Source organism: Hyalella azteca, unplaced genomic scaffold (assembly GCF_000764305.2).
Source record: "Hyalella azteca isolate HAZT.00-mixed unplaced genomic scaffold, Hazt_2.0.2 contig3849, whole genome shotgun sequence".
In the NCBI taxonomy this organism is placed as follows: Eukaryota; Metazoa; Arthropoda; class Malacostraca; order Amphipoda; family Hyalellidae; genus Hyalella; species Hyalella azteca.
This window is the reverse complement of record NW_025934083.1, coordinates 1-71415: the sequence shown is the minus strand read 5'-3', so window position 1 is coordinate 71415 and position 71415 is coordinate 1. Positions and strand designations below refer to the sequence as shown.

At 40.3% G+C, this 71415-nt stretch overlaps 5 protein-coding genes across 7 annotated transcripts; 3 read left to right on the top strand and 2 right to left on the bottom strand.

The window, feature by feature from the left end:
- Nucleotides 1–6013: 6013 nt before the first annotated feature.
- LOC108681270 lies at nt 6014–11570 on the top strand. Of its 2 annotated transcripts, XM_018170289.2 has the most exons (11): nt 6014–6204; nt 6714–7479; nt 7663–7799; nt 8035–8136; nt 8365–9075; nt 9257–9473; nt 9738–9846; nt 10077–10168; nt 10547–10803; nt 11096–11200; nt 11400–11570. In XM_018170289.2, the coding sequence occupies exons 1-11, from the start codon at nt 6094–6096 to the stop codon at nt 11559–11561; spliced, it is 2769 nt and encodes a 922-aa protein (XP_018025778.1). In that variant the 5' UTR covers nt 6014–6093; the 3' UTR covers nt 11562–11570. The 2 variants fall into 2 exon arrangements, with proteins under 2 accessions (XP_018025778.1, XP_018025779.1); XM_018170290.2 differs by lacking the exons at nt 11096–11200; nt 11400–11570 and having other exon boundaries at nt 10072–10168; nt 10547–10613.
- Nucleotides 11571–17161: 5591 nt separating this feature from the next.
- On the top strand, nt 17162–20649 carry LOC108681267 (protein lin-37 homolog). The gene is made up of 7 exons (XM_018170284.2): nt 17162–17691; nt 17919–18060; nt 18620–18701; nt 18949–19097; nt 19628–19802; nt 20010–20152; nt 20426–20649. Exons 1-7 carry the CDS (start codon nt 17634–17636, stop codon nt 20466–20468), a joined length of 792 nt encoding a protein of 263 aa, XP_018025773.1. The 5' UTR covers nt 17162–17633; the 3' UTR covers nt 20469–20649.
- A 515-nt stretch (nt 20650–21164) lies between these two features.
- Nucleotides 21165–23313, bottom strand: LOC108681269 (protein SGT1 homolog). Its single transcript, XM_018170287.2, has 5 exons — nt 23110–23313; nt 22787–22888; nt 22401–22479; nt 22068–22201; nt 21165–21761 (listed from the first exon to the last, which is right to left on the bottom strand). The coding sequence occupies exons 1-5, from the start codon at nt 23311–23313 to the stop codon at nt 21654–21656; spliced, it is 627 nt and encodes a 208-aa protein (XP_018025776.2). The 3' UTR covers nt 21165–21653.
- Nucleotides 23314–36820: 13507 nt separating this feature from the next.
- LOC108681268 (chromatin modification-related protein eaf-1-like) lies at nt 36821–39647 on the top strand. Of its 2 annotated transcripts, XM_018170286.1 has the most exons (2): nt 36821–37244; nt 37392–39647. In XM_018170286.1, exons 1-2 carry the CDS (start codon nt 36946–36948, stop codon nt 38590–38592), a joined length of 1500 nt encoding a protein of 499 aa, XP_018025775.1. In that variant the 5' UTR covers nt 36821–36945; the 3' UTR covers nt 38593–39647. The 2 variants fall into 2 exon arrangements, with proteins under 2 accessions (XP_018025775.1, XP_018025774.1); XM_018170285.1 differs by having other exon boundaries at nt 36821–39647.
- Nucleotides 39648–40919: 1272 nt separating this feature from the next.
- LOC108681264 (cytoplasmic dynein 2 heavy chain 1) lies at nt 40920–71213 on the bottom strand (the record flags this gene model as incomplete). Its single annotated transcript, XM_018170282.2, has 49 exons — nt 40920–41270; nt 41609–41810; nt 41971–42170; nt 42598–42708; nt 43021–43119; nt 43438–43535; nt 43974–44097; nt 44560–44762; nt 45898–46135; nt 46472–46547; nt 46810–46970; nt 47501–47661; nt 48233–48335; nt 48608–48709; nt 49128–49247; nt 49582–49818; nt 50407–50646; nt 50929–51087; nt 51321–51484; nt 52687–52772; nt 53132–53271; nt 54408–54428; nt 54983–55076; nt 55508–55665; nt 55795–56008; nt 56271–56480; nt 56670–56801; nt 57057–57158; nt 57506–57627; nt 57903–57995; nt 58231–58443; nt 58841–58983; nt 59816–59924; nt 60292–60405; nt 60881–61072; nt 61332–61475; nt 62392–62559; nt 63246–63377; nt 65368–65506; nt 65829–65980; nt 66355–66495; nt 66644–66749; nt 67012–68139; nt 68520–68627; nt 69290–69381; nt 69553–69777; nt 70041–70186; nt 70549–70705; nt 71075–71213. Coding segments are annotated over 49 exons (8074 nt in total), but the record flags the coding sequence as incomplete, so codon positions are not given.
- Nucleotides 71214–71415: the final 202 nt, after the last annotated feature.

The window sequence follows — 71415 nt, the reverse complement described above, 5'->3', positions numbered from 1 at the left end:
TGCTGGAGTCTGGACACTACTTCTGGCAGATCATTTATAAAAGCAACAAACAAAATAGGCCCAGGACGCTTCCTTGTGGCACGCCACTGCGCACTGATGCCCAGTCTGACACGGTTCCGTTAATACTGACACGTTGTCGTCTACCTACTACCTACTAGAAAATCTCTGATCCATTGGAGTATGTTTCCCTTAATCCCCAAGGACTTCACTTTACACAACAGCCGCTCATGCGGAACACTGTCAAATGCTTTGGCAAAATTGAGGTACAATGCATCCACTGGTTCCCTTTCGTCCAGCAGGCGAGTCCTATCGTTCAANGTAATACAAATAATGTCTATACACTCGTTTGCGATCACAGCTAACAGTTCACTTTTCTTGTTCAAAACGGAATCCGAGTTCGTGTAAAAACATTTTAAAACTTTTTGACCACTTTCACTTTGATGTATGCGGTTACTTCCTACATTATTTACAGGCCTTGATCTACGGACATCATTCCTACTAATTACTTGTCCTCCATCTCCTCCGACTGTCCGTGAGCAGCAGGTGTTGTTTTGGCAGCTTGGAAGTGATATACCTGATTTTCCGTGCCTTTCCGCCTGATTCTCTCCTGCCACTTCTTGCGAAAAACCTCCTTTTCCAAGGGGGTGGAATCTTTCTTTACAAAAACTGACTTTTAATGAGCAGATTCTCCAAGCTTTCTCACTGTTTTCAGCATGCTCCAGACCTGAGCAGAATCCTTTACAGTCACCAGCAGAGGTCTGAATCCAAACTGAAACAAAGTTGAACCCAACACACACGGTTCTTGGTGCAGAGCTCTTTGCAATACTGAAGGCTCTGCAGATTTGTTGTCTGGACCCAAGACTAAGAACGCAGGACATCCTACTGTTGACTGACTCCCAGTCGGCCCTGCAAGCCACCAGAAACACCGTCAACCCCACATACAAGGAGTACGTCTACAAAATCCAAGATGCTGTACTAGAAAGGCAAGCCCTAACTGTACTGCAATGGCCAGGAATGGGTGAGAGGCCACTCAGGGGTTGAAGGCAATGAGATTGCAGACCGGGCAGCTAACATGGGCCACCAAAATGCATTTTCTGCTATGAGCACCCTAAGCATAGAGGAGACACTTACTGTCCTGAGGGAGAAACTACACAAGTGCTGGACCAGGAACTGGAAAACGACTGTTGCTCAGACTCAGAAAGGAGCTTTTTTGAGTAACAATATGGTGGAACCACGATTTTGCCCTTGGCTTTGCCTGACGTCCCGCAAGCTAGAATGTGCCTCTGCAAGAATTAGAATTGGGCATGCAGGTGTCAGGAGCTATCTGCACAGGTTTAAAATGAGTGATTCTGATCAGTGCGCCACCTGCAACACAACAGACACAATTGTTCACTTTCTTCTGGACTGTCAGCGTCATGTGCTACCAAGACAGGAGCTACTAAGTAACTGGAGAAGCATCAATGTAGAACTTAACCTTTGTAATCTCCTGGGGGGGAGGTAACTTTAGGGATAAGGTGTCACAGAAAATCTCTCAATTTTTCAATGTATTTATTTTAAAGTCAGGTAGGCTAAGTGATCTTTAGATGAGCGCCTTGCAATGCTGTATATATGGAAGCATTATAGAATTGTTAAAGCATGGCAACTGCTGATATATGTTTTGATTTAGCAAGTAGATCATCTAGTTTTTTTTCAATATTATTATAATTATGTACATATTTCTATTATTATTGTTATTATTATTGTTTTTGTTTAATGAAGGTTGTTAAATTAGCAGCCCTTACTTACCTAAATTACATTAGCAGTAACTATTTCATTTACTAATATATGTTCCCTGTAAACTTCTACCCAATCCTGTACTGAGCTTACATCAGCCAACCTCACAAGACGGCAGCAATTAATTTCATATACAAAGAAGCTGAAAACCACAAGCTATAAGCTCTCAGGCCCAACGGTCATCCATCTGGCAGACCTGCGGCTTTAAGTCCACTCCAAGTGGACACCCTGCAAAGAAGAAGAAGCTGGGCCATACGACGCCAGGCATATTTTCCTGTGGGCTGATTGATCTAATTCAATGGATGTGATCTGTCTGGTGGCGTGCGGCTGATAACGTTACAGTCAAGATGTGTTGTAGGCTATGTTCTTCAGGGAAGGGATCATGATAGTCCATTCGAAGCACGGCAGTGGTGGTCTCCGACAGGCGTCCCAAATTTAGTCATACACAGTGTCGGAAATTCGGAATATACGGATTTGGTAGGTTTGCATTCTAAAGACTTTTTAATAAATATGGCAACAGTTTGTGACATTTCATTGTTGCTGGCGCATAGTGCTGTGTTTTGAGAGTGACGTAAAGCAAACAGAACTCGAGTTGCGCATAGTGATTTTTTTATAGCCATTCATTTTTTGCTACGTCCTTAATGTGTGGGAATATACTGCATTTACCCTATCCATTTATTTCAACATAAGAATATATTAGTACCTGTATAGAATTCCACACTGAGTGACTGAGTCTGTCACTGGACTTCCTTTTTAGGTTATGTGTTACTACAGGATTAGAAATTAGGAATTTTGTTTTTTGTTACTGAAATATAGCAGCTCCAAAATGAGAAATTTGAAAGACATTCAGAATCTTGTGACCTTGTTGTGCACTTCTGTTTTGATAGTAGGTAGGGTAAATGCAGTATATACAGTATTTTCTGACACATTAAGGACGTAGCAAGAAATGAATGGTTATAAATAGATCGCCCTATGCACAACTCGAGTTCTGATTGGTTTACGTCACTCTCAAAACACAACACTACGCGCCAGCAAGGATGAAATGTCACAAACTGTTGCCATATTTATTTAAAAGCCTTTAGAATTCAACTCTACAAAATCCCTGAATTCCGACACTGTGTGTGATTAATTTGTAATTCCGGCGCCCTGTGTTGGAATTCTGATGCCTGTGTGAGCTGTATTGGAATACGACACAGCTCGGAAGAATTAATTTTTTAATTAATTAAAAAATTAGCTTAATTAAAGCTTATTTAAGAGCTTAATTAAAAAATTATAATTTTGCATTCTAATTCTTCTTAGTTAAGAAAATTTTAATTTTTGGACACAGCTCAGAACAAGCTGTGTGTGTCTAATTCCAAGCTGTGTCGGAATAAATTTTTATGTGTCTAAAACCGTCGCTCAACTTAATCATCTAATAATTTATTTACCACTTGAAATCAGCAAATACAAGTATACTTGAAGGATTTCTAATATATTCACTGACTTATTTAAAAGTCTCAAACCATAATATTCTTTCTACACAAACAGTTTATCACTATTTGGTGGAGCAAGGTCAACTATCAACTTTGACACGTTTTTTGATGTTCTCACTGGGTGACGTGCACTGTCTCTCTTTGGATCTTAACATTTTCCTGCCAGGCTGCCAGACGGCCCAGACCTAGTGTTTTGGCAATAGTATGGCGCGCAATAGTATGATGTCACTATTTTAACCATCAACAAATGTGAGGAACTAAGACAAAGCTTAATATAAAGGATAAAAGTTGAGAAGTGTTGGAATTACCCACAATGTTGGAATATACCGCATTTACCCTACCTATTTAATCTATTTTAGCAAATTGAATGAAAAAATTATGGTTCACATCAGAACTTCAAAAGCAACAAGCCAGGTCTCATTGTGGGACACCCCTGGGGCTATTTGGGACACCCCCAAAAATGCATTTACAGTAGAACCTCAGTTAGCAAAGGCTCCAGTTAAGAAAAAAATTGATTAAAAACAAAGAATTTTGATTACATTTACCTTGCTCAGCAAAAAAAATTTCACTTATCAAAAAATTAGTGCATTATCGGTCATCACAAAATTGTGCATAGAATGTCATATATAGAATTGTGCACCAGGCATCATAGAATGAAAAGTAATTTACCTAAACTATGATTTATTTCTCTAAAACATATGATGGTTGTCACTAAAACATTCCTTTCTGTTTCAGGTATGTTTTTCACAATCTTTTTTTATAGTAAATTCACTTAACCCAATTAAAATGGTGTGAAATTACAAGCCGTCCTGTAAGCTTACAGATACAGAAAAAATGCTATAATGCTGCTGATATGAAGCTTGCAGTGGACAAGGCAGTTGAAATGCTCAATTGCCTGTTCATGGATACGGTAATATCGCATCAATAACAATAATACAGTTATTAATGTGTATAGTGATATCATATCAATAAAGGAAAAACAAGTAAAAATCACAGAAAATGTCATTTATTCTACCTCTACATCATCTACAATGAAAGAGGAGGACTTCAGAGTACTCTTAGTAATGGATGAGTACACTGCATGCTTCAAATGTTTTAAAATTAAGTTTTATTCCAAGTGTCCCGAGTAGCCCTGTCGAACGAGGCTACTCGGGACACTCTTTTTTTTTGCTTCTGGCACCTTACAAATGGCATATAGAATTTTTTTGGAGAAGCCATGTGATAGGTTTTGCAAAGAGCTTTAACAATTTGACTGCGACGTGCACCATATATGGTACACGCATGCATGTCACAAACTGCGCTGTGTGCCATATATGGCGCATGCTTGAAAAATTTAATTAAAAAAACTCTTTAAAATATCAGCCAGATCATAAACTTCTGAAAAATATGATGGATAATTGACAATAATGTTTTCAAAAACCTATATGAACGTTGTGCAATCGAATCATAAGAATCTTGGTAGTTGGAATGTAGCCTGAAATAATGAGTGGGTACGAAAAAGAAAAAGTAATAAATTAAAGGGGTTATCCTGTTCCAATATGTTGAAAATAATTTTTTCGGTATTGGTATGGATTATAGCAGTAGAAAAATAAGTATTAGTCATTCAAAAGTTGCCTAAGCTCACACAGAAACAGAATAACACTGTAAAAAGCAAGATAAACAGTGATACAGATTCTGAGTACTGGGCTAGTAATTGATAGTTACTTTTTTAGCTTTTTGTCTCACTTTAGCACCAACTAACTTCCTTTTTTTGCAATTATGTTAAAGCAAGACTAGGATCAGTAGCTCGTCATGGCTTGAAGCTTCAAATACTTTAGAGCTGGAAATTGCCAACCTCTAAAATCATTGTGATTTGGTTATAGAAACATTTCTTCACGTGTCTGACCTATTACTAGTGAAAATACAGTCATTAATCTTCAATGACTTCAGCAATTCACATCGATTTTTACTGACTATAGAACTGATCACCAAGCACCCAGGCATTTGCTACAGTTTTTGCCAATAACTTGAACAGTTGTTGGTACCACTTCATGCTTTGCTTAGAGCAGTTTTGTAAGAAATCATCTAAATTAATTATAAACTTCCCATTTAGCAGCATTTTACCCCAGAATGATTTGTAGTTTGCTTATTGCAGTCACAATCCAATTTCATTCGCACAGAAAATGTTTTTTTCAAGCATTAGTACCCGTGTGATGCAAATTTTTTATTGTAGTTAAATAATAAATGCCATGTACCTCATATGGCGCACGTTGCCTAGAAAGATGAAAGTTTCCATCCCAGGCAACATGCGCCAATAGAGGCTCACAGTTTTTATGTCAGAAGCTTGTAGAACTCGCTCAGACAAGAGCAGCGCACTAGCCCTGATCTCGCTGCCTTGTCTGTAACTTAAGTTATTCAAGTTTGAATGAGTCATTTGACTCATTGACTCATTGAGTTGAATGACTCATTCAAGTTGAATGAGTCGTATATCATTTTTGGGACTGCAATATTTGTGTTAAATGAATTATCTTTGATCTAAATATTAATAAAACTGCACAATTGGGCTGCAATATTCCAAATATATAAAAAAATTGTCACTTTTGAGTTGCAGTATTTCATTCATAATTAGAACAATTCTAAAAAAAGAGATAAACATTTCTACAAAAGAAATCACTCAAGAGCCAAACTCTGTAAATATAGTATCTCCTAGAAACCCACCATGCCCAAAAACCAACACTCTAATAAACAATATATATGTATTTCTGAAAAATTCTCTTTTTTGCTTTTCAGAGTGCTGAACATTCCAAAAACTTGGAAAATATTGAAAATACATTTTTCTAGTTACTATTGTTGATGCAAAGATTATGTCATGTCACTATCACAGTCTTGTTTGTTGCTGGCAGTGAGTGGAGATGATGCAGGTAGTGCTGAACTCCAACAGATCCTGCATGTCCCATCTCAGGCTTTCAAATCATTCAATGTGAGTTGTATGAATTTTTTGATATCATTCGTGCAATCATTATAATTGGATTCCTATTCTTGACTTGATTTTTGTAAATTGCTTGCTCTGCCTTTTTTATTTTTACAATATTGTAAAACGTTTGCTTTCTTCAACTCTAATTTATTTATGTAGCTTTATGCTGTAATGAAAGGTTGATTATTTATCAATATCTTAATAAAAGTTTATCTAAGTTTAATTATCAATATCTTGATTATTTTGTAAAACATTAGGGATTCTCTTTTTGGAATAATTGTCAAATTGCAATGAATTTTTGTATCCTTAACTAACTACAATTTTCCAGTTGAAGTTATTGAACTGTCTTCTGATTAGTATTACCTATATAAGATGGAACAGAATCTAAAACTCTCTTCTCTCTGACTCGAGTTCATATGCATATTTCTGAAAAATTCCAGTATTTTTTTTTATTTTGGTGCAAATTCTGGGATTAAATCTTTTTCACAAATGTTGATTTTATTCAATTTTTGCAGGTGCTAACACATGTGCACTATGTCCGAGTGCCACTGTCTCAGAAGACCTTTTGTATTGCAAAACTGGCCAGTGCAGTTGGTGTGTCCGAGATAAGAAGCAAATCAATACCTGGAAACTTTAAAGTCTTCCCTGCCAGATGTTGCTTTTCTGTTACTGGTGGCTCTGAGTGGGATGGGAAAACCACTCTGGTTGCAGCAACTGACATCAAAATATTGAAGAAAACTTCAATCAAGTCTGTCTGTGTAAAAGTCTTGCTGAAATCTAAAAATGATGTTATCAACATGGAAAAAAATACAAATCTCTATCTAAAAGTTATAGAGAATATAATTTCCTCTTATGGAATTGTCAGTCATTGTGTGATTAGATGTCATTATAACACTCTAGCACAAGTCTTTGGTATAAGAAAAATCTTCATTTGCTCAATGAAAAGTTGTAACAATCAAAGTTCATCATGTAGTAACTTCAATGATTCATTTGACTGTGTAGGTGTTAAGTTCAATGATTCTTCCAATACTAGACAAATCGAGTTGGAGCTCAAACAAGGTACTTCCCCATGTGGATGTAGCGAAAGTTGTTTTAGAGCAAACCCTGAACGCTTGCAGAGAAGCAATGGCAGGGTGACTGTTTGTAGCGTTGCTCAGGAAGACCAGCTATCAAACTCACAAACAAATTATTCCATCAATCTGCATGAGGCTATTATGCAGCAAGGGTTGACTGTCCAAGACAAATCCCTTGAAAAGCTCTTTATTGCACAGAAAACTGAAGGTAATATTATTTAACTAGATAGTGATATACTATCCATGTTTTCAATACCAATTTATTAACATTTTTCATGTTGCAACTTCTTGTCACTAGTTGGTCTGGTCTATCTGCGCTATTAGAACAGTTACTGATAAGTAAACAAAATGAACGTGTTTTTTTCACAAATTTTCTTATTGATGTTTACAGGTTTGTTGTTGCTGGTGATAGGGTTGTCAGGTTGGGGCAAGACGTCACTGCTGCACAGGGTAGCCATGACGGCAAGAACCCCTGTGGTTAGTATTGACTGCCGTACGATGAAGCCCAACATAGACGCTATCTTCCAGGTAAATGCCCAATAATCAACTTGCTTAATGTTTTTAAGCATCAGTTTCTGCTATGTTACTTCCAACAAATTTCATCAAGTACGGTATTGAATCAGGATGAATAATTCAACATTTTATGTAATAATTACTAGTACAAATCTAGCATATTTCATTGATGAATATTTGGCTTTACCTGGATCATAGCGTCAGTAATTTCCTTATGCATGTACAATTGTTGTATTCTCTCTTGGTTTAGATGAAGACACAGCTACCGACAGAACGCCCTGGATTGTTGCTACTGCGCAGGCTTGACACCTTGTTTGCTGCCTCTAAAAAGCCTGATCATATCATTAATGAAGTAAGCATCTGTAGTTGGTTTTAGACGCCGCCATGAACATTTATTATCAGATCGGTTAATTTGCTCCTAGAACATTGTGAATACTTTAAAACGGACCAAGTATATATATTATTGGAATTTCCGACACGGCTAGACATGAATGTTGAAATTCTGCCTCTTTAAATGGACTTATCACTTCATACAGATCAACTGATGTCAATTCTAAACTACATTGCATAACTTTGGCAGATCGTCGGCGCAATTCTCTGCTACCTGCAACAGAAGGGAGTGTGTGTGGTAGTCACCGCTCCTGATATCGGTTCATTACCTCCTGACCTGGTGGCCCTGCCCTACATCGAACTCAACGTTGGCTCTTCAACTGTTCCTTACCGACGAGCTATACTACGCCATTTTCTTGCTGACTATAACTTGGCTGATTATAAAGCAGGTGCTCACGAGATGCCAGCAGACTATGCACCTAAACGATCATTAGTTGATTCATATCCTTCTCAAGAACATAAGCTGCCTGGTTCTTGCTCACTTTCTACGAGAAGAAATTCAATTGAGCCTGAACTATCATACAATATGATTGGGGATGACCCTAGCGGCTCCCAACAATTTGAAGTTGACGTCGATTCAATATATTCTGTGACGACCAGAGATGCTTCACCAAAATATGATATCAAATCAGGCAGTCCTGTTGACGTCATTACGGACTCGGTCAGGAATTTGAATCTCAATGATAAAGATTCTGAGCAAATGTCTTCCTCCAAATCAATGTGTTCAGAAGTTGTTGCTTTGAATCCTGCTTCATCAAAGGAGAGATTGACCCATCAAATACAATTAGCTGAGGGCTCTATAGCTGACCAACTGGCGCGCATCACTCCAGGATATGTGGCCAGCGACATCCAAGACTTATTGTCTCTTGGTCAAGAGAAGTTGCTTATAACAGGAGAAGAGGTAAAAATTACATTAGAATCTGCATTCGAACTGTAAATTTTTATTTTCGCAAATCAATTTTACTTCTCAATTGTGCTACGCAAATTTAATTCCTAATTAGTGAAATGAAAGCAAGTTAGTGAATTCAATCATTTATTTGTGTTTATTTCACTATTCTTATATCACGTTGTAATTTTATTAGGCGATCAGCCCCGCAGACATGATGTCGGCAGCAGTGGAGGAGCTCAGGACTTTTCGCCCGCGCGTGCTGCGTAGCAGTGAGCTGCTGGGAGACCGCCCCGTGGCCCACACTCTCGGTGGCCTCGAATATTTGCAGGAACTTTTATCTGACATACTCAAGATTACCGTCTCCGGTGCTGATGAAGACCTCTCACTCTTGGGGGTGAAACCCACCAGAGGTGCGGCCTTACCACGGCTAACACTGCCCTCACTTTGTATCGAAACTGACTGTTCAATTTTGCAATGTTTATGCTTTATTTCTTTCCTAACCTGCGCTCGTACGTTTTTATATGATATTAGACGCTGTGAGAATTTAAACTTTTTGTGAATATGACTGCTTGATATCGATTTGGCTGTCGAGTCGTATTCTTTCTCGCCAAGCGTACCTATATTTTGATCGCCGTATTTGCGTGGCATGCTGAATCAAGTTCTGTTGCGGTCAGGGGTGCTCTTGTACGGGCCGCCGGGGTGCGGCAAAACGCAGCTTATCTGCCGCCTGGCGTCCAGTAAAGGCTGCGCATTCTTCGCCATTCAGCCCAAGCATATCCTGAGGTTAGACAATGATTCTCTGTTTATAGCTCATATACGTATTACCAATGTATATTAAAATCACTTAACATAATAACATAACATAATGATGTCGGCGCTGAAATGTAGGCCCGATGTGGCCTGATGATGTTAAGAGCCACTGACAATATTAGTCATTTTATATGTATGATTGTATAATATATTATGAAAATGTATTTTTTTCTACTGGCTTTGTATGTTATTTTCAAGCATAGCCCTTATGTGGGAGAGTCCGAGCAAAAATTGTCGCACGTCTTCCAGACAGCCAGGCAGGCGCGTCCTGCCATCCTGTTCTTTGATGAAATAGGTGAGTCTATTTACGGGTAGATCAGGATTATTATCCAATTAGAGTCGTAGTTTCTAATCCTATTACTAATCCTGTATGCATTTCCATTCATTCGTCGTAATTTATATCTCAAATGTTCTGATTATTAAATTTAATCTATTTTTTTTTCAGAGATATTTTTCTTTATCATTTAAAAGAATTTGTGTATAGATGATTCTGATGAATCAGAAGTCCCGACACTCTTAAGTATGAATGAAATGTAGTCACCAACTAACCGAAAGTTTACAGTTAATTTTATCCCATCTACTAACGCTGACCTTTATATCTTGTTGCTGATATCATACAAGCTGTCGCTGACCTTTATTTCTTATTGCTGCTAACATATATGCTGTCATTTAGATGGCATCTTCGGAGATCGAGGAAGTGGTGACGGTGAGGCAGGAGGTGTGCGTAACCGCCTCATAACAGAGCTGCTACAGACCATGGACGGCGCCCTGGCTTACTCTGACGGCTCAAACCTCATGACGGGGCTGCTGGTGTGCGGCGCTACCAACAACCCTGACAGACTGGACCACGCCCTCCTCAGACCAGGCCGCTTTGACAGGGTTGTGTATGTCCCACCACCAGACCCTGAGCAGAGGCTTCACATACTCATGGTATGTTGATATTTCCTCGGTCATTTTATCCTGATCACATGTAATAGCAAGATTTTAATTTCTTGTTGAGAAAACTTTTTGTTGTTCGATTGCATATTGACATATAATACCTGCTGGAAATTCTGGACAGCTGTGGAGCTGTGTTTAATTTTCAAGGTTTGCTGTATATTTTCAGAGTTGTATTTCCTTGGCATACAATTATGTTTGGATTTAAGAAAATGATCAATACGCTAGCAAAATAAATGAATGTAAATAAGACGTAAATCATGTGGCGCATGCGGTGTATTTCAAGGCCAAGTGCCAGAGACTGGAGCTGAACGAGCCTGAGGTGCTGGAAGAGCTCGCAGCCGAGACGGACCTCTTTACTGGATCTGATCTGGAAGGCGTAGTGCAAGAGGTGGGCTGTAGGTTCTGCTAATTCCTCTATTTCAACCAAGCTCAAGATGAACTTAAGTGTCAATATATATCTCAAATTTTTCCATTTTAGAATTTCTTTCTGGTCTGAGGTTATTGATTACCCACGATTTCTTTCTGTAAATACACGCAACGCTTTCCCGCTGGAGATTATGGTTTAATAGCATAATTCATTTGTTCAGGCCACGACCATTGCCCTGTTGCAGTCCTCGCTTACATCTGACGGCAACGTTCTAATCACCGCTTCATCCTTACGTGAAATATGCCGGAAGACGAAGCCAAAACTCACGCCGGAAATTATTTCTAGGTATGAAGCATTCCAGTCCAGATCGACTAATACATAAATGATGAGTCGGAAAATCTGGTTGTTTCATTTCTATTGATAGAGTCTAGTCGTATCGGCGTTGCAGATTAGGCAACGACAATGACGATTAGGGCTTGTGCCGATTATAGACATCAGAGTTTTTTCAGTTTTCTGCGGCTTGAGCAGGTAACTTTCGTTCCTTTACACTCGTATACCTCGTTAATGTTGACTATTATTACTCACAGCTATCTTAATCCTTTACCGCCGTATGTCACTCTCCGGGAACATAACTTTCAACTTGATATTCTCCGGGAACATAACTTTCAACTTGAATTATACGTAAACTATTGAATGTAGTAACTTGAGGACGTTTGTACGCAACAGAGAACATTTTAAAGTTATCGTACGTGGCGGCAACCATCTGTGCAAGTCATTTTGTGCTCACTAGAACGTATCCTTTTTAGGGAGTAGGCTTGTGACTATATTGCCCCGGTTACTCGTGTCAGGCGGTAGAGGGTTAAGCTCCTAACTCGTATTCTCACACTCTCGGTGCTATTAACCTCTAGGCCACCGACTTTTACAAAACCGAAGTTGATCCTTTCGTGACTGACGACTTCTCGGACCCAAACCGCTAGCTACGAATAACATTGACCACGGGAAATGTATCCGAGACAAAAGGGTAAACAAATTTAAAATGTGCTTCGAGTTTTCGGTGTTTTGGATTACATTCTATTGGTGCTTGCAGACGGTGTACCTGTGAAGCTCGCAGGGAAAAGTTTTCTGAGGGATGTTTTTTTTTGTTTTATCTCGTGTAAGTACTATTATACGTTTATTTATGGTACCGAGTCAAAGTCATACAGCTGAGTGAGCTCCGCGTTCGCCGCTCGATTGGCCTTATATTTGCTCTGGACAAAATAATATGCAGTGGTGTCAGCTTTAATTGGGCAATGTTAGGCTTTCATCGATTTCAATCACCTTGCCAATTTCTACTATAATTTTCAGAAATGGATTAATTTTTAAGCTGCAGCTCCCTGCCTCAATCTTGGTAATTTCGACCGTTTGGTCACTCGAAGCTGACTGAGCTTTTAATAATATAATTATTCTATTGAGCATTTGTCATGGCTTCTGGTCTAAACATACTTCGAGGGTACGTTGCACGTAAGTTCAATGGCAAGAAAAAAAATACACAAGAAAGGATGAGAACGGATAAAAATAACAGCACTAGATTCATAGGCTCTACGAAATAGTTTCGTCTTTAGGCGTCGACGAAACACCTGTAACGAAGGAGCCGATGTTATGGAAGCCGGCAGACTGTTCCAGATTCTGGCGGCGGCGACCGGGAACCCATCCTCACCGACGGTCGATAGACGTGTAGATAGAACGAGGAAGTCCACTGTTGACGAACGCAATCGTCTTCTAGAAGGCAGATCCGATACGCGCTGCAGACATTCCGTGAGATAGGGAGACGCCACACCGTGAGGGCATCAGTACGTCCGAACAGCGACCTTGAACTGCGTGCGCAGCCAGTGGATATCGCGCTATATCGTCGTCACGTGATCGTATTTTTGCTATTGAACAGAAATCGCGCAGTAGCGTTCATTGCGGATTGCAGTTTATCCACTGCCGGGTCGGAAGTTCATAGAGTGTGGCATTTCCTAGATGCAAAATCGATGAAGCAGTTGTTTGTTGCTGTCGTGCACCCGAACCTAGAATTTGGAAACGTCGTGTGGTCACCGAAACTTGAAAAGGACAAAAATTTAATAGAGAGTGTTCAAAGACGTGCAACAAGGATAATTCCGGGCCTGAAAGACAAGTCCTATGAGGAAAGATTAAAGATTGTGAAGCTTCCAAGCCTCGGTTATCGACGTCTGCGTGGGGAACTCTGAAGCATACAAGTATACTCATGGCTTATACAAGGTCCCAGAAAGATTACTAGAATTTGAAACAAGAACCAACGTCAGGGGCCACTGCTATAAACTAAAAAAAAAACTGCGTTGTAACACATCCATGCGACAACATTTCTTCTCGCTTCGAGTCACCGACATGTGGAACAGCCTCCCTGATTGCATCGTTGACGCTCCGAGTATGAACGCCTTCAAGAACAGACAAGACGAAGCTATGCAGGAGCATATGTTCAGTCTTAAAATGCCTAGCAATAAGAAGTTTGTTGGATGTGTTAGCTTGCGTTTCAACATGCTTAGAAAATTTCAGCTCCTTGTCGACATAAACTCCGAGATCTTTTTCCACACTAGACTTTTCAATCATTACTCTCTCGTTGCAACCTGCAGCGATGACATCGTCAGCTGTGGCGCAAGTGAATTCTTGAAGCACGCAGTCGAACGGGCACAGTGCAAATGTTGACGGCGGAGCATCGACTGACGACGCTCGCACAGCAGATATTTTTGTTTTCAAAATCCGCATGGCATTCCTCCACGCTTACGTCATCCGAAACATTTTTATGAACTCTTCCCATGAGTTTATCCAGTAGATACCACTGCGCTCGAGGATCGCTGCGTAGCGAGTCAAACTAATGGCGCCAAAGCTACTTTTTTTTTAGATCGAAGAAGGTCGACATAATTGCGCCGCGCATCATTCTAGGTAGAGGCCACAGCAGTAGGATTGCCGCGTCTGTTTGCCCGGTAGGCAACCCGCTGGAACAGTCGAGACCTGCAGACATTAATTGTCGAACAATGGGTCGGAGATCCTTTGGGGTACCCGAACTATAGGTGCAGGTCTGAGGTCATCGATTGCACCGGTCAGCTCGGTATTGTAGAGTTGCACTAGGTTGTTGAGTGATAATGCCAACCATGAGTCGGGCCGGCATAGTCGGAACGACTGCAGATTTTCGCGCAAGACATCGCCGTCGAGACCGCGCCACGGACGACATATAGCAGTTTTGTACGTCGGCACCGGGCGTACACATGGCCCCGTCGACTGAGGTAGTCGATAGTCGGATATTACGATCCAGATGATGTCGACTGGCATATTTTGAAGACCAGCACGCGTGATTATGAAAATGTCCATCAGTCCGTTATTTCTTGCGTCGGCAAAGTAAAGTGACAAACCATGCCAAAGCTGACCAGAAGGTCGTTCAGCTGACGAGCCGATGGGTCGTCGATGCAATCCAGTCGAACGTTTAAATCGCCGGTGATATGGACATTGCCGAGTGCATCTATCCCCTCCGTTTCGAACCCCTTGCAAAATATTGTTCATTTGGTTCTGACGAATATTATAGGTACCAAGATACCCATCAAACTTCTTGTCGAACTTTGATTTTTTCTGCAAAGACGTATAACAAATTCAAAATAAATAACAAACAAAAAATAACAAAACCACTTATGTTTAATTTTTCAACTTTGACGGACGGTTCGACCAGGTTGATAATTTGAAACAAAATTTAATGATGCTCGGGCAGTCACCCTTTTTCGTATCCGTTACAGACAGGTACAGACTACAGGGGACAGGGGCTTTCATGGAGGCCGGGTTCTTCATTGGTTTCTCATGTTATTTAGGTTTGATCACTCATTACCTAAAAGCTAGTTGTACAATTTTTCCTTAATTTGTCTAAAAACTAAAGAGCCGGCTGAAGTTAGTGAAGTAGAGCTTAAAATTGTAATCAACTAGGCTACCTACTACCTAGGTGGGGCCTAGGCCCTAGGGGCCTCTGGCCTAGAGCTCTAGGCAAGTAGACTATGGCATTAGGGAGTATTAAGTAGCCAAAATCAAAGTGCACTCTGCAGCTAAGAAATGCCTTGTCCCAGACCCCATTTGCCCATCACCCCAGTCCCCAAAGACTAGTATGGAATATATCTACTTGGCGAGCCGCGACTGAATTTTTTGAGCCGTGGTTTTATGGATTTGCCAGCCGTGAACGTGATTATATTTCTACGAGCCGTGATTCTATTTCACCGAGCCGTGAATTCCATATCTCGGCCATGAAAAGCCATTTACGAGGTGCGAATGCGAATTTATTTACAAAGTTTATGCACGTGTTACCCCAAATCTCTAATTTTACCCTTAAACAGTCAAACGGCAACAATAAAATTTGTCTCTACTGTAAGTTCAGCACGTGTTAATATACAGTCTGACCGCTTTGTCCGCTTTGACATGACCGCAACTATGCGCGATCTTCAACAAACATTTTGTTTATTTGTTTACATTACGATGTTTATGTTTTTTCTGCAAGATATTTTTGGCGGAAACGGTAAAGCAATGCGGATTGCGGAAGTTGAAAATTTTATGAAATGACATGTTTGCGAAGTGCAAACCGCGATTTTTTAATCAAACACAAATTTATGACATTCGAGCCGCGAGATTTCATACCTACTGAAATTATATGAGATTAGAGCCGCGATATTTCAGACAAAAATAGGACTTTTCCAGACTAGCCCAAAGAGAGCCAATTGGGAGTTTCAGGCAGAATTGCAAGTAAAAACAACTGTTTCACTCAGTTTTCTGAAATTGCATGCACAACGGCAAAAATATACTGTTTTTTCTTTGTCATTTTTATGGAAGAAATTGTGCTAGGTTGTCCGTTCACTCCATTGTACTTTGTAGGATTGGGAAAATTGTATGCACTGACAGCACTGTAATGCACATATGACTTACCTTGGCCAATTTTGTTTCATTCATGCAATTTGCAAATAGGTGGCAATAGCCAATAGCTGAAATGCTGAATAGCCTATGCTTGATTTTACAGTATGGAAACTGGACTGAAATTCTAAGCTATTAAAAAGGCTTCACTGGCTTACCATAATTAACAATTCTTAGAGAATTACATAGGAATTGAAATTCAAATTAGAACCATATTTTATTGAGAATTAGTAGTTGCTAGAAACAAAGGCTCCCAGTAGAAATATGTGCAATAAAATATGGTTCCTTTAGGTTCCCCTGGAAATAACTCTTAGAAATAAGGTTCCCCCATAGCCTTATACCTAGATACATGTTGATCTCCGGTCAAGACTACTAGATTGGGCATTCACGCTGTATAAAAAATCTTTATAGCAAAAAAAAAAAATTCCCATCTCATTTGGCAGTTAAAAAATATTCAATTAATAGGTATTCACTACAATCCTAGAACTTGCTAAAAAAACTAAAACATTCAGATTCAATAATACATGTCATTGACTATGATTGACATCATCTTATAAAAATAAAATAATTTACTAAAACATTTACCACAAATGCACAATCACCATTGCCTTCCTATCTTCAAATCTCTCAATCTTCCACTCCTCAAGACTCCACTTTTATCTTCCTCCTCCATGTGCTCTTTCTTCACATTAACATAGCTACAGTTGTTTTATAAGGCTGTCTCATAGTCATTGCCATCTACTCTTTTCTTTTTCTCTCATACCTCACTTTGTTGATCTAACCTCCCACACTCAGTCAGAATCACCTCTATCATAAACTGTTGCAATGTTGCTGTCTCTGTCTCTCACATATACCCCAGCCCCACATTCCATCAACAAGTGCTCCACAGTTTCCTTCTCATCCCCATCACACATAAAACACTTGTCTTCCCTCCTCTCATTCCCACTGGATGTATGTGAGTATTTATATTCACACCAAGTGCCCATGCCCTCACACAAAACAAAGTCCCCACCTCTACTACCTACATGTGTACATTCATATTTTTGCATCATTTTAATATCATATAGTTTTAGAGTGTTCTTTCCATCCATTCCATGCTTCCACACCTTCAGCCCATAGTCTTCCACTTGCTTATTTACCACTTTATCCCAGCTGCACCTTGTACTGCTTCACCCAATGGTCCTTTGGCCCAGTGGGCCATTGGCGCTCCCATGCTTCATGCATATCACACTTGCATATCAATGCACATCTACGTGCCCATTTGCTCACCTATATTATCCACATATACATCTTTCAGGGCCAATATTTATTGTCTATTAGTTCCTGTCTAACTTTATACCTACCTCAAAACTAATCTCATTCAAACAGTCATTCACTTGCGCAGCTCTTGCAGGACTGTGATTGTAAATTAATCAAAAATAAATTTTTACTACTAATAGGGGAAGTGAAGGAGTAGAGTAGAAGTGTTTGATAAATTATTTCCTTTTAAATTCTTAAATTTCAGAGGCCAAATTAATAGATGGCTATTGACCAGGACAGTGACAGTATGCGGGTCAAGTTGGAGATTGATGAATCAGGTAATTCATTAATATCTTGATATTGTTTTGTAAAAGTTGAATAAAGTAATATTGGTTTGTTTCTATTTATATAATAACTGTGAAATAATTTTAAATTATATTGATTGAACTTTTGTAAAAAGAAACTTTCATGCATTTTGATTGAATGGATACACTTCTTTTCATCTTGTCCAAGTATAACTCAGTTTGCATGAAAAGATTGTAATTAAAATGTGTTGCCACTGCAGCTGGTGATTTGGATGTGGCTCGGGAAAAGTTTGATAGCGCATTGCAAGATTTGTTCTTTAAAGAAGAAGTATCAGATTCAGAAGCAGAAGATGTACAAAATGCTAAACAGGAACCTAGTGCAGATTTGTCTGCTGAGAGCATGTAAGTTGCTGTTGCTTTATTGCATGTCATTTGCTTTTGGCAGCAAATCTTGTGTCAAACATGAATTTTTATTTGATTGATTTTTAATCCTCTCTAAATCAGCACCTTGCTATTAATTGGCTCAAAATTAAGTGTAATTATAGATGCATTCTCTTGTTAGACTTTTTAGATTGCAAGTTAATTCTCAAGATCATTTATGACCAGGAAAACTCCATCCAATGATTAAGCACAAGGAAAAATTTTTTATTATGTCTCTCCTGCACAGTTTGGTGTATTTCCGGTTTTTTTATGTGATGTTTAAACTTAATCTAAATGCAATTTTTTATAGTCTCAAGACAAGTTGATGAGGCAGATATGCAAGTTTGAAACAGTCTCAGTTTATTTAACTTAGTCATCTAAATTAACTTAAGTTATACATTATATATATATATATATATATATATTAAGTTTTGGTTACTGAATCTTGATTGATGGCAATTCCTTCTCTAATTGAACTATTTGTAAAAGCATTTCATTGATTTACATTATCTTTTTGATTCTAGCTCTGAAATTATTGCAGGGAGACAGGCCTCGAGTCAGCAGCAACCCAGTCCTCTCGACCCCCTCGCAAAAGACGGCGTAAGGACACTGAACCTGACCAAGTAAGGCTTAATATATAGAAATTAATTTTCAAAGTGTAAAGACTATCAGCAATGTGGGATTAAATATCTCTTGTAGAAAGTAATCTTCCTTATCCAATTAGCCAAATGAACCAAGTTAAAAGTTGAAAAAAAATGTGTTGTCTAATTTTTATATGATTTAGATGGATTTAATCTTTAATCATCAAATTTTATGACAGGAACTGTAAAATAACTGCTTGATTATTACCATTTGCGTGGGGTGAAACAGCTTAACAGCATGGCTGCAGGCAACAACCAGCAGAGCAGCTTTGTGGTGCGCATTTTTGACCGCAGCATCGACCTCGCTCAGTTTGCTGCTGATGCACCACTCTACCCCATCTGTCGAGCTTGGCTCCTCAATGAACCTAATGCCGAAAGGTAAATAAATGTTCTTCTATTTGGATGTATATGTAATGTTCTGAAGTTCATAATAGAGACGGAATTTGTAATTATTTAACCTGCATTTTTGTTGAAGCGAACCAAGTCTACAAAAAATATAACTCAGTACTTACTGCAGTGAGTGACAAAGAGCACATTTTCTCGTCGACAAAAACGTGAAGTCACGGACGGACAGACAGACGGACATGGCGAGCACAATAGTGCATTTTTTCCATAAATGAGAAGTTCGCAAAAAATTGCTTTAACCATCTCCGTCTCTCATGTATGAGAATCTGACAAAATATACGTAGTGTTACGAGTGACGTAGTGTTACGTAGTGACAAAAATACGTAGTGTTGAAATGACCTACATCATTAGTCTTAAGATATGCCATGAAGCATCTAAGGATTTTCGCCAGAATTCGAATCATCTTAATTACCGTTCGTGTTTAATAGTCATGTTCACAACACCATGTTCAGATGAACGGGACTGGCATATCTAATCAAGTGTTCACACCCCTCTATGTCCAGAGGGACCGGGCTGACAGATCTAAACGCTGGTACCCCATCGCCTCCTGAAGGTGCAGATCTGCCCGAGGTGTTATCCCTGCCTCCTCCTACACCTTGGGGGCCTGAGTATGCCGACCGTCTCCATCCCCTGATTCCAGCGCCACTACCAGCACCTCCTCTTGTGCGCCGCGACACGGTACCTTAGCCTCTTCTTCTGACAAAATTAAAATCGCGATAGAAATGAAAAATAAGCACTTAACCAAATTTCCTTTCCATTATTACGTTGGGACTTGGGTACTTCTTGATTCAAGTGTTTTTTGTCTCGATCGTAGTTAAGGCTACTGATGCTATGACATTACCCTGCAGAAGGTTTCAGGGTTAACATTATTCTCATTGATTGCAGGCACTTGGCTCGCCTAGCGCATCAGAGCTGCTCAACCATCACCTGCAACACTGGAAGAACGTCAGACAGACCTGGAAAAAGGCGTCCGCTGCCGCAGATGCGCGATATGATGAATCTGCTACAATTCTCAGAGAAATATTTAGGTTAGCTTCATTTGCTACTCGATATAAATCGTCATTTGATATTAGCAGTAAATTGTGTTCAATGTCGATTGAAGCCACTTTATGAACGAGAATAGCACAAGCGGGAGACATTACATAGTACATTTACACCATGAAATAATGAGCAAAATTCAAAATGCCTAATTGAAAGTAATTACTTTTAATGTCTATACAAATGTTGGAGGCCATTCATTGATAGTGATACTCGTTAGTTCCATGTTCTGATATGCATATTGAAGAACTTTTTAATTACAGCATACACGCAGGTGGTGAAGTGTCTTCGAGCGCCACAGCCTGACCTACGCCACAAGAAAAGGGCTCATCACAGCAAACCTGGATCCAAGTCACAACCACATTTCATCTACATTAGGTCCATCTCTCAAATTTCTGCGCACTTAACTTCTTCAATTAAATGCCGAAAATCTAGCCTAAGGGTACGCACACAGTGAAAGCAGGTTTGCCCGCGCGGGCAACCTGCTCCAACCTGCCACAAGAATGAACATAGGATAATAATGTAAGTGTTCACAGTGAAAACCTGTACGAATAGGCTTCTGTATTCTATGGTTTCAGGCGCCAGCCTGAGCATGCAGGTAACCAGCACGCTGGCAACCTGCCACAAGAATGAACATAGGATAATAATGAAAGTGTTCACAGTGAAAACCTGTACGAATAGGCTTCTGTATTCTATGGTTTCAGGCGCCAACCTGAGCAGGTAACCAGCACGCTGGCAACCTGCTTTCACTGTGTGCCTACCCTAAGAGCTGCGTCATCAGTGTGATGAATTCTGCTGGACGTTTGTATTGCATTCCGAATAGTACAATTAATGATATTTACATTCGTTACTCAGGGCGGTTGATGTTCAATACAGCCCTGAGTGCATAAGAATACGGAATTATGCTCTATGATACAAGACCTGGCTTGTCGCTATATCAAACGGAATAATATTATTTCTCTTCTGCTTAGTTTCATTTACATAATGCAAAGGAAAGAAAAGTAATGAAGGTACTTTTTATTTCGTAAAATAATTGCCATAATTTTTCCGAGATAATTTAATTGAACATCATCAGGATCTGAGGCAGCTGATCGGAACATTTGTGTATTATTTTAATAATCGATGACAAAAAATGTGAATGAAATTCCACTCGCAGCTAACAGAATACTTAATAAGCAAACGCGTTTCTTGAAATGTAAATGTATTAGAATGATACGGAATTATATTCTAGGATAGGGTTAATTATTTCTATGCCAGCTGCATCTTTTATTATATTAGATGGCATAATTTCTAAAATACAGACGCCTTTTCGACGGCATCTGAAGATTTGTATAGATATCCGTTTTCCGTTCGCAAATAAAGGTATCGGGAGAAAGACCCGATGATTCCATTTATTTAACCATTAAAATAAGTTCAATGATGATGAGCGCTAGCTCCATTGAGGTGGCTCATCATAAAAGGGAAATCAGTTCTTGTGTATCAAGAAGGCAGTCAATGTTCAAATTTCTTGTACTCCATTCCATCAGGGGCTTTGACGTCGACAGTTTTAGCGCCCACTTCGTTCCAGTTGGTGCTGAGCACAGTGCCTCCTGACTCCGTCTGCAAAAGAGATGAAAATCTTGTTCTGACCACTAATAAAGAATAGCTTTTCCAATTGAACCGGTTTCTTTATCAAGATTTCTAAAATTCTCGTCTTTCCCTTCGTCATGCATCTGTACTTCAATTTGCTTCATTTGAATCTTCTTCATGCATTATTAATGCGGACTATGATAAATGAGTAAATTAAAAATGTCCAGCTTCTTCTAGCCTATTTTTTGTCAATTACTATGAAAGAACAATATTATGAGTCTAAGGTAAAATTAAGTTATATAAAATACTGCACTTATTATTCATCACTCTACTCACAAAACTTTTATTCATAGCTTTTCTTGTGTTTTCATCAGCATCCTTATAAATTTTCTGGAATAGTTGGTTGAGGGCCTGGTCCCCCTGAGGCTCTTCCTCCTCAACAGTGATGTGGTCCCAATCCTTGGTAGCTGCTGCACGGGTATTATATATATGATCAATACAGCTCATTATGTTCATCATCGCGAAAAAAAACTAATTTTAATCACAGGCTGGTCTCGTTAAACACCAAGTCAATAAATAATCGGAGTTATTCAACGTTTTTAGTTATAGCATAAATTTATTCTGCATTATCTTTCTTCTAATAAAGTGTAATCTTCTCAGAGCTCTTACTTTTTATCACCTGTGGCTGTTGCTCCCGCGTCACTGTCGGCCACCTCTGGGCCACAGTTTTGGGCAGTCGAAGCTCAACCTAGGGAGAAAATGAGGGACATAAAACCAATGCACCCTCTTCTACTGCCATTAGCCTTTTTATATTTTAAAATATAGAATAATCTACATGCAAAGTTAAATTTCAATCTTAACTCTGTAGGCAAATCAAGTACCTATATTAAAAATAAATTTTCAGTTGATTGGAGGTTATATGAAGAAACCAGACTGAGCCCAAGGGCTTTGAAATATTTCTAAGCAATTCTCAGTGGTGGTCAAGTCAGAAAAGCCTCACTGATTTATAGCAATGCTGATAATGCAAATGACAATTTCCAGGATAATAAATTCACCTTAGAGGAAAAAATTTTAAATGTTGCTTCCTCATGCTTGATGGGTGCAAAAAGCTCTACATGGAGTTGGTCTTGATTTTCATTTTCTCTTGCAATTGTCACCTGCAATAGAGCACATTTAAAAATCAAATGAATAAATAGTTTATAAAGGCCTGTTAGAGAAATATCAAGTAAGTAGATGCCCTAAGTATGCCAAATATGGATGCATAACTGTACACTCAGCTTGCATTCTATTGCAGAGCTACATGAATAGAAATGAATTACAAAAAATGAAGGATTTCATCACTTCTGAAACTATTTGAATGACTTAAAACTATACTTACATCTTGTTCAGAGAAGTTTAGCTTTAATTCTTCTATTTTACAATTTTTAGAAAGGACATCAATGATGATCTCAGAGTCAGTCTGATACCATGTATACTTCATTTTGTGAACAAAAAATAGGTTAAAAAAATCTAAGAAAAATTTATGAACAACAGGATCTGTAAATAAGCAAAGTCTGTGCTTGAATGAACAGCCAAAATCCATTAACCAGTCTTTCTTGAAAAGATAGTTCACATTAAATACACATAAAAATAATTTCTGGAATTTGAGGGGTACGGTAATGCTGGTACATTACATTGTGGAAAAACCCACTTGAATTTTTGGTAGCAATAAAATAGAAAAGAAGCAGGTACCAGATATCAGCTCTATATTGGGTTTTCAAATCCATAATGAATTAGTGATTCTTGCTATTTAGTCTACATTTTGTGGGAACTTAGACATTTTTGGAACATAATTATAGGAGGAATAGGCTTCACAAAGGTGCAAACTATTCAATCTTAGAACTTTTCAAACTGTGCCCATCTTTAACATTATTTCAGACTTTAGTGTTAAACCAATCTGCATACCAAAGTTCCTTGCAAGAGAAAAAATGTGTTTGTAATGAGCAAATCTTGTAAGTGCTTATACTTTCATATTCTAATCTGTTGATATTTTGGCTCTCAAAATAAATTAAGATCTTTTCATACTGAAAGCACAATCTGACAGACACAAAGTAAAGTTAAGCCCTGGTATTATACATTATTTGTAAGAACAATACACACAATTTTTTTTTTGTTGTACATGCAAGAATTTTGTTGCAATTTTGCATAATTTTGCTTGCTACTCACAACAACAAATAAAGCAAGTCTGGAAGTTTGTGAGCATATGCAGTATTAAAAGGCTAATGATTTAGTACAAGTGTCTCAGTCCATTTCTTCAGAAGTTTTGAAAAAACTATATATGGTCTTTCCTGCAACATATATATTAGATTGGTAGACAGAAAAGTGAACACTCCCTTGAAGGCTCAGCTGATATGTTTTTGAACAAGGTAAGGGGACCAGCTTGTTAGATATTTAATGCCATATAGCATTATCTACTTCCTTATATATATAACATTATCCATTTGACCATTTCATTTCTTATATACGATGTTTCTCATATACCTTTGAATGGGGTAATAAGGGACGTTTTGAGCATTATTTTTCAACAACTTCTTACCATGAAACATTTCATAAACGAGTTTGGGCTCATTTTAAAAGCCTTTGTAAGAGCTATTGTAAGGCATTTCCAAATAAATTCCATTTGCTATTTGTAAGGTGCCAGATGCAAAATAAAAGCATCCCTACTTACCTCTGGGAACTGGGAAATTAGGGACACTTGAAATAAAACTTAATATAAAGACGTTTGAAGCATGCAGAGTGTACTCATCTATAACTAACAGTACCCTGAACTCCTCCTCTTCCTGTTATAGATGATTTAGATGTCAAATAAATGAAATTTTCTGCAATTTCAACTTGTTTTTCCTTTATTAATATGATATTACTGTGTCTATGGACATGCCATTGTGCATTGAGAATGACCTTGTCCACTGCAAGCTTCATATCAGCAACCGTATAGCATTTCTTCTGTATTTGTAAGCTTCCAGGATGGCTTGTAATTTTGCACCAATTTAATTGGGTCAAGTGAATAGACCAATTAATAGATTAATTGGGTCAAGTGAATTCACTATAATAAAAAAAATTGTATAAACATGTGAAACAGAAAGGAATATTTTAATGACAACCATCATATTTTTTGGAGATATAAATCATAGTGTAGGTTAATTACTTTTCATCCTATGTTGCCTGGTGCACAATTCTATCTATGACATTCCATGCACAATTTTGTGACGACGCCTTAATTTTTTGTTAGTGAATTTTTTTTTTTTGCTGAGGGAGGTAAATGTAATAAAAATTCGTTGTTGTTATTTGATTATATTTTTTTTAACTGGAGCTTTTGCTGACCAAGGTTCTACTGTAACAGCATTTCTAGGGGTGTCCCTTATTGCCCCAGAAGGGGTCCCTTATTACTTCCAGAAGGGGCAATTTCTTGCAGAAATGGCCCTCTTGCAGAAATAGCCACCATTTTTTTTGAGTGAGCTACACAAATTCCATTAATCACATTTTCAAGCCAACACCTGTGTGCAACTTTTATGTGCATACAATTTTTTTTATATGGCGCATATTTTTTTTTTGCTACAGATGTTAGGATTGGAATTTTCCAACTTGTTTCTGAATCTTGCAGCTCCAACATGACAAATTTTTAATACAATTGGAATCTTGCGGCCCAATCGTGCACTTCTGTAAACAATTAGATAGGAGGTAATTCATCTGGCGGAAATCTCGCAATTTCGGAAATGGCAGGAAAGCTCTAGTCATGGCCCTAAAGGTATATAAATGGTTTTCACGCTTACAGTAGCAGAGGTATATACTCTTCCAAAATCTCACTTTTCACACCTTTTTTCAGGGATTTTTTAGAGGTAGTAAATATATGATTTCTTAACTTGCTTCATGCTACATAGGTAGACAAAATGTTAAACTTTATGCCACTATTTTTAGTTTTGCAATATTCCAATTAGTTTATTGGCTAAAACGTTTCTATAAAATGTAGGAGGACTATCCCGATTTAACTGATTTGGAGGAATATTTAACGTCCCTTATTGCATTTGAAAATATATAAAGAAAGTTTTCTGAGAAAAATAGCTTTGAACAGTTAACAGAGCAAGCAATTGCAGTAAATATCAGCTAAGCTTAAAAATGTTTCAAACATAAGTTTAAAATAATATGTGTTTAAAAATTACTTTAAAAAGACAACACTTCTAAAGAATCAAGTGTCTATGATGTTACACATGTTGACATTTACAATGAATTTCTAATTTTATTTTCAAGTTTCAACTATTACAAAAATTAATTTTTAAATTTGGTTTTTAAAATAAAAAAAATTGATTTTTCAAGATTATTTATTCTGTCAATGATTTTTCAAGATTATTTATTCTGTCAATTGATTCATGCATTGCCTCCAACTTTAGACAAGTGTGGAAAATTTCACATTGATTGGACTGGTAGAAGTGTGTTGAATATATATTGATTATAAGATTTGTGGAAGACAAAATTATTTATTCAATATTTTTTAGATTAAAAAATATGCGTTTAAAAATTACTTTTTAAAGACAACACTTCTGAACCATCTAGTGTCTTGGATGTTACACATGTACAATGAATTTCTAATTTTATTTTCAAATATTGAAAAAAAATATTTTTCAAACTTTTTTTAAGATATAAAAATTTTGTAAATTTTCAAAATTATTTATTCTGTCAATTGGTTCATGCATCGTCTCTGACTTTCTGCAATTGAGCAAAATTTTAGATCAATTGAACAGGTCAAATTGTGTTATACATGGATTATAAGATTTGTAGCAGACAAAATTATTTGTTACTTTTTTTAATGATGAGAAAAAATTTAATTTATAAAAGTATTTGTTCTGTCAATTGATTCATGCATTTTCTTCAACTTTACACAAGAGTGCCAAATTTCAGATCGATTGGACAGGTAGAAGTGTGTTAAATATTGATTATAAGATTTGTAGCAGACAGACAGACAGACAAACAAACAAGAAGTGAAGTTAAAGAGAAGTGTTGTAAAAAGTTTCAATTTTTTTAGATTAAAAAAGTTTTTAATTTTCAAAATTATGGTATTCTGTCAATTGATTCATGCATTGTCTTCAACTTTATGTAAGTGTGCAAAATTTCAGATCTATTTCACAGGTAGAAGTGCATTAAATATTGATTACAAGATTTGTAGCAGACAAACAAACAAATAAGAAGTGAAGTTAAAGAGAAGTGTTGTATTAATTATCAGATTTTGGAGTAACAGACTAGGCTAACTGTACAAGGGTGGAAAACATCTAGGGTAAACGTGGTATATTCCGACATCGTGGGTAATTCCAACACTTCTCAACTTTTTTCCTTTATATTAAGCTTTGTCTTAGTTCCACACATTCCTTGATGGTTGAAATGGTGACGTCATACAGACTGTCATACTATTGCGCGCCATACTATTGCCAAAACACTAGGTCTGGGCTGTCTGGTGGGAAAATGTTAAGATCAAAAGAGAGACAGTGCACGTCACCCAGTGAGAACATCGAAAAACGTGTCAAAGTTGATAGTTGACCTTGCTCTACCAAATAGTGATACACTGTTTGTGTAGAAAGAATATTATGGTTTGAGACTTTTGAACGAGTCTGTGAATATATTAGGAATCCTTTAAGTATACAGTATACTTGTATTTGCTGATTTCAAGTGGTAAATAAATTAATAGATGATTAAGTTAAGCCATGGTTTTAGACACATAAAAACTAATTCTAAATGTAATCAATATTCTTTGTTTTTAATCCATTTTTTTCTCAACTGGAGCCTTTGCTTACTGAGATTCTACTGTAAATGCGTTTTTGGGGGTATCCCGAATAGCCCCAGGGGGATGTCCCAAGTAGCCCCGCCGTGCGGAAATGGCCACTATTTTTTTTAATGAGATAAGACAATTCCATCAATTACGTTTTCAAGCCAACACCTGGGTGCATCTTTTATGTAAGTAAAATTTTTTAATACGGCGAATATTTTTTTGGCTACAGACCTTAGCAGAAGTAACTTTTCAAAATAGCGTTTTTCATCATTTTTTTCAGGAATTTTTCAAAGCTAGTAAATGTAGTATTTTCGAATTCCTTTATACTACATAGATAGGAAAAACGTTGACATTTACGCCACTATATTTAGTTTTGCAATATTCCAATTAGTTTTGCTACTATAACAGTTTTACGCCGTGTCGGAGGACTGTCCCGAGTAGCCCCGCCCGTCACGAGTAGCACCGGTTGACAATAAGCTTGTTCTGAGCTGTGTCGATACAGCTCACACAGGGCATTGGAATTCCAACACAGGGCGCCGGAATTACAAATTAATAGTTTGAAGCACTGCCGGAATTAGTTTCACAATGTGCCAAATTTAGTCACACACAGCATCGGAATTCAGGGATTTTGTTGGTTTGAATTCTAAAGGCTTTTAAATAAATATTACAACAGTTTGTGACGTTTCATTGTTGGCGGCGCGTAGTGTGGTGTTTTGAGAGTGAAGTATAGCAATGAGAACTTGAGTTGCGCATATGGTGATATTTTTATAGTCATTCATTTCTTGCTATGTCCTTAATGTGTCAGAATATAACACGTTTTACCCTACCTTTAGGGCCGCAACTAGAGGTTTCCTGCCATTCCCGGAACCGCGAGATTTCCGCCAGATTCCAATTGTATTAAAAAGTCACATTGGAGCCGCGAAATTTAAGAAATAAGTAGGAAAATTCTAATTTTGGGCTAACAGTTGAGTAAACATGAAATATTATATTTAAAAGCCAAATCTTAGTCTTTAATAAATCATAGTGGCAAACCAGGGATTTTTTAGATTTAGTTCATTTTCAATTTCCTCATCTACACGTGATTTCAAATAATTTCATATGTATGATAATGCTGGTATCCAAGATACCTGGCAGCTGGTCTACTTTTAAGATTTTGTCCCTAAGAAAATGTTGTCCTTATTCCTTCGCCACTATGAATTTCTGCTATATCTTAGAGGCCTAGCCCAGCTCCAGCAATGTCATTTGCAGTAAATTTCAGCCACAGCCAAAATGTTGCAAATAAAATACTAAAAACTTAGCAGATTTTGGAGTATTAGAAAAATGGTATTACTTTAGATTAAGTGAATAAAAAAAAGGGTGTTTTTTTAATTATATGTTTTTTGGGGTGTAGATTAAGAATCTGAAATCCGTTTTTGGCGGTTGGCATCGGAAATTTTTAATTGAACCTGTTCCTAACTGGACCTAACCTGCAAGGTTTTCGTTGATTGGCTAGGTTTTTTCTACGTTTGGAGTCCGTGCGGCAGCTGGAAAAACCTAGCCAATAGGATTTTTCTATGTTTGGAGTCCGTCCAGCGGCCGGAAATACCTAGCCAATCAACGAAAACCTCGCAGGTTAGGTCCAGTTAGGAACAGGTTCCATTAAAAATTTCCGATGCCGGCCGCCAAAAACGGAATTCAGATTCGTAATCTACACCCCAAAAAATATATAATTAAAAAAACACCCTTTTTTGGATGCACTTATTCCAGAGTATTACCAGAAAAACTCAGACAAATCTTTGGCTGAAATCCTTTGAATTGTCTGAAGTCTGAACAGACTGAGCTGCTGTTACTAGGTACTTACTAGTTAGTACTAGCTGCTAGGTACCATAAAATGGGGTAACTTAGACCACTTTCCATTTTTTTAACAAAAAACCCCTAAAACTCAAAAACTATTTGACATAGAAAAATTTTGTCAATGGCATTAAAGGCCTAATACTAAGGCTACATAACACAATATAAAGATTCAATCATTTTTTTTATTTTTTTGGTAAAATAACTCCAGGTTTTGATGCATTGTAGTAGAACTCTTCTACTTACATATGCAAATGACAAATTTTAGGAAAGTGACATAGTTTGCAAATGGGGGCACCACCCCCCAATGGGGGGAACTTAGACCACCTAATGTCAGCCCTGATGCACATAGTGGCCATAGTGGCAAAGCAGAAAGTTTTTTAGACTCTTCCTCAAGTTCATTTTTGAGTGCTATAAGTAGACCAGTAGGTAATTATCTTGGATACCAGAATTATCATACATAAGAAATCTGTTTGGGTAAATGCGGTATATTCCGACACATTAAGGATGCATCGAGAAATGAAAAACTATAAAAAAATAACTGTATGCATTACTCGAGTTCTGTTTGCTTTACTTGACTCTCAAAACACTGCACTACGCGCGAGCAACAATGACACATCACAAAGTGTTGCCATATTTATTTAAAAGCCTTCAGAATGCAAACCTACCAAATCCCTATATTCTGACGCTGTGTGTGACTAAATTTGGCACGTTGTGCGACGAATTCCAGCCGCGCTTCAGATTCTACTAGTACGTAATTCCGACATCCTTGTGTTCGAATTCCGATCGCTGTGTGAGCTGTATTGGAATACGACACAGCTTTGAATTAGAACACTATTGAATATTGAACACTATTTATTACTTAATTAGGCTTTTAATTAACAGCTATAAAGCTTTTAATTAAGAAAATTTTAATTTTTGCACACAGCTTGGAACGAGCTGTGTGTGCCCAATTCAAGTTGTGTCGGAATTATTTTTTATGTGTCTAAATCCGTTTCTTAACTTAATCATCTATTAATTTATTTACCACTTGAAATCAGCAAATACAAGTATACTTAAAGGATTCCTAATATATTCACAAATGTATTTAAAAGTCTCAAACCATAATATTCTTTCTACACAAACAGTTTATCAATATTTGGTAGAGCAAGGTCAACTATCAACTTTGACAAATTTTTTGATGATCTCACTCGGTGGCATGCACCGTCTCTCTTTTGATCTCAACATTTTCCTGCCAGATGACCCAAACCTAGTGTTTTGGCAATAGTTTGGTGCGCAAAGAGATGACATCACTATTTCAACCATCAACAAATGTGTGGAACTAAGACAAAGCTTAACATAAAGGAAAAACTAGAGAGGTGTCAGAATTACCCACGATGTCGGAATATACCGCGTTTACCCTAAAATCTTGAGTAAATGAGGAAATTAAAAATGAACTGATTCTAAAAAATCACTGGTTTGCCACTATGCAGGCTGACAGTGACGGGGTAGGGTAAACGCGGTATATTCCGACATCGTAGGTAATTCCGTCACCTCTCCAGCTTTTCCTTTATATTAAGCTTTGTTTTAGTTCCATGCGTTCATTGATGGTTGAAATGGTGACGTCATACATTTGCGTTGCCGTAGGTCTTTAAATCTTCGTTCACTCTCTGCACAGTGGCGTTTACCCTATGACACTTTTCTCAAATGCAAATACGTCATTTGCATATGTACGGTAAGTAATGTACCTAAGTAGAAGAGTTCTACTACATAACTACAATGCACAAAAACCTGAAGTTAGCTATTTTACCAAAAAATATAATTGATTTTACCACCCAGTCTAAGATATCCCAAGAGCTGGGGTAACAAGGACCATCACTTTTTTTGAAATTACCTAGGTACATCAAAACTACAAAAGGCAGGAGGCCAGGAGCCAGCCAGCAATTTATGCCTAGCATGATTTATCATTTTACGGTGAGTGAACCTTGACTCCTAGAGTATAGACCTGTATTTTGTCTATTTCAATTTAAGTTTGATTTAGCTAGTAAAAAATGTCATCATTAAAAAAAATAGTCTAAGTTACCCCATTTTACAGTACTGTTCAATAGTGTTCATTAAATTTTGCAATTAATGCCCCAAACATCGCCACAACCCTTTTGCAGCCAGCCTTCAATAGAAACGATCTACCTATTTAGTAAACAAAACTGTGGTACTGTGCCACAACTTTCTAGAACATTCGAAAGAGCTATTTAGTTATTATGTTGTGATCGAACCATGGAAATTTTAATTCTGATTTCTGACCAGTTTAGTAGTAGGTTATTAGTTATTACTTTTATAGACGAACGGCGGCCGGCGAGTCAAGTGCAGACTGTTCGGTGTTGCTGAGTGGCGACTTTGACAGTTGCAATACAGCATTGCCACACATTGCGGCTTGCTCTCACATGTTTTCACGGTCATCTCTGCAGACTGCAGCAGCTGCTATTTGCACGTGCCACGTAGCCTCGTAGGTAGCTTCTCTCTAAGTCTAACCTACTTCACGTTCTACTCCACAGTCTCCACTCCAATCCACACTCCTGGTGTCACTCCACAGTGTACTAAGTCTGAAAGTCTCGGACAAATCTGAACGTCTCCCTGGGCCTGTTGCAGACTTGCAGTGTATACATACCTACTATGTACTGTATACCTTTCTAAAGTAAAGGTGTAGTGCGCACTGCGCAAGCGCGTGATGTAGGCAGGAGTGAGGAAGGAATTACGACACGAAGTAGTGTCATGAACGGATGACGGATCCCATCAGTGAAGATCGATGGTCCGTCTGTTGCTTGTGGTCTTTATGTTCCATCTGTGAGGCAAGCAGTTGCATGGCGGTTGAATCCACATCACATGATCACAGTGTCTTGTCTGCTGAACTAATTGCAATTTTGCAGGCCTTGCGACTTATTGAAGCGGATTCCTTCCTCCAATGGGTAATATGTTCCGACTCTCTTGTAGCTTTGCAACTTTTGCTATCTCCCACCAATACTTGCTCTGATCTGGTCTATGGTATACGTGAACTACTCATACGGCTAAATGACTCAAAGATTGTGCATCTACAGTGGGTCAAGGCTCACATTGGCATTATTGGTAATGAGCGTGCTGATCTTGCTGGTCTTCGGTCACACTTTCTTCGTTTTTGGGAATTGGATTGGGTTACTACAGTAGCTACTGATGGGAGGGGTCATCATCTAGCTTCCATTCGGTCTGGAATGTCTCCTGTCCCATGGGTTGCTTGCCGTTCTCGTCGTGCCACAGTGGTTTTAACCCGTTTTCGTCTTGGCCATGTTGGGGTTCGTTCTTATCTTCATCAATTTGGCATGGCTGACACTCCCATCCCCATGTGCCTGCACTGTGGCCTGTGGGGTTGAAGAGTCAATTGAACACTTCCTCCTTTCATGTACACTATACAATCATGAGAGACAGGTGATGATATCAAATATCCGTGCCCTGGGAGTCCCTCTCATATCTGTGCGTATAGTGGCAAACCAGAGCTTTTTTAGAATCAGTTCATTTTTAATTTCCTCATTTACTCAAGATTTAAACCAATTTCTTAAGTATGATAATGCTGGTATCCAGGATACTTTACTGGTCTACTTATAGGACTCAGAAATGAACTTGAGGGAGAGTCTAAAAAACTCTCTGCTTTGCCACTATGTTAAGACTGTGCGTGTGCTCCTTGGTGGAGGAAATTATCCCAGAAGAGTTCAACACCACATAGTGAGAGCAACCACCACATATCTCCTGCAAACTGGTCGATTATCTACCATGTAGCTGGTGAAATGCACTGGATTAAACTGTGATTTGCCCTAAACAAGAGAATTGTTGATAACAAAGAGAGCTCATGCCAGCAAAGAAGGAAATGAAATTGAGAGAAACATGATGAAGACTTCAACTAAATAACTATTGCTGAGGCCAGGTGTTACAAGCGGTCAACGTGCGACTTCTTCTTCACCTACAACCCGCAACCACCACCACCACCATCAGTGAAAAAACTATTTTATAAAGCTCTCAATTTTTTATATTTCAATGATTATATCAGAGTGTTTTTGCCTCATTAGCATCTACTAATTCTACTTTACTCTGAAATGGTGTATGGCTTATCCTGCAGGCTACACCTTTGGCTTTGGGCTTTGATTATTTATATTTATATAGGCAATAGCTAGGATGAATTAGGTAGCCTACCTAATACAGGTACGGTACCTATGCCAGTGCGCCACTGCGCCATAACATAGTGATGTCGGCGCTAAGGAGTAGGCCTGATGTGGCATGTCGCCGAATCTTGAACTTTTCGTGACTTGTTCATAGAAGATCTAAAATCTTGTCATTTGACCGGATAGGCCTATTTTCAAGACTGATGATAGCCATGCGCAACCTATTTTTGCAAGCATTCAGTAAAGAATAATAGTAATTACTAATTAGGATTTTTCAGGTGTGCGTTTTGTCACAAAATTTTACTCATGTGACGCGAAAAATGATGAAGACCTTAAAAGTTAATAACCGATGCGACTCGTGATAGTCAGCTACACTCCGACTCTGTGTAAGAGGCAAAGAAGCTCGAGAGAGGCAAAGAAGCTCTCGAAGAAGAAGAGAGAGGCAAAGAAGAAGCAAGAAGAGGCAAAGAAGCTCGAAGGACGGAGGACGTTTGTTACGAGGCCGCAAGGCGAGTGGTGAAGAACCAAGTCTTCAGAAAGCGGACAGAAGAAGGACGTTTCTTGCTCTTCCTCTAGTTCATTTTTTAGTATTATTAGTAGTCTAAAATATAGTTGAAAAGTAAGTATCTTGGATACCAGCATTATCTTTCAAAGAAATTGATAAAAATATTAAGTACCTACTACCTAGGTAGATGAGGAAGTTGAAAATTAATTGATTCTTAAAAATTGCTGTTTGTTGTTTGGCCACTATGAATTAAGTGTTGTGGCAGCTGTGCCACAGTACCAGTACGGCAGTACCTTCGGTTATACCGAAGGTACTCCTCAAATCTTGTACTACGGAGCTACTAGAGAACTGATATCTCATAAAAGAGCACAGACTATCTTCCTGTACTAATAAGCTAAAAACTTGACCAGCAACAAGCTCTCATGCAGTCATGCCCAAGTTACACAGCCCAACGGTCATCCATCAGGCAGACCTGTGTCTTTATGTCCCCCACAGTGTGGGGTCACTGCAAAGAAGAAGAATAGCTGGCATTTTAATGTTAGGGTAGTGGTGTTGAAGAGTGTTCTGAACTGTATTGACCTTATCATGTACAATCTTGTGTGCATTACTCAATATTTGTTGTGATTTGAGCATTTGACTCTATTGAATTCGTAATAATAGGCTACCAGTGTCAGCGTGGGCTTGATTTTCAGATATGTGTCATTTTTGTTCATCTGTGTCTGCCTGCTCTAGGCATTTACACATTTGCTATCTATCAACTGTAGGAGATGATAGAATATGCATGGTTAGTCTTTCAGTCCTGCTAAACCTGTCGTATACAAATCTTGGAAAATTATATTGATGGTCATGGAAAAGTCATGGAATTTTTTTCTAAATACCACTATACCAGTACGGCAAGTACGCACCCTGAGCAGAGGCTAGCCGCTAGAGGGTGGGAAAGTTCAGTTACTCATTGTTACTGCATCATCAGCATAAAGTAGCATTTTTAGTCTTTAACCTCCAACATGCACTCCCACATCAATTCCTCTCAGTCTAGCTTTCATCTCATCCATGTACAAGCTGATTTTTAGGAAACTTCTGCATGTTATTCCAAATTGGTGCCCAAGTGTGAAATTAAAATACATTACTTTTTGAGTTACTACTACCATCATTACTAAATATTGCTGATAACATCACATTGTCACCACAGCTTGGCATGGAATATACCTTTTGAGCTGCTAACCTGTGACTGGAGCTTCCCCACCAATTTTGAAACTACAAGATTCTGGCTTGATGAATTGCTTCCTATATAATTGTCAACAAAAGTGCCCAATTGAGTCACAAGATTTCATATATATTGAAAGTTGGTCACTTTAAGGATGTTAGATTGTGATAATAGGAATAAAAAATGTAATCCTGACCAGTGACCACAGCACTTGAGGTTACAGCCTTCAATATGTTTGGAAGGCCTGTTGATTAGAAGTTACCGTATATACTTCTTCTAAGTTGACCTAGGAATAATATATGGGCCAATTTAGCCCTTGATTTGATGTGTTTTTCATGTGCAGTTTTTCTTGGTGTAGCTGAGATTGTTTTAAAACTCATATATGGGCTGGAATAGCAGTAACATTTCAAGTGAAGCTCAAAAATGTTTTCAGGATGTATGGTTGCCCCTTGTAACGTGCCAACAAATTGTAACATTTTGTGGAAGATATTACAGATTAATACAGTAGGTGTCAAAACATCTTTCTCCTTGTTTTGGACCAATACCAAGTTTTGCTGGTATATTCTTTTCATTTCAGTTTTGGGGTAGTCAGTAGTCACTTGCCTCATTGTTTCAAGGATCTTGACTATTTTGTCAAGTTTGACAGCCAGTACTGGAGAATTTGTGCAACTGTAGTGTTTTTTTGCTATGTTATGCATTTTTATCCTCAAACAGCTACATCCTTCTTAATTTAACTGATCTAAGGTGGTTTATCATTCAGAGTACCGGTATATGTAATGTTTGTATTGTCTAATTTAAAGTCCACAGCAGATAAGAGTCAAGTATTTTCCCTGAAATTGTGTTGTTCAGGGTTAATTACAGGAAGGCAAAATTTACTTAGTTACTTATCAATGATTTTGTTGTTAGGATAGTAGTTCAGTCATCTCAGCGAGGGATTATCCATTCTGGTTCTAATATTAATGCCTGGACTTTTGTGGCAGTGTCACAATGAGAAGTGTTCATTCTGTCAATATTAATTTCTTTTTCATATAACAAACCTAGCAACAAAGTCAAGTACAGTCAGACTCTTCTGGAACATAGCTTGTCAGCTCAGACCCACCTCGGTGCTTGCTGTCACAGAAAGATGTGCTTTTAACTGTCTCTGGATGGTCTGCCCTCAGCACTCCATCTGAGATATCACTTGCAAGTTTTGCACCTACCAAACTAATTGAGCTTAAGTGTCTCAAGGCTAAAAATAGCTGTTTGTGACTAAAAAATAGCAAATTGTGTTCCAAGTCCCCATCAAGGGTAGCAACTTTATGAGTGGTTTGTGTGTGTTCATATAAAAGCCATGTATAGTGATGTGGAGTAGTATTTTCACCATCAAAGTTGTTTCTGTACAGATTGGGATAGAAACTAGTAGGAAATTCAATTATACAATGCATCTCTTTTCTTAATTCATTTTGTTTTCTAATAATAGCTTTTGTGGTTTGTTTCAAGTTATGTTTGTTAATTATTTATTCAATAAATGTTGGCAAATGGAACCTTTATTATATTTTATTTATATTCCTATTCATATACTTCATTTTTGATGTATTTTTACATTTCTTGCAGATGCTAAGGTTGCTTTATCTTTAAATATTTGTCTATCATGTCTCTCTCAAAACTTTGATAAGAACTTTACATTCACTATTTGAAGGTGCCTCATTCACTGCTACTCAGAGATAGTAAAATCTGCCATGATGCAGCCAGCCATAACTAATATTGTGTTCAATCCTCAAACTGGTCAGTACCTGTACTACAACCAGAGAACCAGACAATATCTGCCATATCATCCGCCTCAGCTGCCTCAAGTTCAACTTGGGCCAAGACCTCAGCAATTTCCTTATCCTGCTCAGCCATTCTATCCACAACAGAGACCTCAGCAGCTCCCTTATCCAGCCCAACTAAATCAGTCCCAGCAGCCACAACAGAGGCCCCAGCAGCTCCCTTATCCAGCCCAACTAAGCCAGTCCCAGCAGCCACAGCAGCTTCCTTATCCAGCCCAACTAAGCCAGTCCCAGCAGCCACAGCAGCTTCCTTATCCAGCCCAACTAAGCCAGTCCCAGCAGCCACAGCAGCTTCCTTATCCAGCCCAACTAAGCCAGTTTCAGCAGCCACAGCCGAGATCTCAGCAGCTCCCTTGTCCAGCCCAACTAAGCCAGCCACAGCAGCTCCCATATCCAGCCCAACTAAGCCAGTCCCAGCAGCCACAGCCGAGGCCTCAGCAGCACTCCAGTCTACAAGGTGGTAAACTACCGGCAACTTCTGATCAGCAACAGCTGTATCAGAAACAGACTCGGCAGGAAAGTTCACATTCACGATCTCCTAGACAAAGAACTCCAGAAACCAAACCTCAGCACAGTTCCCAGCACAATGTTCAACATGGTCAAGCGGCAGTTTCGAATAAATTTCAGCATGCAAAGCCACACCCGGCAAACATACAATCAAGTACAGACAGTGTGAAGTCTGCCACCCGTGTTGAGGCAAGGGCTCCTCATGGACGTACTAATGACACTCGGAAAGAGTCTAAATCAGCATCGCGAGACTCGAGTCCCAGAGTTGAAAGTGGTCGTCCAAAACAAAAGCAAGCCACACACTCTTCAAAAACTGCCTCACCTCTGCCGTATCCAGTTAACTCAGATCAGGGACCCTCTACTTTCTCTGATTCACTGCTGGATTCATCTAAAAAATCTGATTCTGACAATGCAACTACACGTCAAACCCATACCAGTGAGATTGAAGCTACACGCCGACCGAGTGTCGAACCAACAGTGCCTATTACAGAAGTGCGTGAATCCTCCAGCCCAATGCCACTTGCAACATCGGAGGATGAAACTCTGGGTTTGCATTATGACGAGCCTCCCTCGAGCCTAGCGATGTGTCTAAATTCTCTATGGGTTAGTTCTTTGTGTACACCATCTGGACCAGCAAACTTGAACAAAGGTATCGCTAATCTCAGCAAAGGCTCTTCTTCTTCATCTGTTTTACCACTTGAAGCAAGACGCATTGTTAATGGGCCTCAAAGCTTGAATGCTGGTCCAGCTAAACTTGCCAAAGGGCCTTCAGTGATTACTTCAGGGCCTAATCAACAGCTACAAGGCCCAGCTGGGATTTCTAAAGGTCCTGCTGGCATTTCAAAGGGCAGCAGTCTTGACACTATAGGGCCTTCAAGTAGCGCCATCTCGAGACGCGTTGTCTCTCCCACTGGCCCATCGCACGATACTTTGTTGGGCGCTAGCCTGGCTGTTGGCTCGAGGAACGCAGCTAGAGGACCCAGCTGCTGTGTTCGTGGCTCGATCCGAAACTTCGATAAAATTGCTGAAACTGAAATTGTGGCGGGATGAATATCATTGAATGATGCTAACCACCATGTTATTTCTGCTCATGAGGGTTTTGTTACAGATTATAAATCGTTTACACGTTTATTTAAATTCTAAAGCTTCGACACGGCTGATAAATCAAGATGTCGTTCTATCAGCGAACGGTCTCCATACCCTAATGCATTAGGCGTCGTGATTTACCCCGTTTATCTCAAATAAGTGAAATAACATATATCTGATCATATTGCGGAGTCGTGCATTACAATTTTATTATCCTCTATATTACATTTGTTATGAAGTTAAGACTCGGAAGATTGCGCACGGTTTATTCTTAACAGTTGACCACATAAAACTTGGTGTATCTACGAGTGATTATCGTATTCATGTGTATGAATGGAATTAATCTGTTGAATTTTCAAAGTTCATAACATACATGGTAATCTCATCTCATGGTATTTATGGTTACACTTAGTTTACTATTTAGCAAGTAATTCTGAATTCATCGGAGATTGTTTCTTGTTCATTAGATTAATATTGACGTTAAATCTATTTCTTTGTTTCTTGTTCATTAGATTAATATTGACGTTAAATCTATTTCTTTGTTTCTTGTTCCTTAGATTAATATTGACTTTAAACCTATTTCTTAGTTTCTTGTTCGTTAGATCAATATTGACGTTCAATCGATTTCTTAAATCTTTTAGAAATAAATGTCTGTTCCTCATATATGAAATTGTTGGCTGATATTTACACCGCACTGTCTAGTTTTGTTGCTGACTATGGTCGATATTACTAACCTCTCTGTGAAATAAACTTTCCTTCATGCCTGCCATGTCTCTCATCACCTAGATAATCTTGTTGCAGACTGGCTATACTAACGAATTAGATCTGTAACCCTCATCTTATTCGTACGTATTACATGTACCGCCTTAGCTTGCTGAGCGACGTTTCTGTTGTGCCTTGCTTACCTTCACGTGCGCTAGCTTTGTAGCTTGCGCCATGATTGTGTCCAGTTGGACACTCGATGTTTGCTAGTCCCGTCTGCTAAGAAACTTCTTCTTTAATACACGCTTGACTGTTAATAACTTTCATTTTCCTTTTCTATCATTAGACTTAACAGAAATGCTCATCGGAATCACATTAAACAACTATATATTCCTCGAGTTGTAGTTCGTGGTATTGATACTCGCGCAAAATCTTATTTTATCTAGAAATAAAATCCCCGCCCGAGCTTGAGACATTCATGTCTGCCTCCTTTATTTCAATCTCTACAAGGCTCTGTTCATCGTAGTAATCAGATGGATTCAATTGATGCGACTTGCTCAAGCCAACACTTGCGAAAATCTTAATGCTATACTAGTACTTGCAACGTAGAACTCTGTTACTCGATGGCTTTAAACATTGAATTTAGTGTTCATAATACGACTCCACGAGTGCCAGCAACTATTAACACTGATGGATTTTTACAATTTTTCTACCCCTATGGTTCCCAAACCTTGGTTTGGGTTCAACTAGTTTGCTAGGGCTTCCTTGGTGATACGCTAGCATTTAAAAAAATATTTTTCTTTTGTATTCTTATTTTTACCTCGGACAAATATTTCCGCATAATTCAAAATAATTGAGGGACGACTTTCAGCAGTTATCAAACACTACCTTTATGTCCCAGACGCCCACCACTAAATTCAAACATTGCGATTAATTCGTTAATTTTTACAGTATTAGGTGAAACAAAATTACTCGACTACGGCTAATGCGTGTTGTATTCATTGGTGGTACGCGGAAGGAACCTGGTGAAGCACCTTTACTGTGAAAAGCCTCAAAGTGGTACTCGATTACATCAATTACTCGATTACATTACGTACATGACTCATTTAAATAAAATGAAAGGGTTCATAAAATACCGTTCAAATTCATGCAATTGATAAATATACCAGCTGGTATCGTACTGGTTCGAAGATCAGTTTGTTTCATATGATTTGTTAACCCGAGTAGTTCACGCATTAGTTGGTTCATCCGCCTAAATCCTGGCTATGTAAAGTGCGCTTAATAATGATGAGTTAGTCGGAACGCGATGCCGGCTTGTATCCACTGGCGGCTTGGTTTAGAGCAAGACAGTTAGTTGTAAGTAGGAGCGCGATGCCGACTTGTACGTAGGTAGTATCCACTGATGGCTTGGTTTGGAGCAAGACAGTTAGTTGGTAAGTAGGAGTGCGATGCCGGCTTGTATCCACTGATGGCTTGGTTTGGAGCAAGACAGTTAGTTGGTAAGTCTATAGGAGCGCGATGCCGGCTTGTATCCACTGATCGTAGGTAGTATCCACTGATGGCTTGGTTTGGAGCAAGACAGTTAGTTGGTAAGTAGGAGTGCGATGCCGGCTTGTATCCACTGATGGCTTGGTTTGGAGCAAGACAGTTAGTTGGTAAGTCTATAGGAGCGCGATGCCGGCTTGTATCCACTGATGGCTTGGTTTGGAGCAAGGCAGTTAGTTGGTAAGTAGTGGCGCGATGCCTGCTTGTATCCACTGATGGCTTGGTTTAGAGCAAGGCAGTTAGTTGGTAAGTAGGAGCGCGATGCCGGCTTGTATCCACTGATGGCTTGGTTTGGAGCAAGGCACGTCCAGGCTGCACACGACCGACTCCCGCAAGCTGGACGTGTACACCGGCACCGCCACCAGATCGTCCTGGTACATGTTCGGCTTCTTGTCCTGCAAGCCGCCGAGCACAGCAAAGTTAGTAGAAGCCGTACGATATCACTGTACAGTTTATTTACAAGCCAGCAACACTGACTCTGTCGCTTACTTTTAATTAGCCTCAGAACTGCTGTTATTTTAACGGCACCTGGACATGGAACAAAAGCCATAGACAGGCGAAGTAACAATAATACGAATAAATTAATAAAGATGATGAGATAAAGTTCCAGAAATTTCAAGCCATACAAAGTCAATTAAGAGTCTTTTATATCGTAGTTTATGCGCTATGAAAGCTATGAAGTCATCCACATCATAATGCTGTGTGTGCGACTACCACAGCACCACTCACGCACCTTGGGCACCCACGCGACGGTGCAGGAGGGAGCGGCGGTGATGCTGGCGCTGTCGTGCGTGTTTTGCATGAGGCGCGAGCCGTCGAAGGTGGCACCCTCGAGCTGAAGCCCCACCCACTTGAGCAGCACGCGTGCATCAGGCACCCCACCGCGGGACCAGGAGCTTACCAGCACCAACTCGTCCATCGCCACGCTGTACTCACTGCATCAGCAATGCATCAGTTAAGATATTAGTCATCGGTTCCAAGTAAGAAGAGCATAAGTGTTCAGTACCAGTTGAATCAGCACCAGTTTCCGCATATTCTGGTCATACATCAAGTTCTATTGAGCGAGTAATTAAGATTTTGATTGTATTATATTACCGGGCAGTGTGCTGCCTGAGGGCGTTTAGGAAGGTGCCAGGGTGCAGCGTGTCCCCCAGGTCCAGGGAGTCTCGTAGCAGCGCCCCCGAGTCGTTACGAGCAGCCCACTCGACGGCGCCCTGAGCCCGCCTTACCAGGCTCCTCAGGTACTCAAGTGGGTCGTCCGGACCCTCCCACAGCTCGTGCCATGTCCCTGGCGTCTGAAGAATTAATACGTACATTGAGTATTAGTTTCAGATCAATTTATACGACAGCTTAAAATGCTTTCCATTGATGCCTTCATACTGATACAAATACCTCTGAGTCACTCTGAAGGCCAAGACGAGTTGTCGTATAGTGAAGCGTCTCACCTCCGGCTTCAGGAGGCCATCACCATCTCGCCTTGCACTTCAGTAGGCCGTCACCATATCGCCACTTACTTCAGGAGACATCACCATCTCACGTTATGCTTCAGGAGGCCATCATCGTCTCACCGTCTGCTTCAAGAGGATTTCAACATCTCGCCTCCTAATGCAGGAGGCCGTCGACATATCACCACTTACTTCAGCAGGCCGTCATCATCTCACCTCCTGCTGCAGGAGGACATCACATCTCACGTTATGATTCAGGAGGCCGTCATCATCTCACCTCCTGCTTCAGGAGGCTGTCTGCCAGCTTCTGCACTTCAGAGGTGAGTAGCAAGGTTCCTCTGATGACTTTGGACAGCGCGGCGAGACTCCTGTGAACCGCCTGCACCATCTGCCAGGACATGGAACTGGATTAAAAAATGGCGTTTTGTAGATTTAATTAAAGATATTTAATTTACCACATGAGGATCAGTTATTTCCGGTTAAATCGTGTGCTTATTTATTTGTTTTAATACGAATCCAAAAGTAACTTCAGAATCGTATCTTTTTGCTGAAGATAACCAATGCCTAGCACCTTACTCACATGGTAATGGAGGTTAGATCGTATTTTATGGCGTATTTAAAGCAATAGATCGTATTAAATAACATAATTCTCAACGTGCACAACGTAAAGAGCATAGATCAGCACCGTGGCTAGACTGACCTGCAGGGCTTGGTATTGCTCGAGCTGCACGAAGGCGGTCAAGGGACTCACGTTGCTGCCACTGGGAGGTGCTGCTTCCAACTGCAGGAGCGCACTTCCCTGCAGCATCAATACACAATCAAAACCTCATAAAAACCTATCCTAAAAACCTAAATACTAATGATCCTCAGAAGGCTGGGCTGCAGCTCTGTTTATCTCTTTTGAACCCTGCACTCATCCACTTCACATCAATAAACATGTACAAACGAAACAAGCCAACGCTCAAGATGCAAGAAGCTCGTTCTTCTGCAGATCTGAGATGATGTTCATACGATATATTTTATCTTATATTCACACGAAAATCACGCATCACATCGCACCACACAGCTGGCTGGATTTAGATCGCGGGTGTGTCATCTTCCAGGAACACAAACAAACCTGGTTGAGTTTCTTCCAGAGGTTGAGGACGGGTGAGAGCTGCGCCCTCCACTTCTCTTTGTCGAACTTCCCGACGAGCTCCGCTGACCGCATGAGCACTAAAGAACAAAAGGAAGAATTGTTATAAATCCCGACGCAAGTCAGACATTCCTTCGAGCATCTTGTTTTACTCAGGGTAGAAAATTTAAACTCGCTTCATTTGTCGGAATAATTCCAACGCACGAAATTTCATAATTGTTGTAGTTCAAAATTCATGGTCCAGAAAACAATAAATAAATGGCGGAAAAAATCCTTCGGAACGTCACTATCTAGTAAGAATGTTATAATATTATTATTTTACATTTTTTCTAATTCAGAATTTAGCTCTGTAACTTTCGATGCATCATTCATATGCCGCCCTCTAAAAACGTATGCATGATAATGTGCAGCGCAAGAACAACAAACAACAGAGACAAAGAACATGTTAGACTAACATCCTCCGTCGGAATAATTAAACAGAAGAATTTTCTTTGGAAATTACTTTAAATTTGCTATACCTTTGAGCTGGTGAATGACGCGGCTACTGTTCATGCGCTGCCTCGACCGCTCGATGTTGGCGGGCAGGCCGAAGTGGTCAGGCTCGTCGTCCTCCGGCAGCGCCCCCACCAGACCGTAGTAATCCTACACATGAATGAGGCAGAAGTCCTACACATGAGTAGTAGTCCTATACATGAGGCAGGATGTCATCCGTCAGTGACTGCATAACTTGGATCCGATCTTTCAATTATTTGTCTCTAACATAGATACACCACACACACGGCGTTCAACAAATAATTTGGCAGCAAAATTTTGTTTCTTTACACCGGATGCACTGCGTTATAAATATCTATTTAAAAGATAAAAATATCAATTAGCAATAAAAATTTATTTTTATGTTATGAAAATTATGCCTGAAAAATTGCTACTGTCGCTATTAGACAGCATAAGGAAATGAAATATGCAATATAATTTTCAGTTTTTCTGAACTAAAATGTAATTAATAGTCCTGTTATAGCGAAGCCATGAAAGGAACAAGCAAAAATATTTGGCTATTTAAGACAGGACCAGATTCAGCACTGCAAGAATATTCCTAGATCAGTGGACCTGGTAGTTGACGGTGGTGGGGAGAGCGAGGTTGGGGGCGAGATGTCTAGCAGGGGGCTTCTTGCCCCCTATCACCTCACTCGAGAAGAAGAGAGTTAAGTAGGACTGCAGGACTCTCAGGTCCCACACGTTGTCAACGCGCCCTCCGTATATGGCGTTCTCGAAGAGACCGATCACGAAGTCCCACTTGATCTCAGCCCCATCTGGTGAACATGTGAACTGAGTGAACTCTGATCCCTTGCTCTCGGACATAGTTTATGAGTGACGATCTCATTATCTGTTGCAACACTAACGCATCGTGATAATAACTGGACAAAACTTGTCGGGAATGTGACGAAGTCCCGACGTCGATATAATTTGTATATAGCCGTAAATATCTGTTCATCCTAATTGCCGCAGTTGGTCATTTACTGGAAGGCACCGATACCTCATCTCAATCCAAGTCGCCTTGCTCTTGTATTCTACATGTAACCTGTCTGTGATCTATGAATAAATTCATAACTGTGCTGACTATTAGAACCACGGTTAATGCATTCGTAAATCAATTTATTCTTATCCATCCGCAACAAAACTGAAGAATTGAACAAAGTAAGAAAACTCAGAATGGCACAAACCTCAAAAAAATAATTAATTTCCTTTGGTAATTTTATGAGGCAGGATAAACTTCGGTAACGACAATCGAAGAATTTTGTGGGATGGCATAATTCCATTTCAATTTAAATAATTTACCTTTTCGATTCCTAATTTAATTGATATTCGTTTGATGGAAAATTCGTTTACTACCCGGAGCTTTTCATTAGCAGGGTATGAATTCGACAAATTACCATTTTAAATAAGCTTGGTAAAAAAAGTTGACTTGGGAACATTCGAACAATGATTTGAGCACAGAATCAAGGTAATGTGTAAGTAGAAAATATTGAATCTAAATCTGTTGTGTTGGACTGTTGGTGCACAACATACCAGCGATGATGTAGGTACACAAAATACCAGCGATGGTGTAGGTACACAACATACCAGCGATTGTGTAGGTACACAACATACCAGCGATGATGTAGGTGCACAACATACCAGCGATTGTGTAGGTACACAACATACCAGCGATTGTGTACGTGCACAACATACCAGCGATGGTGTAGGTACACAACATACCAGCGATTGTGTAGGGGCACAACATACCAGCGATGGAGTAGGGGCACAACATACCAGCGATGGAGTAGGGGCACAACATACCAGCGATGGTGTAGGTGCACAACATACCAGCGATGGTGTAGGTGCACAACATACCAGCGATGATGTAGGTGCACAACATACCAGCGATGGTGTAGGTGCACAACATACCAGCGATGGTGTAGAGTCTGTCGATGATGTCAGCACCAGCTTTAAGGTCAGCGTAAGAGAACTCGTAGAACTTGGACCATCCCTGCGGTATGTAGGTGCGCCGCTCCTGCAGCACCGCGTGTGTCCAGGCCAGCACGAAGAGCGCCTGCGCTCTGCTCACCATGTTGCCCTTCGCCAGCACCTCGGGGCTCCACGAGTCCATCGTCCGCTGCAGGTTCTTCTTCAGGCCAGCCGGAGCCTGGCGAGGATTTTGTTTGTAGAAAAACTTTAGAGAAAAGATGCCACTACCGAGCATACCGATAAGTGTTATGATTCTACATCAATAATTACTTACTGTAATATTTTAGATCGTGCTCTAGGAATGGGCAAACGAATTGGATCTTTTCAACTTATCAGTCAACCTATAACACTTGTCCCTGTGATCCTTCGTGGACAACACATGGCAGTTGTTTCTGGAGTTTACATACACATCGTCATAAATATTTAAAAATATGATACCTGTAAAGTTATAATAAGTAAATTAGGCAGTGAGAGAAAATGAACTGGTGCTGTTGCTGGGAATTAAGTTGATCACCTCATACGTGATCTTCAGGCTGGACTGAAGCAATATCGCCGTGAACTTGGGATGAGGCTCGGCAGTCAACCACAACCTGGAAATAAACAAAATAACTCAGGAGTTATTTTGAATATTAGAATGAAAATATCTAACCCGTATGTCAGCCGCGAATAATATACCTATGCAAACAGTTACACTTACCAAGTCTTCCTATACCGGTCACGACATTAAATGTTTCGCTTTTATGAAGTCTCTGCGAGGTGTAATCGTACCTGGAGTCTCAGTGAGATGTAATCGTACCTGAAGTCTCAGTGAGATGTAATTGTACCTGAAGTCTCAGTAAGGTATAGTCGTACCTGAAGTCTTGGTGAGGCTGGAGGGCGTTGAGCTCCTTCTCGAGCACGGGCAGCCAGGCGGTGACGAGGTGCAGGTTCTTGAGGCACAGCCACCGCCCGCTGGCGGCGCTCGACCGCAGCGCCTGCAGCGCCACTTCGCTCTGCCCTTGACCCATCGCCACCTGCCAAGTGTGTCATGCTCTCAGAAAAATAATTGCGTAAAATTATTACTAAATAGTGATACTTTTTTGACCGGCAGCACGAGCAAGGAGCGGCCGTAGTACTCATATACACTTTTGTTGGGTCAAACTGAGTCAAGGTGACCCACACACGGGCTAATAGTTCATCGCGCTTTTGACAAAGTTACACTCGTTTCTCTGAGCGCAGGCAGCACATGCAGCCTGCGCCGTGTGTGCTGGGCGTCATATACACCTCATCACACATCATCAACTCATCACGTCAATCACCCCACCATTTAACGAAATCATCACATCACCATATCACACCACACCCCAAAATCACACCACACCACACCTCATCACCCCCACCACTTGACGACATCATTACACCACATCACCACACCACACACCAGACCTCATCACCCCACCACTTGACGACATCATCACACCACATCACCACACCACACACCAGACCTCATCACCCCACCACTTGACGACATCATCACATCACATCACCACACCACACACCACACCTCATGGTATCGCTCCACGGTGACGGTGGACTTGACGAGCTCGAGCAGTTCCTGCGACGGGTCCGCCCCTGGGGAGATGATGAGCAGCACGGGCTCCGTGGCGCGCGTCTCTGTCACCAGCCGCCGCAGGTTCAGCGCCTCTGGCGAGAGTTCCTTCACGCCTGGGCAGAGCAAGCAGGTAATTTTTAATTTTAAGCCATTTTAAGCTTTTTTTAAGCCAGTTTTTAAGTTTTGCTCAAAGTATCAAGTAGTAAAATACTTAACTATTATTAGCCACGATTTTGAAAAATTAGGTATTTTATACTTAGAATTTAAACCTCAGCTTGGTTTATGCAAATAAATGGTAGCATTAATTCATGCGAAAATATTCGTTATGAATGATTAACAAGAATGTGCAGCAAATACATGTATTATGAGTCGGACACGTTGTGAAAAACCTATGATTTAAAGCGTTGGAGTTTGAAATCTGTTCAATAAAAATACGATCACTGTATTCAAAGGAATTGTTGAATACTTTTCTACGATAAATTTCGGTTTTCTGCTAAAACGAAATGAGTAATCGATAAGATATACTAAAATTCTATATAGTTTAAAAGCATAGTGGTTTTTTATTTTTAGTCCCGCCTACTTTTACACGCCACTTATTGCAATCAATGCTCTTCTGACACAAAAAGAACTCGTTGGCGCAATCGCGGATCTCAAAATTGCACAAAACAATGAGGCTTTCCGTACCGAGCACTTTGGAGGCGAAGTTTATCATGGCGCTCTCGAGGCGGTCAGGGCGGAGCGCCTGCACCACCAGCACTTGCTGGAATTTGCTCGATGTTTGCAACACCTTAGGAACAAAGAAATTATTTCATTCGTATTTAAAATGACCAAAAATTCTGGTAGAAGGAGAATTTTAATGAGAAAATGAGAAGGCGTCGACGTATCTATCTGAGTCAACATGACTCCAGTTTCCAGAAATTCTAGCATAAGAAAGTCTATTTCAGCGCTTCATGCATTTACAAGTCTATAAGTCAAGAACGCGTCGCTTTCTTTAAAAATTTGAGTATCGTCACCAAACCTAAGACAGAAAAATTGAATAAAATATTGATTTGAATAAACCTGGGTAGGTATGTCGGTTTCTGAGTGAGAAGAGCGAGCGAAAGAGGACCACAGCCCAGCGTCGTCCAGCTGCAAGGAGCTGTACAGAGCCGGGAAGCTCTTCTGATGAGATAAACAATTTAAATGTGAAACATGCGAGCTAGAAGAACTGGGAAAATAATCTAGTTTACACTCAACCCAGAATCAACTTGTATTCACAGACATCAACCAGAAGTTAATAACCGAGAAGTAATAAGTTTAAAATGGCATAATATATAAAATATATTTAAAATCTAAAATATAACTTCATATACACAAGCCCATGAACCGACGACCACCAGTTAAAATTTCAACGAAAACAGATTCGAAACGCTTATCGATCAATATTTAAAAACAATAGAATTTACTAGACACAAATATGGCTAAGAATCCAACGAATGATAAGAAGAAATTAGTATTGAACGTTTTCAAAATGAAATCAAACCCAAATGACCAATATAAATTATCTGTCAGTCAGGCACAAGACGAGCAGCATCGCTACCTGCAGCGTGGCGACGGCGAAGGCGCGCTCGTCGTCGATCCACTTGGGGAGCGTCTCCTTGAGCTCAGCGGGAGACCCGCGCACCTCAGACACCATCAGGCCCGTGAACACCTCCCACTCCTGCACCAAGATATCATCACAACAAATATCTTCAACACTAAAATGCTACATGAGTCTAGTAGGCCTTTACTACTTCAGTTCATTAACAGAAATAAACTATTTTTCAAGCAGTCCTATAATGTTTTGCAGTATGTTCTAATTTTAAGCCAATTTTTCAAGGTTCGGACATGAACAAACAAAAAATCATTCATTTCTTGCGTCGTCGAATGTTGATAGCTGATTTCTAAATAACCTAGTAGATTTCCAATTGAAAAACTACTCTTAAACAAACGGCCTATCATATAATAACAATAATATGCAATAATAAATGGCAAAGAGAGGCCGCAGCACTCACGTTCTTCTGGAACATGTTGGGGTGCATGCCATGGACCATGTGCATGGCGAACATGAGACAAAGAGTAGCAGCAACACTCACGTTCTTCTGGAACATGTTGGGGTGCATGCCATGGACCATGTGCATGGCGAACATGAGACGGTCCTCCTTGAAGAGTGACCGCGCCACGTACGCGTACACTGAGTCCACGAGTGCGCGTTGCAGAGCAGCCAGGCGCTTTGCCGTGTCTTGGCCAGTCTGTGTCACACACGCGTTAATAATTAACCTTGATTTATGATTGTTGAATGTTTTTGCATTTGAAACGTAAATATATTAAAATTGCATTTCTGAAACCTGCCTATTTGATCTACTAAACGTCATGCAAAGAATTGCTCGACTCCTTGAAAAAATTAATCAAATGCATTCTCTGGTTACTGCTATGGTATAAATGAGCATATCCATTTTGACTGGGGTATAGAAATAATGGTTTTATCCTATATTATAGAAATAATGTATACATATATTCATATGGTATGGGAATAATGGTTTCTAACGCAGAATTTAATATTCGTAATTAATACTTCCAGAAATGTCATATTCTACTCTTGAAATACGCATTGTTTTCCGAAAAATTTTGCTACAGCTTAACAAACTTCTTTGGCGAGGCTGCCTATGCTTCGTTCATTAAATCGATATCGAAATTCAAATCATGTATTTATTCCGTAATTCTTATGAAGATGCTAAATGCGTTTACTCGTCCATATCGAAGTCACCAACTGTGTAGAAACCACGGGCAGTACTCGTGTAACTCACTGATGCTATAATGCTATAAACTGCAGTCTGTACCTTGGGAGTCTGGAGCGCTTTATTGAAGAGGGCGATGAAGGCGGCGAGGCTGAAGCGATACATGTTGTTCTGTTTGCTCAAGTCGCAGATGTTGAAGTAGAGCGCAGCGCCTGCCTGGGCCAGCGGCAGGAAGCTCGCCCGCTCCTGCTCCAGCGTCTCCTGCAGGCCGAGGCTCTCGCTGAGGCTCGACTCGATCGTCGCAGCGCTCGACTTGGCTTGCTCCAGGGACGCTAGAAGCTCCTGGTGTTTGGGGGTGGCAGAGAAATTGGTAGCAGGTGAGTTCCAGATTTATTTATTATTTTCAATGATGTGCGGAATCAGCAACTGATGATTTGATTCCGATTCACAGAACGACTTTAATCTTACAAACCAATAAGCTTGATTAGTAGTTAAAATGAGAGATGACAAAAATTAAACTTTTGCCGATGCCTTTTTAATCGAGTTGTTTTCACTAACATCTTCATCCACATAAATTAGAATTAATTACTAATGACTCGGAAGCTCTAGCTGCCTTTAAATTACCTTATTTTCGAGTATATTTCCTTCACTCTGGGCCAGGGAAGTAAGCAGTTGGTCCTCCAGCGCTGTGAGCTGCACGCGCAAAGTTTCCTCCTGCGACACAAGCTCCGACCGCCGCACTTCCAACTCTGGCGACTCCGTTTGCAGGGTCAGGGCTAGCAACTGACGACGAATATTATACCGATTATTTCAAAGAGAAACGCGACCAGTAGGAAATTCCATTGAAATAAAACCACCAATTTTATACTGAACACCTGATCGTCCCACAAGGCCAAACCTCATCAGTTTCAAGATTCCTCCGACATGCCCAACATTGTACCAAAAATCCTTCAGTACCACACGATGTCAAGCATCACCTAAAATAATACGCTCGGCATGCAAAGATGGCGCTCTACCTGGCCAGTGAGTCCTGCTCTGGTGGTGGTGAAGTTGACTGCAGTGAGTAGGGCGGCCGCGTCAGGCGGCAGGATGAGCTGCGGCAGGCGAGTGGCCAGGTACAGGCGGAACTGCTCGTTGTAGTCGAGTAGCTTGTCGCCAAGCTGCAGGACGTGGCGCGGTCCTGAAGGTCGAGAATATTTACTTTAATTCACGAGATTACAAAGTGTTCACTTCATGTCACGAATCAAAAGCAATACATGATTCTTCATTTCAAAGTTTCATGGTCTATCATCACATCTACACAAATTCATCTCCTAGAGCTTTGCGAATGTAAATAAATACTTTTCATTTCTATGTCGTGTTCAATTGATGATGAATTAAAGTACAGTTGAGTCTAGACTCCTGCGTCTCGAAATAATTTTCTCGAAATGAACCGGGACAGACGATACGAGACGAGAAAATTCCGGGAAAAAAATAACGGGACAGAGGGTATAATTTGTCCCGGAATAAACGTCTGAACCGAGACAAGACTTCTGTCCCGGACTTTAAAACTTGTGCCCCGGTAAATTATGAACCGGGACGAGACAGACAGATTTGAAACGGTACGAGACGAGATTTGTCTTAATTATTTAAGACAAAACAAGTTTTTCGATTACGATACGAAATTTTTACGAATCATTTCGAAAATATGGGTTGAAGAATGACAAGTTAGCCTTTAATGCTAACGCTGCTTCTTTCGAGCCAGCTTCAGCGGGCTGGACATCTGAGACCTTCTGCCCCTTGTGGGTGATGAATAATTGAGACCTTCCACCTCTATGGTGATGTTCATATTGACTTTCGGTGCGAGATAGCTAAATAGCTGAAGCGCTAGTAAACATTTGGCCACAAAACTAACTAACTACCTTAGTTGTTACCAGAGGTGGCCGGGCAGTATATAGCGCGCTCCATGTAGCGGTAGCGGCGCTACATTTAAGCAATTGTAGCGGTAGCTGTAGCGCCCGCTACATTTAGAGCATGTAGCGGTAGCGGCCGCTACATTTCAAAGTAGCGCTGCCCAGCTCTGTATAAATGTATGATGGTAAGCCAATATTTACACCACATCGATAATTGATTCGTCTCGTCTCGTTAAAATGGCTATAAATTCCGGGAAATTTTAAGGTACCTATTTTAACCGGGATGTCTCGTCTCGTCTCGGTATCGTCCCGGAATTCCTACAGAGGGCTGAAAATTGTCCCGGTTTTTATTGCGAACCGGGACAGAGCCTGTTGTCTCGTCTCGTCTCGGATTAAAAAAAATACCAAACGCAGGAGTCTATAACAGTTCTCATACTATGAATGCGTTTTCAACGCATTTCCCTGGAACTATGCAAGCAAAAGTTCTTGCCTTGCGTGATGAGGTCAGCCCGCAGCAGAGGGTACAGCACGGGACTTATCTCGTCCACTTCTCCGATGATGAGAGTCTTGCCGAACCTGTAGACAAGATCACAGAAAAAATGTTTAGCTGCTTAATTTAAATGATCCATTATGCGTGTTTGATCAAGAAGCAATCGACTGTTGATGTCATTGTATTCTTCGAGTCAGATTATAAAATTATCGTTATGTTCACGACTTTCGATCTAAAAATGTTCTATAGAGCAGATAGAATTAGCCGGCGATAATCTTTGCGGTGATGCATATAAGCAAACATAAATAAGCATAGTATTCATTTGATCCTCGCATTGAAAATTTAGTTTCTGCCTCTCTTTTAGGAATATCGAAGCTTGAAGGTCAACATCTGTTTCCTCTTTTCATTTAGACAAGAACAGACATAGTCATAGTCAAAGACCCACCTGACGGCGAGCTCGAGGTTCGTGATGAACTTGGGGTCCTGCTGCGTGGTGGTCTCGACCGTCGCTGAGGCGCTGAGGTGCGCCTGCAGCCAGTCCGTGGCGCGCGACGACGGGTCCAGCAGCAGCGGCGTCGACTTCGTCTGTGCCGACAAACTTCTTACTCGCCATTTATATTAAGAAATTTAATAGTCAAATTACGAGCTTATCTAAGAGCAAAAATACTCAGTTAAATTAGGAATCAAATTAAATTAGAAAATTGGCATTAATGGCATATACATTCTTAAACGTATTTGATTTCTCGAAAATGTAAAACGGAAACTCATGATCAAACAAGCATGGTTTTGAAAATATTCAGTAGTACACGAGTACTAAAACAGATGAATTACGCTAGCACATTCGTACAATTGGTGCTTCTTGAGCTAACTCGATCGCGAAGGGTGCGTTTATGCGAGGCCAGTTGTCGCAGCCACTGCTAACGACTACAAGTGACCCATTCTAATTTTACTGGCTACTGTTTATAGACAAATAATAGCTTCCTGTACTTTCTCATCTTCGACAGCGAATAATCATATTGATAGAAAAAAATTAGAAAATCGTTTCCATGCCTGGTAACGAGGATGACAAGGTAACAGAAGTTGCCACCATCAGGAGGAATAGGATCGTAATCAAATAAGTATTGTGAGAAATGTTTTGTAAATAAAATTATTTTACGTTAGATTGATATTTTGAGTGACATGAGAAAGCCATGACTACAAACTTAATATTCGCTATACAAACTTAATTATTTCCATTCAATAATATTCAATATTTTTATTATATATTACCAGAGTCCACTAGCCTGATATGACAAGTGGTTGGCATTAGTGATCATAATTGATCATAATAATAATCAGTTATCATAATTGGTCCCATCTTAACGTAACGGAAGCGAACACAGTAAAGTTTTTCTCGTGCGTTCGAAAGTAAATTTATTTATACTGTGCAATATTACTTGCTTGGTGCCAACGAAATGCACTGAGCGTGTCAGTACAGAATACAGTAATACAAAGAGATGTGCACGACTGCTGAGCAGTAAGGCCTTGTATACCACGAATAGAATCAATGGGAGAAATAATAGTTATAATAAGAATAATAGGCCTATCCAGGCCTATTCTTTAATGCCGAAGATACTATACTATACTAATAGTTAAGCCGGCTTCAGGCTGTTACCAGGAGCTTTAATAAATATGAAGATTACACTCGAAAAACACACACACAGAATTAAACATATTCTCACCCCAGCCGCCTGGTTAGAGCTCTGAAAGAAGAAACGTGATTTATATCAAGAAATTGTTTAGAATAATTAGTAAAAAGTTATCGGCTTATGTTGATCGTCCAATTCATCGAACACTAATTCGCAAACATTAATTTCACATGAGATGTCAATGTGGCCTGCCAGTAGCTCGTTATTGAGCAACGCAGAACATCGAAATATTGTCTAATGCATCGTACAAATGATTCTCTACAATAATTATTGGCTAAAACTCGCAGTTGCGTAGATTTTTTGTGATAAGAACTGCAGGGTTTCGATTTTGCCCTAAAGATTTACTGCACAAAATGGTTCAACGGGAAATTGTGCATCAGTATCCCTAGCTAACTATCACGACACCCATCGTATACATGATGAATACGAGAATTTCATGTACTGGCGGCTGAAAAAACTATATAGCTCAATTTCTCAGGGACAACGTTAATTATGTGATATTGTGACAGCCCCGTACATTGTGGCGCGTATGTGACGTTTCCTGCTAAAGAATCAACGACATATCTGCGAAAAATATCTGGATTAGATTATCCACATTATAAAAGCACCTGCAGGATGACGAGGGCGTTCTCAGCACTGAGGTCATCAGACGGCAGGCCCTCAGCCTTCCACTGCAGCAGGTCACGCTCACTGGCCAGAAACCTGTACGGATACCAAGAGGCCGTTAGAATACATATTAAGTACGATCAATCTCAATAAAGAGTACAATTATAGAATTCTTGAAAGTATGAAAGTTTATTCTGCACATGAAAGTCACAAAAATTATAGATCAAAAAGATGCACAACTGTTAGTCGTCCTGCTAAAAAATGCTTCTTATTGTTGGTGTTGACAATAGGGAGGAATATTTGCATTCATTTCTAGTCCAATAACAAGCTTGGGATGTTCGGAACTTTATTAGCCCACTGGCGTATCGTGGTCGACTTATATGGAATAAGAGCTATTTACTTTTGATAAAAGCATACATTTCATTAATTTGAATCCAGAGTTTGCACGGCACAGCTTGGTATGGGTCGCGCCGGTATAGTGGTGAGAATAAAGTGCTGCCGGATTTATTAACAGAGACAATCCTGACCGTTTGAGGTCGAAGTTTTTGATGTCCAGCATTGAGGTCCAGGTGGTCATGACGCTGCGCCTGAGGTCCTCCGAGGCCTCACTGAGGTAAGTGATGAAGGCGGCCGCCACCAGACATTGGCGGGACAGCGCCGAGACGCTCTCGTCCAGCTCCGACACCTGTCCCGGCATCACACGTTTGAAAATACACGTCGCTAACTTTGAATTGTATCGTGAATTTCATTTGGTGAATTTTCAATGAAAAGTAAATGTAGTGAAAGCAAATACGTAAATCTGGCATGGTCTAACCTGGCTACTCCAACGCGTATATTCCCCGCCCAGCTTGGACACGAGGCTCTCGGCAGCGGTGATGGTTTTGGTGGCCTCGGCGAGCTTGAGTTCCACCTTCGCGGCCTCCTTCGTCGACTTGTTGAGCTTCTCCTTCAGTACAGACACTTGAGACTCCACGCTCTCCAGGCCAGATGACAGGTGTCCTATTTTGCTTTCGGCTTGTTGCAAATTCCTTTTTCAATAAAAAAATTTAGGTTAAAAATATATTCAAATTCAGCGATATATATTAAGCTTTTATAACTGGGCAAAATTTGGCCGACAGCTAATTGGGCTTAGAAGCTATCGTCAATCTAAAGGTCTTTTGTAACATGTAGTTTTAAACATAAAAAGAAAAAATGTAATTTTAAGCATAATAAGAACACATGTAGTTTTAAGCACCAAGTCCAAACGAAACGGCCTAAAAAACTAAGAGGACGAAGACTAGAGATCCTCACCTTTGAAGCTTGTTTTGCTCGTCTTCCAGAGGCTTAACTTTCTCCAGGACGTAGGAGAATTTGACGTTAGCGGACACCCAGGCGGCGAGAGGCGCCGCTGCTGCAGACGCGCGTTTGGCTACCGCAGGAGTGAAGGATTTTTCCTTTTCTTTCAGTAGCCGCTCGACCTTCTTGCGGGCATCCGGGGCTACGTTTCTGGGGTCGTAGTTCCTGGAAAAAAAATTCAGTAAGATAAGTCACTATAATGAGCCATGCCATCAATCTATGCAGAACTAATATTGGGTGAACGCTGTACGAAATCTTTGAACAATTCCATCCTATGAGCTTCATATAATTTTGAGTATCGATAAACAGTGAAAAGTTCAGTGAGTGTTGGGTAAACACGGCGGCTTCCCTCACTTGATTTCTTCCCTCACTCCGCGCTTGGCCAAGAAGGATTTCATCGAGTTCCAGGACGTATCCAGGATACCCATGAGGGTCAATACGCCCTCCAGGATGTCCCGTATCACTTCAGGAGGAGCTCGAAGGGACCTGAAAAATATACCATTGTTGCGCATAAAATTATAAATTATAAATAAACGATTATCAATTTACAACAATTTCATCGGTTTTAAATTGGGCGTGTTAATTCAATAAAATAAATCGAAATCTGCTAGTGCTTGCTGTTCATTGAGGCAGATTCCGCTTCACGCCCTTACAGCTTGTATGACGCAGTATTATGATATATATTTTTAATTTAACATATAATGCCAATTCTCTTGCAAGAAGCTCTTGTGCCACACCCACCTAACTTCGGTGAGCGTCTCGGACTTGATGTTCCCAACAGCCTCCTTGGCCTCCAGAACAAGAGGCTCGATCTCTGCGAGCTCTGCGTCGATCTCCAGCTTCCTGTTAGCAGATGACAGTGAGAAAAATACGGCGCAGGAAGGCTCAGTGACATCTAATTAGCGGGAACAAGGAGGAAGAAAGAAGTTAGATAAGCATACCGAGAATATTGAAGCAAGTAAACGATATGTGCGGCGAAGAAATTACTTAAAAAATACAAAACACATAAAAAAGCAAACATATTCACTTGTACATTAAAATTGTATTTTTTACATAGATCTATGAATTTGAAATCTACATAGATAGATGTAGATTTCAACATTTCAATAATTCATTTTAACGCGTACATGTAAACAAAACAAAGGAATTCCAAGGACTCGACAGAATGAACGCAATATCTTCAACTGAACCTTTTAGCGAGCTTTTCCCCCTCCTTGAGCGTGAGTTCCTTGAGACTCTCCATCTCAACCTTCTGGGCGTTGGCGTTACTCATAGTGTCAGAGATGAGCTGTAGAGCCTTGTTCGCCTCAGCCTGCACTCAGTACAAGCAAATTAAAGTACAAGTTCAACGATTTGTCATCCTAAGAAGCGATAAAAATCACGTAAAATTTCACCAATAGTATTTAATGATCCAAAAATAAGAATATTATTGAATAAAAATCTAAATAGTAATTAATAATAATTAAATTCATGCAAATAATAATTAATAATAATTAAATTGACCAAAATGATAATTAATAATAATTAATAATAATTAAATTCATCCAAATAATAATTAAAAATAATTTACCATGGAGGTTTTTTTACCTGCTTCTCGGCAAGCTCCTTCTCCTGAACGCTCGCTTCTTTCTTGAGTTCGTCGACGAGAAGCTGCGCCTCGCGTAGCTTAGATACGCCGTCCTGTGAATAACAGCGTTTGTGAAACGATCGAAAAAACCTATTGGAAACCAGGGATGGTAATGACATCGATTATTTACCATACTTCACTTCATGCGCGGCATCTACTAGTCTTAGCACACAAATCTTTATCATGAGCAAATCTTTATCATATTTTAAAATCATACATAAATAATTAATAAATCATCATTTAAATCATTTTTAAATCATTTTAATTTTTTCATCTAAATTCACGCACCTGTAGGTGCTTGATTTTGGTGGAGAGCTTGGCCTTGTGGTTGGTGTAGAGGGAGCGGTAAGTGTGCAGAAGGGTCATGAAGCGTCGGGGTGTGACCAGATGATCTAGTGCAGAAGGCAGGGACTCGTGCACGCTGGAGAAGTTCTCCGTGAAGGCTGCGTTCTCAGCACCGTCTTCAGGCAGCTCTTCCTTCGTCAGGAGAAGCTCCGGCACCTGACGAATCAAATATAATTATGCTTTGTATTATTAATTTTCTAGACAATTTTTGTCATATTACTGCACATAACGAAGGATAACATGTGAATGTTATTATCTATGTATATGGACGTGTGAGAAATCACTATTCTGAATGAGTTATTGGTTTTCCAGATTCACAATTTTGCTTGCTATTGTATGAGAACCAGCAACGTCACTATTGTTATTATTAAGTAGCGCTAAAGATAGTGTTATCCTGGTTGACAATTTTGCTTGCTATTATGTGGGAGCCTGTAACGTCACTATTGTTATTATGAAATAGCGCTAATGATAGTTATCCTGGTTCACAATTTTGCTTGCTAGTGTATGGGAGCCAACAACGTCACTATTGTTATTATGAAGTAGCACTAATGACCTGTAACATAGAGGCGTGGCACCAGGTCTCAAGCCACAGCACGGCGCACTGCTTGTACAGCGCAGGGTTGCTCTCACACCGCACAGAGAACTCGCTGCTGCTGCTGTCCAGGAGCAGAGCGATGTGCAGGTTGCGGCGAACTCCTGAGCAGCAAAAACACTCAAGTTGAATACTGACGTTGCGTCGCTAAGTTTTTAGAGAAACACACGCCAAATGAACCAGATTTTGAAACCTTCTTTGAATTCAGACAAGTGCGATATGAGAAACGAGATGAGAGCAGAGGCAGCTCGGTGGTTGAGACAAGGTCAGGCTACTGATCTAGATTTTCTAAGCCAACGCGCTTGCCGTACTGGCGATGGGGCTTATAGGCGATTAGTGAGCTTAAGTGATTGGCACTGTGGCCACTGTGAGGATGAGCTGAATGAAATAGGATAACCGCGACGCTCGCTGTTCATGTCTTCTTGGCCAAAAACTGGTAAGGCTGAGTGTATTTCATATTTTCATGCATATATTATGTGGCTCCATGAAACCGACTTAATGGGCTTGACATTCAAGCTCTAGAGTATACGACACTGCTTTTGGACTCTGAAAAATATTTAATAAATTTTCAGCGAAACACTCAATCTTTTGGCCAGCTATATGTTTATTACATAGCTTCAATGATAACACATGCATGGCATTTAAATTGAGATTTAGATTTGCATTTCGCTTTGATATTATAAAATATTATTATATGATTGGACAACTGAAATGCATAAATAACGAAAATTCAGCTTGAAAATGAATGATGCAACAACGGACACATATATTTAGGAAACGAAAAGGTAAGCCGTTAAGTTTGAATTCTTAAAGTTTTTGGTTGAAGTTGAAGTTTAACTATAAGTTGAACTACAAATGTTGAAACAATATAATAAAATTTCAACTTATCGAAAATAGATGATAATAGCATCATAAAATAGTAATTTTACAACCCACTCTCTGAGAAGTAGGCAAAATGAGAGCCTCTGAAGCCAGCGTCGGCGGCCTGGTCTCTGAGAGGCAGCAGGAGAGGCTCGAGCTCCTCAGGCTTGTACAGACCAGGCACCTGGCGAGTGTTGGGAACCAGGGCGTCAGAAACTATTGTCATCTCATGTAAACAATGAAGGAAATATGACAACGCAATATTAAGTCTATATCGAAGTAAAGAATAAACAAAGTATAATAACTCAATATTAACCGTTTCATAAATATTTCCCTGAATCGAGTCCCATGACAGCTGCGTCAGCATTAGAAATTAAAAATTTTTGAGTAACGAATTAGCAAGAACACCACACCTCCCCAGCCATGAGCAACACACCTCCCCAGCCATGAGTAACACACCTCCCCAGCCATGAGCAACACACCTCCCCAGCCATGAGTAACACACCTCCCCAGCCATGAGTAACACACCTCCCCAGCCATGAGTAACACACCTCCCCAGCCATGAGTAACGAGTTGACGGTCTCGAGGATGTCTGGCGTGACCAGGTGGTGGTCTTCAATCAACAGCACCACCTGCTCCCCTGCCACTCCCGCCGCCTCAACCACCTGGGCAACAGCACTTTAATTTATGACGAAATATTCCAAAGGAAAATATAAATACCAGTGATAGATCGATAGTAATATCAGTGATAATAGATATCCAATGGAAAAACGTTGTGTTCATGTACGTAGTAAGATCAATTATAAAAATGTTCCCGTAAAATTGTTCAACGCTGGCCCACATCTCAGAGATATTGTGCCCCTCCTCTGTAGATAACCTTGATGGAACTTTGACACTTTATGAGTTAATATTTACAAGAAAAATATAAATATCGGTGATAGATCGATAGTAATATCAGTAATAATAGATATACAATGAAAAACGTTGTATTCATGTAGTAAGATCACTATTACAAAAAATTTTCCCGGGAAATTGTTCAACGCTGGCCTACACCTCAGAGATACTGTGCCCCTCTTCTGTAGATAACCTCGATGGATCTTTGATATCAAATAATTAGTTATTGTTGCGCTCAATACCAACCTGCTTGATGTCGTTCCTGAAGTTGACGATGCCGTAGCTCTGTGTGATGGCGGGTGAGACGATCTTCATGGAGTGCCAGTTGGCGATGACGGTGAGGGCCGAGCGTCGTCCCACTCCAGACCGGCCCGCCATCAGCAGCGACCCTCCAGGAGCCGTCAGCACGCGGTCCACGCGCGCCATCATCTCCAGCACCTTCACACGGAGACAACTCCAGGTACTCATGATAACGATACTAATAACTTCGCTGATAATACTTGTAGTTAGATAAACTTGGCTGTGACATGAGCAAAAGATCCTCGGCAATATCCGAATTACTTTAAAAAAATTTGTCCGTGAACAGATACGTATTATTCCAATAGCCCAACGCTTTGAAAACCAAAAGTATGAAGTTAATTAAAGTGTTATAAAGTTAATTAATTTGTCAATTAGATAATTGAACTCGTCGCCTGACCTCCTGGAAGATGAGGAGGTCGACGAGGTCCCTGTTGTCTCTGGTGTACTGGGCCACGGCTTTGGCCACGACGGTGGACCACGCGGCCTCGTCCAGCAGCCCCAGCAGGTGCCCGTTAGGGGGGAGGGGCGCTCCCGCAGTGGGCTACCAATTTAAATGAATCACGCTATAACGACTTTATACTGAGGATGGTTATAATAATATCAAATGCAAGTTTAATTCATTTCATGAAACTATCAACATTTTGTTTCGGTCGACAGTAGAACTTTGTGTGCAAATGCACAGAACCTAAACGAAATGCCCAATACATCACAATTTTGGCAAAGCTAAGCTTGAGATCACTCGTGGTGTTGCTGAGTGTCCAATTTTATCAGATAATACGCAAAAATAGAACCGACAATTTATTCAACACGCATTCCATAAGTCACAGTCACGCTGTCAAGTAATAACTGCATTGATGGTAAAAACTTGTGATAAAAAGCTACGATTGAAGGGATTAGAATTTTTAGAGTGCACATTTTTGGTCTGGTATTGTCAACGGTTACGACTGGTTAATGGTTCACAGTTCACGACCTCATATGTAAGAAATGAACAAGAAGTAATTCATCAAACTAACCACGTACAGCTTAATTGCCATGTTGTCGCAAGTCATTCGAACTGCGATTGCCCTCGATGCATTGCAATATGAAGTCAGCCTTATATTCACTTTAGTCGAGCACAAAATTTTAAAATATTTGTATAAAATTATAAGATGTGTACGAAAGACATAGTAATTATGCTTGAAGAATATCAAATGAGATCGTAGTTAACGCAGTAAGCAGTAGCAATGCGACTCCACTTCCTCAAGAAGCAGACAAAACAACACAACAGCAGCAATAGAATGTAATAGAAGTGTCGGCGTTGAAGAAATAGGCCCAAGGCCTGTTGCCGATTATTGAACTTTTCGTGACTTGATTCACAAGGGATCCGGCCTTTGGAACCCGATCTTTCCATAGCTGACGATTGACATAGCTGCAATGCACTTGTGTTAAACATTCTACACTAATTCCTCAATACTGACGACGGCAACACCAGCGGTGGTGAAGAATGTGTTGTCGTGCATCATGTCGGAGAGGTCGAGGTTCCAGTCGCTCTGTAGGCACGTCAGGACGATGCGGTCAAACTTCTGCATGTCTTCCTCCTCCGCCAGCTTGTCCCGGAACATGCGGCATGCTTCGTACAGCCATACCTGCCAACAAAAATACTCATTATTATTGATGACCATTATTAATAATCCCCATTGCCCACTATTAATAATCCTCAACAATATTCCTCATATTAATAATCCACATGCAACAATAATCCTCATTACAGAAAGCCCATCAATAGTTCGCTCTTACATGGTAAAAAAGATCAAATTTGGGAAACTTGTTGCTCGTTTTTAATCGACATAACCAGAGAACCAGCATAATAAAAATGCGTTTGTTTAATAATGGAAAAATCACTTCCTGGATTCTTTATATTGGTTCACTTCTGCTCTGTGCAGCTACGTCTAAAGTTACTGCTTACGTATCGGGTTAAGCATCAAATTGTCGTTAATGACCTTCTTTAAGAAAAGAGGAGCCACGAAATGACAGGCAACGCTCGGTATTTCGCAAATTTGGACCCAAAAAAGTTTCATTTGAAGATTAACATGAAAAATCTTCATTAACATGAAGATTAACATGAATCCCGAAACGAAAAAATAATCTGAAAGGGTTTGGACGCATAAATAACTTGAAATGCTGCATTTGAGTCAATGCACTATCTGAGGTAGAGATACTGCACTGAGGTAGAGTTGAGGTAGAGACCACTAACCCTGAGTAGAGGTAGAGACCACTAACCCTGAGTAGAGGTAGAGGCCACTAACCCTGAGTAGAGGTAGAGACCACTAACCCTGAGTAGAGGTAGAGGCGAAGAGTCCTCGACAGGTAACGTGTAGCGCAGCAGTCCCAGCACCCAGCGCGTGAGGTCACGGGGCGTGAAGAGGTAGTGCGAATAATCGTCTACCGAGAAGCTGCTGCTCACCTGCAGCAACAATTATACCACAACTATATAATCAAGGTCCAAAAGCTGGTAAAAATACAAATGCGACGAAACTATACATAATACCTCCACGTCCCCCGAGAAGCTTGAATATGTAAGCCAACAACTCCGCAAACAAAGAGAAGTTATACGCTTCCCTGCTTTGTAAGTAACTGGAATCCCAAATGCGGAAGTTAGAGCCATCCTGAGTCTATCTAGTCACCGGGCAAAGTGAGCTCAGAGTGGAATTGAGCTGAAGCCGGAGCCATCCCGAGCACGGTTATAGCAGAATCTTTAAAGCGCAAACCTGGGACTGTCGAGAGCTCTACATGCTTGAGGCGGTCAAAGGCCGAATCCTACAAGAATCCTATATGAAGAAGCTGGAGCAATCCTGAGTCTGCCTAGTCACCGGTCAATGTGTCACCGCTTCGCATACTCAACCGTCAGGTTGAGATTCAGTCAATCAACCTATCAACAGTCACCGGCTTGGCATACTCTTTACTAGTAAAGTTGTAAACTTTTAGTAAATTTAGTGCGTATTTCGAGATATTATGTACATTATTTAGCAATTACGTAGTTATTAGATTCAAGTAGTTAATAAATGACGCCTAGCCGAGCTGATTGCGTAGCTCTGGTCACAGGACCTGTTGCTCAAGTCCTGCTAGACACACGGCGGGACACGGTGGGACACACGGCGGGACACATGGCGGGACACACGGTGGGACACACGGCGGGACACACGGCGGGACACACGGTGGGACACACGGTGGGACACACGGTGGGACACACGGTGGGACACACGGTGGGACACACGGTGGGACACACGGTGGGACACACGGCGACGCGTGTTCACTGAGTTCACTTTATTGCCTTTACAACTAAGCTCGTTACTGTCCGTCCACCTTCAGGCTGTTCAAGAAAGCCACCGCGTTGCTTCTATAATAAAGCTACTTTATAATAAGCTACTCTACTTTCTATTATAAAGTATTCGATAAAAGTAGTTGCGTTGACGCCAAAATTGACGCATCTTATCACTTTTTTCATGGAACGTACAACGAAAGATGAATTTATTTAATTACTATTCATTGCTTCGATGCTCAACTTTTAGAAACATATATTATAATTATTGCACAATGCACCTTAATTAAAATGTATGAATTTTTTTTAATTAATTTCACGCATACGTGGCCAATCTAATTCCATTCACTCAAAATACGAGAATTTTTATTATTTATTTAAAATATTTGATAAAAACTTCATGCTTTTCCGCCAGACTGCAACTAATAACAATATTTTTAATCAAAAACCCTCTTCGAGTTCAATCATCGCAACCTTCAGTGAGCGTCAATTAAAATAAAAGAAAAAATCACACAAGGCTTCGGCCTCATTATTTTTACTGAAGAAAAGGTTTAAGTTAATTATAATGCAAGCAATAATACGACATGTACAATTTAAAGATTCAAATGTAAGTATACGAAAAATTTTCTTGCGAAAATGAGCTGAAGCCCCGATCTGATTAATATGTATAATTTGTAGCGTAATGCATTGGTAATTACTTCAATAAAAAATTACATTGCATTTTACGATATATAGTCAAGATCATATGATCGACTAGTGGACGGCTGACACGACTCTGGTGCATCACTGCAATGAAGCAATTAATGATTATAGTTGCATAATGAGTTCAAGTCATACGATATGCCCTATCAGTCATCATACTATACATGAGTCATTATAATATACATCAGTCATTATACAATACATCAGTCATTATACTATACATCAGTCATTATACTATACATCAGTCATTACACTATACATCACTCATTATACTATACATCAGTCATTATACTATACATCAGTCATTATACTATACAGGAAAACTGAATCGTGTAACTGAACAATTTTAAGCTAAGTTCTTCATTACTAGCTCGCCCATATAAGAATTCATTCAATTTTTACTGAATTATATGGATTATGCATGGTTCCTGACCTGATGATAAACGTGCACCATGGAGGCGGCAAGCGCATGAGCTTTGTGCAGCCACACAGGATGGTCGGGGGCGACCACCTTGACGACGGCTGAACAATAGCTGCTGTACACGCTCACCAGCTGGTCGCGCTCGGGGTAACTGAAATAAAGGTTTGAAACGTTCCACCGTAAATCTTAACGGTAATCTAGATTTGACAGATTACAAAAATATTTTAAAATTTAAGAAACCGGCTAGAAGATGATTTCTTATGTTCTGAATGATGCACGTGTTTTATTTTCATGAAAAAAAAATTATTTTCATGCTGTAAATATAAACAAATTGTGCGTAATAAATATGAGATAACCAATTACGTAAGTAAATCTTACTTCCAAGCTACGACAATGGCTCCACGATAAAACACAGCATGGTGCAGTTTAAAAAATTTGTCTATGCTCTAAAACCTGATTGATTCCATATTAACCCCATTGAGGCGATCCTGACGATGGAAGTGAAGCGGGTAGACAGCTTGTGGCGGCCCAGTGCCGACCCGCCAGTGAGGCTGCCCACCACCTGCACGCCCTCCAGCCCCACCCACTCCAGGCTGTTGTCGTAGAACCCTCCGTACGTTACCAGCTACATTACAGTTCCACTCATTACAAGAAGTTCCCGCCGCTCAAAGCTACGTAAATTTGTTAACACTACTAGGTGGCTACAATAGCCTATAGGTTAGAGGAAGTTAATATCATTGTAATATCATTAATAATATTGTAGCATAGTTTTCTTTGAGTTTATAGTAAGAAATGAATTTTTTTTAGTTAAAAGTAAGTCCTTGTTGCTCTAGGATCGGTTAACAATCATATATCAGAACGTTGGCACGTATCATTGATTAAACTAAAACAGCTTATCTTTAAGTTTCCAACAAAACGATCTCGTTTCCCAAAAACTTTGCCGAAGAATGGAAACCTGGCAAGAGAAGAAGATTTGAGTTCAATATAAGCGAGGCTGACCTGCTGGAGGAAGGTGATGAGTTGCGAGGTGCCCCACTTGTCTGGCTTAGGCAGGTTCAGGTCCTTCAGGTACAGGATGAGTCGCTCACAATCCTTGGGGCGGTACACGCGTCCAGTGTTCGTTGATATCACCATGCACATCTGCGGCAAATAAATCATTTCAGAAAGTCACAATATTTTCGAAGATAAATATCGCATTCAGCCATAAACTTTTTTCTTTATTAAAATAATATAAGTTTTTGATAACGCGGCGACAAGACGACAAGTAATGCACAAGTTGAAGCCGTACCTGAGTGAGTTTTTGGAGGATGTGATGAGGTGCCGTGTAGGCGCTGCAGTGCACAACCGCAACCTGAGTGCCGCGCAGCTGAGCGAAGCAGTGGTTCAGCAACTTGCTAAAAGGCAAGAGTAATTACAAGCATTACTCGCGCGTTAGAATTTCAAGCACGATAAACTGTACATTTAACACTTCTAAAAATTATTGATAGTAATAAAGAATCAATCATCAATTTCGATTTTGAATGAAATCTGAAGCCATACTAAATTAATTTATATTTTAACAGTCGATCAATATTATCAAGCCATCACGAACACGGATTTCGTCTCAAAGACAAAAAATAAGCCTCAGATAATTTCTACGAATGTTGGAAGCACAACCTTTTGCCGCAGCCCTCAGGACCGATCAGAATGAAAGGCTGCTGAGTCTCGGGCTGTAGCCACGGCAGGATGTAGTCCAGGATCCTCTTGGAGTCTGCCGTAAGCACGAGCGGAGGCTCGGAGTTGTCGATGGCAACTTCAGTGTTGGTGTCCGTTGTGTAGCTCTCAAGTCGGTCACGAGCCTCGTCGTACCTAACGCTGAGAGGGCGGTTATTGTCCGGCAGATGCTCGCCAACCCAACTGTAAACTTCTCGAGCAAAGTCGACGCGGGTGTTCTCCGATAAATTCCCACCCAGTCCTCTCACGAGCGCCACTGCGAAGTGGGTTCTGCTGGTAACGTTCATCATGTGCGAAAGTCCGTTGAAGACCCAGCCGACCAGTGTTGTGTCCACTTGCGATTCGCTTCTTTTCATCACCCACTCCAGGCCTCGGAAGAAGTAGTCTTTGATGTACTGGGCTAAATGGTCCTGGTCGTGTTCCCTCTGACTTAGCCAAGAATCAACAACAAGTTGCACGTTCGTATCTTCGTCACTCAAGAATATCATCCCCATTCTGGAGATTGTTGCAGGAGAGGCACAACTCAAGTCGTGCGTCTCGAAGAGGAAGTTCACATTTGGCCCGAATTGGATTCTTTCCCCTGAGGGCATCGTTAGCAAGCGATTATCGTCCAATACTGAGTTGAGAGACTCGATCCACTCCGGGTCTATGTCACCATCGCACACGATCCAGGAGGTCACCTCGACAGGTTCTTTGACCACGAGTCTGGCGGAGGCCGTGAGTACTCCATCAGACCACTCCCGAGTGTCGTGGTCTATGTGGCCAAGCAATTGATGTCGGGGCATGGCTTTGGGATTCATCACATACTTCATAACTTTTTGCCCCATTTTCGTGAGCGCTTTGAAAAGCATCTTCCAGAGAGTGGTTTTCCCAGAACCTGAAGGCCCAACCACAACGACGCCCATCCTCTGCTGCAGCTGCTCATAAAGTTCAAGGCATTTCTTCGTCTGTCGCTCATTAGGCACCAAGCTGTTCTCAGTGAAGGTCTCTTGGATCACCTCAGCGAGTGACTCGAAACCAACTCCACGGAAGGGCACGTTGGTGAACACATCGCGGACGAGCTCGTCAAATCTGTGCGTGAGAGGGGAATCGATGAGCAACAAAGCTTAGCTACCAAGAATGGTTTGCCACCCAAAAATCAAATAGCGAAAGTTAATCTGAGAATTGGGTAAAATTTAAGTAACGAGAAAACGGTCGCAGTAATTTCAAAGAAAAAATTTGATACGATAATTCGGCATGTCCCTCAGGCTAGTACATATCTATTTGCTATAAATCATTCGCTCAAGTTGATGCATTGACATAGTTTTCAGTATGGAAACAACGACGTTGAAAATAGTTAACCTCTCAAGACATCAAATTCAATTCGCCTCAGTACGATGAAATTTTTGTATCTTCCACTGAAAAAATTCATTTTATTATTGTATATAACTCAATTCTGGTACGATTCTCACCGGACGGAGTCAGCGAATGTAAGCTTAGACAGTGTGTTGAGGCGCAAGGCTTGCACCATCAACTCCAACTCCACCTCAGGCGTCACAGCTTCTCCACCTGCACCTGACCTGAAGTGTCCAGAAAAATAAACTCTCGCAAATGCTCCGTTTAACAAGCGTCTGTAACGTCCATGTTGCAACAACAGTGCAATAATTGTGACGCTGCAAACTACAGACAATCAAATGCTCTTGCCTTGCAGAATTTTTTCTTCAAACTACAATAATACTCGTACTAATAAAATCTAGTTATAAAGAAATGAAATCAAGAAAACATTGTTAAATACTATTGTAACGAAGAAAACAATCGTCAAATATACAATATTTTGACAAATGTAACAAGTATAGATGAACATTGCCAAAATGAATGACAATAGCGAGCTTACGTTAATGGCAGCAGACTTGACCATCTACCGCCGTATGTCACTCTCCGGGAACACAACTTTCAACTTGAATTATACGTAAACTATTGAGTGTAGTAACCTGAGGACGTTTGTACGCAACAGAGAACAATTTAATGGTAAACTTTCAACTTGAATTATACGTAAACTATTGACTGTAGTAACCTGAGGACGTTTGTACGCAACAGAGAACATTTTAAAGTTGTCGTACGTGGCGGCAACCATCAGTGCAAGTCATTTTGTGCTCACTAGAACGTATCCTTTTTGGGGAGTAGGCGCGTGACAATATTGCTCCGGTTACAAGCGTCCGGCGGTAGAGGGTTAAATGTTTACCTGTGCTGCTGCAGGAGGTTGCCCGAGCCCTTGAGGACGGTCTTGAGGGCGCGTAGCCCCCAGTCGTAGTGCTGCTGACGAGTGAGCAGCTCCTGGTATATAATATATATTTTGGTAAACTTAAGAATCATATATAAATTAAGGAACAATTAAGCCTTTTCCGAATTATATGGGTCTTTTAATAGGCTTTGCTTACTACTTTATAAAACTTATTCGATTACTTAAAATTATGGCACCAACATCAAGATCATAATAAATATTACCTTGGAGAGCGTGAAGACAGCTACGAGTTTCTTGCCGATGGTCTTGGCGCTCTTGAAGCCCTCCGAGAAGAGGATGACCTCAGCGATGAGGTCGTTGTCAGGGCGCGACATGGCGACGGGACGGAAGAGCTGCTTCAGGTTGTCGGGCAGCTTCTGGCGACCTCCGTAGCCCTTCCCGGCGGGGTTCATGGTGATGAAAATCCCGGAGTTCAGGTCCACCGGGATCTGGATTGAGGATCAGGAATGATTAAAAGGAGAAATGGAATTAGAGCGAGGTAAGATAAACTGTGGAAATGCATCTTGGGGTAATATTAAAATATATTTTCAGCTAGGGAGTCACGTAAATTAAAAGCTGGGAACGCTCCACTGTTTTTAGCCGATCACAATGAGCTTGCTCAGAAATAACTGAGCGTCAAGCTGGGTCTTCAACCTTTCTCTTATTCATTACAACAATGAAGTTGATAGAGGCGGAGATATTTCGTGGTTACCTCCTTCTCTAGCAGGGTTGTGGTGGCAGCCCTGCCTTTAATGGCCGCCTGGATGGTCTGGATCTGCATGGACACGGCGGAGAGCACCGCTTCTTCCAGGCGGTTGAACTCATCGAAGCAGCCCCAGGCACCGCACTTCACTAGGCCTGCGTCGTCGAGTGGTACATTCAAATAAAAACTCGATTAGAGCTTTTAATACCTATAACCTTTTACCCACGAGTCCATCTCAATAATTTTTTTCTGAGATTTCCATTTGATGGTGTTAGAAAAATATTTATCGTCATAAATTCAGAATATTGCAGATATTATAGATATTTAAACGTTAGATACAGATATTCATGAATGAACACTGATCTGTTGAAGTGATGTTACAATAAATACCAGTGAAAGTCTGCCATAACCTTCATGACAGGTTTCACTAAGCTGCACACGGCAATTTCACTACATAAAAATACACATTCCATGTTTGTGATCATCGAAAACACCACAAATGCCGCGTGAGACGCACCCACGAAAATCCTGCCCATGCTCTTGACGTCGATGCCCTCGTCGCAGTTGAAGACGAGCACCTGGCGCCCGAAGAGGCCCCCCAGCGCCTTCACGGACTCTGTTTTGCCCGTGCCTGCCGGGCCGTATGGGTTCCCGCCCAGACCCATGTGCATGCCCTGCACCAAATGCCATCATTAAACCTCAAGTGTAGTGAACAAGAGAAAAAATTGATTTTCAGCAAAGGTATTGGGACGCAATCATAAAGGAAGTAACACGCATGGAAAGATCCGTAACGTGGTTATGCCAAGAAACGCCAAAATCGAACTTGAAATTCACGATTATGATTTACTGCGCATAAAATTTAACTAATTAAGATCACATAATACGACTTTTAGAGTGAGTGACTATACTAGCAAGTTATTGGTGCAAAGGATTTGATGAACCTCGAAAAGGCAGATTTTTAATAGAGGGCTCAACCAGTGGCCGGTCTTATTATTGCGAGGAATTCATACATTATAAGGCATTTAACAGTAGCGTCCTGAGACCTGCGTGAGAGTGAGGTAGCACTTGTCGGTGAGGGGCGTGTGTACGAGCTTCATGGCGTTGCCCTGGTACTCGTACGTGTAGTCGAACTCAGCGTCCACCATGCGTATCTTAGCGGTGCCTTGCGGCCCCATGTAGAACCTACAAAAAAAAACGCAAGGGCATATTTACAAGTTCAGCGGCTAATTATTACGACATTCAGAAAAAAATTGCGATTGTGCAGTTGGACTTCTTGTACGATTATTAAAAAATATAACTCAGTACTCACTGCAGTGAGTGACAGAGAGCGCATTTTCTCGTCGACGAAAACATGAAGTCAAGGACGGACAGACAGACGGACAGA

What these genes read in the sequence shown, in the direction of transcription:
- LOC108681268 (XM_018170285.1), top strand. Translation starts at nt 36,946, where the DNA reads ATGATGCAGCCAGCCATAACTAATATTGTGTTCAATCCTCAAACTGGT.
- LOC108681267 (XM_018170284.2), top strand. Translation starts at nt 17,634, where the DNA reads ATGGCTATTGACCAGGACAGTGACAGTATGCGGGTCAAGTTGGAGATT. An exon ending in GATTTGTCTGCTGAGAGCAT is followed by an intron (nt 18,061 to 18,619) that starts GTAAGTTGCTGT and finishes AAATTATTGCAG; the next exon opens with GGAGACAGGCCTCGAGTCAG. An exon ending in AGGACACTGAACCTGACCAA is followed by an intron (nt 18,702 to 18,948) that starts GTAAGGCTTAAT and finishes GGGGTGAAACAG; the next exon opens with CTTAACAGCATGGCTGCAGG.
- LOC108681270 (XM_018170289.2), top strand. Translation starts at nt 6,094, where the DNA reads ATGTCACTATCACAGTCTTGTTTGTTGCTGGCAGTGAGTGGAGATGAT. An exon ending in AGGCTTTCAAATCATTCAAT is followed by an intron (nt 6,205 to 6,713) that starts GTGAGTTGTATG and finishes CAATTTTTGCAG; the next exon opens with GTGCTAACACATGTGCACTA. An exon ending in TGGAAGGCGTAGTGCAAGAG is followed by an intron (nt 11,201 to 11,399) that starts GTGGGCTGTAGG and finishes TCATTTGTTCAG; the next exon opens with GCCACGACCATTGCCCTGTT.
- LOC108681269 (XM_018170287.2), bottom strand. Translation starts at nt 23,313, where the DNA reads ATGGATTTTGGCTGTTCATTCAAGCACAGACTTTGCTTATTTACAGAT. An exon ending in TTAAAATTTTTTCCTCTAAG is followed by an intron (nt 22,480 to 22,786) that starts GTGAATTTATTA and finishes TTTTCTCCCTAG; the next exon opens with GTTGAGCTTCGACTGCCCAA. An exon ending in ACAGCCACAGGTGATAAAAA is followed by an intron (nt 22,202 to 22,400) that starts GTAAGAGCTCTG and finishes ATACCCGTGCAG; the next exon opens with CAGCTACCAAGGATTGGGAC.